Raw genomic sequence first — 58223 nt, forward strand, 5'->3', positions numbered from 1 at the left:
AATAATTCTAAACATCCATCATTGCTCATTCTCTCAAAAACCCATTTGCAAGCAATCGAATGCCATTGGACATCCTAATTATAGTCAACTATCTCCATTATTAAGCCTACCTCAAACTCCCCCACGAAATAAAATAAAAATAACCACAAACCTTTCCCAAACAGATAAATATGAATATTTATGCGGTGAAAGGCCTTATAGTCCATTATTTTTCCAAAAAAGTACCGTACGGCCCACACTCTAGGATGATCTAAACCGTACAAAAAAACCCATCGTATGTACGGTTTGGATCATCTGGAGTGTTGGGCCGTACGGTATTTTTTTTGAAAAATAATGGACTACAAGGCCTTTCATCGTATAAAAACTCCGTAAATATAGGTTGTAATTACGACAACATTCAAGGAAGATTCGGTCTTTGTTTTAGCATTCGGATTAAAAAAAAAGGAAGAAGATCCAAGGCCTCCCCCAATCCCATCTCAGCTTTTCTTCCCCCCTTATAAATATAACGAATATCCTTCATCCGTTCTCTCTCTCTCCTCATTCCCTTTTTCACACCCTGTTTTTCTCCCGATAAGAGGGATTTGAAAGATACCGTACAAAGTAAAATTTAGGGTTTTGTTCTTCCTCGAAAGAATGCCTGCATTCGAAGCTCTCGACGCGTTTCTCATCTCTGCGAGCAGAGCTTGTTGCAGTCCTCTCGCCGTTTTCATCCAGATCCAGGTAGTTTTCATTTCCCTTTCGTTTTATCTTTTAAAAGGGTTTGCTTTCTTTTTCTCCTTCATTTTTTTTTATCACCAGATGGATGTTATTGTTATAGATCTCATTTCTCGTTTCTCTGATCTGAAAACAATGCATTGAGTAGATTTATTTATTTATTTTTGCAGTGTTTTGGAATCAAAGAAAGCTCCTTCTTTTATAAAGAAGGCTCTTTTCCCCCCTTTTCAGAATTTTATTAACTGCAAATTCTGTTTGTTTCAGATCTATATATTTTCTATCCTACTAGGCGGTGCTGTTGTCTTGTGCTACACAGTGAATAAGATCAGCTTGGGCTTTACCCTTGTCCCTCTTAATCCGTGGACCCTACGTCACAAATATATCCAATATTTTCAAAATATAGCGATTTATCACGATATTTTGATAAAGCGACAAAATCCCAAAATAGTCCCAAGATTTTTAAAAAATAGTGATACTTTCATTTTAATCATTTGCCACGATATTTTTACGATATTTTTATTATATATATATATATATATTAAAAAAATATGTTTCTCCTATATTTTTTAAATAAATTTATTTTTATTGTTTTTCCCTATATAAACCACAAAAAGATAAAAAAAATAAAAAAATTCCGAGATTTTCCCTTGCCAAGAAATTCCCAAGGATGATATTTGTGACTTAGCGTAGACCAATCCAGGCAAAAGGGAGTCTATTTAGAAGAGTAAATAAACAAAGAAGATGGTTACTTCGAGAGAACCTGATGACAGCTTAAATCATTGAATTTAAATAGATAAACTAATTAACTAAATACAAATCCTACCTAGAGCCATGCAGTAACCACATGACTAGCAACACTTATAGAATCTCTGTAACTCTCTCCGACTTACTCAAACTCAGCTAGTTAACTCGAACAGAAAACTCCCACTAATGCATTGATGCCCACAATTCAGGCACGCAGAAAACTGAATCTCATGATGTAAAAAAACAGAGTTGCATGTTGAGAATCATCCCTTCTTGACTGTTGCGTATGCGGCAACGGTCCATCTGAGTCCCACACTGAATGGGTATCCCAGCCATTATATCAAGGGGTGCGAAACTCAATGTTTAAACTCCTCTTTGTGAAGCCCTAAAAGTAGACCTTTGGATCAATGTGTCAATATCTCAACTGATGATGGTAGGACTATATGGATTGTCAACAATGGACTAGAATCAATAAACATGACAGTGTACCATGCCTATCCAAATTTATTTGGACGGGTACCATACGAGTAGCTGTTTTCGTTATCATTTAATTGGAACTGATGTTCATGACTCCTTCTTTGCCGAGACATATGACATATGGCTGCTGTGCCTTTATCCGAAACAATGGTGACTGATGTTTCACTTGCAGCTTACTTGAAGCAGATGAACTGGTAATCTTAAAAAAAAAAATGAAGCAGATGAACTGTGATGTTAATAGGATGATGGACAGACCTTGATTTGCTAGTGGTTTCCTAGCTGTGAGCTTTCCATTTTGAGATTCTGCAGAAGAAGAATCTGACAAGAATTTAGAGTTTCGGACTGAGAAAAAAGTATTTAAAAGTTGTAGAATCACAAGACATTCTTGTTTACCTTGGGAAATTTCATTGTAATCAAACGTATGTAGATTTTCAATTGGGAAAAATGATCTTATCATAATGACAATTGTATTCATGAATATGGGAACCTGGCCCATCCTAACATAGAAACAAAATGAATGTTCTTCTCCAGTTAGAATGGTGCATTGACCAGAGCGTATGAGTTTTTCAACGTTTTATTCGACCATTTGTGATGTTATTTGTTGCACCTGTGAGGCAATGTCATTAGTCCAGGAAGAGTCAGACTAAAAAATCAAACATCATTATCAAGAGTTACTGAATGCTGACTGGTAAGTAGGACTGGAGTGGCGATTCCTTTAGTAGACTAGAAACCCAGGCTGAACCATGTTTGGAGATAAGTAGGAGCCTATGTTACATGTATTCTTTTGAATGGGCGACGTGCCCATATCTGATTCCAATACTTTAGGATTCACTGCGACACTTCTAGATGTCTTTTTAATTTTTATCTATTTTTTTAAATATTACTACTACTAATTTACAAGTATCACATGTTTTGAGTTTTATCTATTCAAATAGTAAGTTTTTAATGGAAATAAAACATAATATTTACTAGGGGTGTTCAATCGGTTATAACCGAACCGAAATTTGATAACCGAAATAATTTCAGTTATCAAATTTTGGAAACCGAAACCGAACCGAATTTTAGGAAAACCGAACCGAATTAAAAATTCTGTTATTCGGTTATAGCCGAATAACCGAGAATAACCGAATAGTGATAAAAAAGACAAAAAAAATCTATTTGGACGGTTTGATCAGAGGGCTATGATCAATCTATCGAAATGGTTTTCTAGGCACAACCTATTGAAGTTGTGATCAATCAAATGGACGGTTTGGATCATCCTACGGAGTGCCCATACACCATTTTTTGAAAAAATAATGTTTATTTTTGGTTAATTTCGGTTATTCGGTTAACCGAATTTTTTTCCCGAGATAACCGAAACCAAACCGAATTAACCGAATTAAAAAAACTGAAACCGAACCGAACCGACCAAATCAATTCGGTTCGGTTCGGTTCGATTATTCGGTTAAAACCGAATAATGAACACCCCTAATATTTACCACACCTACCAAAATTCCCAATATAGTACTTGTTATAACCATATTATCATTTATTCCAGTGACATAATTAAAGTTAGATTTGATTAAAATATATTGGTGAATCCACAGATCCTTTTTTGAGGTCAGCTGAATCCGACACTCGGTACCTGTGTCAGATTCCTACACTCGTACCCATATAAATGCAACAACGGTAGGAACTAAATTCACTATTATCTTCACAAGAGCTTTACTCTATCCTGTCTAGTAGTACACTAGTACCCATGATTGGTTTTCTGCTTTATAAATAATAACACTCTTCTAATATACATATCTAACATATCCTTAGATGGGATTGTATTCTATGGGAAGTTTAATAAAGAACTCCCATGAGATGTTCACCAGGCTATTTTTCACTGCATTTTTCCGTTTTAGCTTTGTCCGTAAGCTCTTTCAATCCGATATTTCAGATCTTTCTTGTTTGGTTGTACAAAATTTTGCTCCTTATGCAGCTATTCTTTTAAACTGTGTGAGATTACGCATTTGGTAATTTTTTTAATTTTCATTTACAGGTGCAATCTATACATATTTCATATGGCTGAATCTTTTGCTTGTGTTTCTAGGGATGTTTTATCTGTTTACTTCTGGCTCTTGGATGGGTTTGCGCTGCTTATGTCAGGTATTCCACTTCGGATGTTTATGAATAAGTGATATTGCGAATAATAGTTTGCATATTTATAGCTGTCGCCTGATATTATGAATAATAGTTTGCATATTTCCAGTTGTCGCATTGTTTAAAAAGTAATAAATCACTATTAAGATGTCTGCTATAATTCCTATCGTCTTTCAGGAATAGAGAGATAAGACGGATGAAGAATAATATTGAAGGTGGTAATGCCTTCGCATTTCTCTGTCAAGATATCAATGATCTTGAGCACTCAGCTCAGATAAAGTTGCCAAGAGTATCAGTTGTTATGCCTTTGAAGGGGTTTGGAGAACATAATTTACGGAACTGGAGAAGTCAGGTCAGAATGCTTATCCAGCTAGAAGCCCTACTCTAGGTTTCTTCAGTACATAGTTTTCCTACAAGCTTATACTGAACTCCTAGATTGGTTTTCAAGATTTTATTGTGAATTGCGACTTGTGTACAACATACATACTGATTATAAATCTCATATTTTGTTTCATTATATATATTTTTTGGAATTAATTTTATTCATTCCAGTTCATCAATACTTGGATGCAGATCACTTCTCTCTATGGTGGGCCTTTGGAATTCCTTTTTGTAGTTGAAAGTACATATGATCCAGCTTACCATGCTGTATCTCTATTGATTTCTGACTTTGAGGCAAGTACTCTATCTACTCGTCCCCCAAAACATTAGCATTTTGGTACGTTTTATTTTTCCACATGGGGTTATCATATGTAAAAATGGAAAGTTGGTAGTTATCCTCTACCCTTTATTGTGCTTTATCGCCATGATTTCCAAATACAGGCAATGCGTATCATGTGTATTATTAAAACACTCATAGTTCATAAGATATGGCAAGATTTTTCCAATGTCAGATCAGTTTTTGGTTGGATCTGTTTGATCTTTACCTTATTCTCATTTCTTTACTCGATGTAGTTGTTGTTAATTTTCAGGATAATGTCGATGCAAAGATTATTGTTGCTGGGTTGTCAACAAGATGCAGTCAGAAAATTCACAATCAGTTAGTATGTAAACTTTAAAGTGTTCATTCCTTTTCTTCTTTTCTTCCTATGAATGTAAAAATAAGATAAGAAACAAATTTGCTGTGGTTGTGCTCTCATTTGTTATTTGTATATGGGCGTTATTCTTTTTTTGAATATCCAATACTTTTTTAAGGTTATCCTTGCCTCATTCAACTCTGTCAAATTGTCTCTCCCAAGCCTCTTGGTAAGTTCCAAGCAGTCAGTTTTTTAATGCTGGTTTTGGAGGGCTTTCTCTATATTGAGAACATTTGGTGTGTATTGGATTTTACCTCAATCGAATTTGTTGTTAAATATTGGAATGCATATATGGATTGATATAAGTTTCTTCTGGCATACACTTCATTGGAAGCATAAGGGATATAGCCATAGTTTCAACCCCCCCCCGCGTCATCATCGACTCGCCCAATTCACCTCCCTTATACCTAGACTGCGTTCTTTTCGGAGTCCGCTATTTGCCCTACAAAGTCAATCAAAACTCCCTTCGCTCTCCCAAGCTAATGAGCCTACGACCACACCAACTAAGTACTCAGCCTGAGTACTCGATCGCATCACGTCGAGTCAACTAAGATTTTCTTTGGCCGTGTTTTGGCCTGCATTCACATTTTGAAACACTGGATACAACTGTGATTATTTATGTTTGTTTTGTCCATTTGATATTACTTATTATCCCCACTTAACCTTAGCAAGTGGGGACATTTTGTGATTTGTTAATCAATAATAAGAGTTCAAACTTCAAAACATGGGATGATTGACTTTCTCAAATAGTGTTTTCTCTAATAACATGTTATTAGAGTAACACATTGAAGCCCTGGAACAACCAAACTATTGACTTCTAGTTTAGTCTTCTACTGCAAAAGGATCAATCAATTACAAATGGTAATTATTAAGGGCAAAAAACACATAGAAGAGGGACGGAAGTAATCTGGTTGACGTCAGCAACTGTACAAGTGGTGTAAAGAGCTGCATGATGACTAAGATTTGTGGACACGGATATGATGTGCCTGATATAGCAACCCTTAAAAATTCAGAATTGGGGTCACGCTCATACATAAGCATACATATAAAATTACTCATTACTAATCATAATTTGGGACAAGATAAATGTGGTATTCATTTAACAAACTAAGAAAAGTCTAAAACAAACATGAGATAATTAGATAACAATGCATTCATCAATTTAAGCTACACTTACAGACTTCTCCTTTTCTTTTCTTTGACACCAATGATAGCACGACTTCTCTTTTTATCTTCAGCCCTCAATCTATAGAGGGAAATAGAGACAAACAAACATACAATTACATGTAATATTAAAGTACAAATTTAGTTAGGGCTGGGTTGGGCATGGGTTTAACAACAAAATGCAAGTATAAATTAAAAGAAGAGTCAATAAAATTAATATTTAATTAGTAGGACTGACAATAAATATTTCACATTTGACATAGTACAAAAATGTGTCGAGGCTCCCACATTAAGATGAATCCAGAAGAGAATAGACTATTAATGATGTCTTGGCTTTTGAATTTGTTAGCCTCGTGGATCACAACTTACATTTTCTCTCTATAGCCAAGAAAGTGGAATATAATTAATGAGTTTTATTCTGATTGGAGTAATATTGCAAATGTACCATCTCCATCAATAGATTGTTTTCAAGATGACAGGCTTGTATAGGAATATTATAAAGATCTAAGAGGATTATTGGAAGAATGGTCATTTTATGAGGGCAAATGTTATTTTCCTTGTTAAAAGTAAGTTAGTTTAGGGTGATTTGCATTTATGTTTTGCTGTAATTCTATCACTTAACTTTATGCTTTTTTACATTAGTAGGATGAGGCCCGTTATTAATTGGCTCCTTAATGGCATTTTATGTAATAGTGAGCTTAACATCTATGTATACAAGTGGTTGTGGAGGTGGAATTAGAATCTCCACAATCTCCCATAACTTCTCTCTTTTCATCTCCTTCTCTCTTCTCCTTCCATCCTCTTCTTCCATACGGAGTGCTTGTGGATGCATTATTAAAATTTCAAGTCCTAAAGAAGCGGAACTGTAAATAGAAAGCAAAAAGAAAGAAGAATCTCTTAACCATTCAAAAAAAAAAGGAAAAAGAAAGAGAGAGAGAAAGAAGATTCTCTTAGTTATTGGTTGGTCCAAGTACAAAATTTGAGGCATTCATACTCGAATCTTTGAGAGTCAAGTTTTACCTCCGTTGAGTGGAGTTTATGCTCTTAGTTACGTGTTGAGTCATAGAGCTCCAATATCAAGGTTTTAAATTTCGGTTTCGGTTTCAATGAGCACGCAAATAGAAACATTTCGGTTTGGTGGAAATCTTGTAAAATCATGGAAACGTATAGAAACTTATGCAAATGATGAAAGTTTAAGATGGAACTTTGAGAAATGCTAGAATAAGCACAAATACATACTTAGAAACCCAACACATAAGCAAGAAAGCCATCCATAATGTCTTAATCACATCAAACACCTAGTGACATGTGTTGGTCTCATGCCGATCCGACATCCCATGCATAAGATACGGTTACTTTGCTATACAGTTCAATGATGTTGCCTACCAAATATCATTACCTATATTAATGAAATGAAAGGCAAATCATAATATCTTTCTAGTTTTTGTTGTTCCGATCATTTCGGTCAAATTTCGGGAATTTTAGTGAAAATTTTGAGAATTTCGACGGAAATAATGACATGGAAGGAATTCATATACATTTCGTAACGGAAACATTTTTTTGTCATTTCGGGGAAATTTCGAGGAAATTAAAAACCATGTATCTCTTATATACCTTTGTCTAGGACTGGGCCATAGTGGTGGCAGTAGAGGCAGGGGCATGGTAACTCTGATTCATGGGCAAAGTGTTATATTTGTAGTGATCATGGTGATGTAATAATAAGGAGTGGAAAACTATCAAGACCCCGAAAGTATAGATTATATTGGCTGAACAAACCATATCAGATAGAGGTGCATCGTTTGGAATGAAAAACCTCAAATCACAACTAAAATGCTATAGGCTTTCACTGATGACCAACATATTGGGTAAACTATTCTAGCTCAGGGTACTTTAGTTGTTACAGGTGTCTGCTAATAAAGACATGGTAATGGTACACATATCTCGTGACGACTGTAACTATGGCTCAAAGAATGAATCACATTCTACACGGCTGTCAATTATTGCAAGGTCTATCAAAAGCTGAGTATAGGGTGATGGCTTACAGTAATTGCGAGTTAATTGGCTGAAGAGAGTGCTTTGGAGAATCAGATTTATTGTGGAACTTCCTGTGAAGGTATTTTGCAATATTCAAGTTGCCATCCACATTGCATTGTGTGGAAAAAGAATCACAATGAAGTGCGCTGCCTTCTTTTTCTTTTTTAATCAAGAGAAGGTTGTCAATAAAGAGATATGGGGTTGGGCCTGTTGCTCAATGGTTGAGGCTCTGTGTTTCAACCTTGAGGTCGCAGGTTCGATCCCAGCTTACCTACCAAAAATAAAAAAATAAAAAATAAAGAGATATCAACCGTTATATGAGCATTGAGGTCCAACTTACAAATATATTTTCCAAGGTGCTTCCCAAAGGTCAATGTCACTTTATTGCTGGTCAGCTAGGCATGGCTGCCACTTTTTCCAAGGGAAGTTTGTCAATAAGGGATACGTGGAAAAAGAAACACAATAAAGTGTGCTGCCATTTTTTTCAAGAGAAGGTTGTCGATAAGGAGATATCAACCCTTATATGAGCATGAGGTCCAACTTGCAAATATATTTTCCAAGGAGCTTCCGAATGGTCAATGTCAGTCAATGTTTAAAAACACGGATGCGGCGCGGAATGCGGCCGAAGAAAAATCCTAGTTGAGTCGGCATGATGCAGTCGAGTACTTGGTTGACGCGGCTGAGTAATCGGTTGGTGTTGTCAAAATTCGGGAGAGTCAAAGGAGTTTTTATTGACTCTGTAGAGCAAAACGCGGAATGTGGCCAAGGTAAAAGGGAGTCCACTCGGGGGAGTCGACACGGATGCGGGGGGGTTTAAAAACTATGACGTCACTTTATTGTTGGTCTCTTGGGCATGACTGTCACTTTTTCCAAGGGAAGGATGTCAATAAGGCATACATTCTGTTCTATTTTGCCTTTTACTGCTTTATGGCTATCTCTGAAATATGATTCTGAACAGTGAAAAGATACTATATTATGCTATATTTCTTTTTTTTTAAGGAATACAACACTTTGTGTCCATGCTACATTTTTCCAGGTTGGCGTGGAGAAAATGCATAAAGACAGCAAGTATGTTTTGTTTCTGGATGATGATGCAAGGCTGCATCCTGGGTCCATTGGTGCCCTTACCGCAGAGATGCAGAAGAATCCTGAGGTGCGATATTAATTTCTTTGTTGATTTGAATAATGAATATTTATATGTCATTAATCCTCGCTTTCAGATATTTTGTTACCTTTAATTATTTTGTCCGGTGTTTGAAAATATGATGCAAATAATTGAAGTACAATAGTGCATGTTTCACTGGCTTATCCTTGTGGAGAATTTTGTGCAGATATTTATTCAAACTGGATACCCTCTGGATTTGCCTTCGGGAAGCTTAGGGAGTTACTGCATTTACGAATATCATATGGTATGATGCTGTGCTAAACTAGCCATTATTTTTTATGCTATTATTTGTAGATTTCTTTGTTGGCAATTAGAGGGGACTGCTAGTGTCACTTGCAAATGTGAAAAATGCGCCATAGCTGCGTCATCATTGGTGCAAGTGAGGGCTTCATACGCAGCAAGGGTCAATAAACCCAACTACGGGCGGTCCCACTTAGCCCCAAGCATGGCTTTAAATTTCGGCCATGTTGAAATCAACTTAATTTCGGATTTCGGTTCAAATTTCAGCCGAAATGTGGTCATTTTGGCCGAGATGATCGAAATTTGAAAATAAAAACAAAAATGGTTTCGGTCCCCAAGTAGTCGTGCATGTATTGCATGTTCTTTCATGCAGTCGGATGATGCTAGAATTCTGCCTCAATTATGTAATGTTTGTCTTTCGGCATGTTTTGTTGTTCCATTTCCCTTGGACCTGCCTGCACCTTGAAGTTTTTATCACGACATGCTAAGCTACATGCTCAACTTTGTCTAATTTTGAAAAGGTGGTGGAGAGAATAAACAAATATCTGTCTCTTCTAACTGCCATTTATCATCCCAAGACTTGTTACAATTGGATATGTACCGGAATAGAAAGAGGAAGGTTGGGTTGAGTCAAATTAGGCTGTAAAAGTGCTCCGTGAGTCAATAGTTTTCTTGTAATATCAACAAAAGATAACATTCTTGCTAAAAAATGCATATAGAAAAAGAAAAATATAAATATTCACATTCTATTATCATTAATCAATGTGCAATCTCACGTTTTATATTCTATCATATTATCAAGTATACCTTAAAAAGTTGAGGAATTTAACCAACCGCATATAAATGTGTCCATAGCTGGTTTTAGACCATGCAATGGAACTCGAGGGATTCTGTCATTAATTGTTCATTGTTTTGCATTATGTCTATCAAACCAAGGATCCCAAGCTCATCAGAGAGACACGAGTGTTTAAAATGATCTGTTCTAGAGTGGCCAAGTTTAATACTCGTGCATGTTCTACTTATGAATCCCAATTACATGACATTTTGTATATTTTGAATCCTTGACTTTCATGTGAACATATATTTGCACTTGGGAATGTTCATTAATAACTTATTGTAGGGTTTTTAGGCATATCAAGGCAGATCATGCAAAGTATGTATTGTTACCTTTTAAGGTTTCTTTTTTATGCCTTTTGGGATAATATGATAAGATTTGAAATTTTATGATTTATATTGAAACTTTAAAGTGATATTATTTTTACATTAGAGAAAATTTAATATTCTATTGAAGCAGCAAATCAGGTGTTCTTTGAGAATATGGATCTAGTGTTACAGCATGTTTCAGAAATTAGTAGATGTTGAGGCCTAGTTTCCATGTTATACTTGGCTGGGTTCGAGTTGATCTTTCTCAATGAAGAGAAGGCCAATACTTATGGTATAACATAACGAATTATGTTTGAAACAAGACAGCAAAAATCTACGCAAACTAAGTTGATCAAATTGATCATTTGTCATTTGGTGGGTAAGCTCAGTTGGAATATGTGACGTCATGGCTGAGGCACAAATGTGACCGGTAGCCCCAGGTGCAAGCATTAGACGTAGGTCTATCTTCCAACTTTATAGGGCTTACACACTCTTCTAGAACGATTTATGGTAAATTGATGGCATCGTACACTAGAACACTGAACTTTTATGATATAAATATATGAAGTTATAAATATTATGTGATATAATGTGGCTATTGATATCCGCACGACCATGCTTTGATAATGGGGTGAACCACCTAGTTTTATACTTTTTTAATCAGCTGTCAAAAGCTATTACAATTCCCAAAAAGGTCTCAGAAGCCAATTAAATAAGTGATTCTCCCTACAATAAAAACACAGTCATGTAGATATCAATCCCTATAATGTTAAGAAATTTCTAGAATATATTTGATAAATGGAAGAGTCTTTACACTTTCACACCATGCAAATTTTGCAGGATCTTTTCTCACACGGTAATCATCACGCCATGACAGCCATAAATTTTGCTATGGCAACATGTTGATTACATGGTGTTAAAGCACCCTGAGAAATTGCAGGGTGCGAATGTGGCTAGATTCTTGAGAACTTAATAATTATTCTATAATTTTTTTTTGAATGATAATAATTATTCTATAATTTAGTAGAACTAAAGATGACTATAACTTGCTCAACCAATTGCAACTAGGAACATACTGAAAAGACAGGTGGCTGTTAGGCTTATTCCTAACAAACACTCCTTGCCCCCCGCTTGTGCCATGGCTATGTGATTGGATCCGTTGGTCCGACCAGGGACCGCAAATCTGGGTAAATGCCTTTGAGAACATCTTGATTGGATAATTTTATGTCCTGATCCATCAAGCCTCTTTTAAGGTAATGCCAATAACAGATAACCATTAATTTTTTGTAGTTCTTTATCTCACTCATAAGATATCCGTCTGGCATGGGACCAAGACCATGTGGGTTTCCTCAGGATGTTCTACAAATTCAACAGTTTTGATCATACATACATATCCTCGTGTGGGAGCCTAGGATTGATCGTCATCATTGATCCTGATGGTACTACCTGTCCAGTTACTCTTGTGCAACTATCATATATTTGTGTGTATTGCGTACCATTTTTATTTATTTATTCGAAATGAATAAACTAAAGAAAGAATCATTCAAGGTGAAGAACCAACTTCGAATCCAATCCAAACTGTGTCTTGAGCTAACTTCTCTTTCGTAGAATTTCCTTACAAATCTTCAGTAATGGTGAAGGCACCCTTTGCCACCAAGTTTATTGAACAATTACCATTATGATGGACATGTGATGGGGACCATCAATCGAAGAATAAATGGAGAGACCCATCCATATAACAGAAGTCGTTTATTGCTTTCTTTTAGTGCTCAATTTAGGGTTTTTAGTTTTAATGTAATGAGATGGGTTTAGTCACTATTCATGTGTCAGACATGTTAGTGTTTTACTATTAATTTTAGTTTTTGTGAGATTTAGATGATTTTTTTTTGAAATGGTAGAGTGAGATTTAAGTGGTTGAGGTGATTGAGATCCAGTTTATAACTTTGGTTGTATTTGTCTTTATCTAATATTTGGCCATTCAATTTGTTCTTTTTTATTTTTTATTTTTATTTTATTTTCTCATTCATTGTGTGACTGTATATGCATCCAAACTTACCCGTGGAGTGTGATGGACTGATTAATCTATATCATATTCTAGAAAAATTACAATTCCTTGAGAGACGTTTTCTCTAAATGTTGGTATACTTTTAAGAATTTATTTCTATTGTCCTTAGTGAGCGGTATGCATTTACTAGTGAATGATATCTTTGCAGCCTTGTTCGATGGGATTTGCTACTGGTGGAAGAACATTCTTCTTGTGGGGAGGGTGCATGATGGTAAACTTATCCACTCTCATTTCTGTGTTAAGAGTCTCAAGGGGTTGATGTCAAACATCGTAAGATATTTTTCTTATTGTGTTTGTTTTATTTCTTAGATGCATGCTGATGATTTTAGAAATGACCTATATGGTATGGTCAGTGGACTTCGAGATGGTGGATACTCCGATGATATGACTCTTGCCGCGATAGCTGGTAATATTTCATTCAAAGTATACATTTGCAAGTTGGATTCATGGTATTCGAGTTAATTTTTTCTCAATTATTTTTTTTTGAAAATAGATCCATATGTCTACTCTTACGTAAACTTTTAAGTAGCAAAAACTGTCTTGTTAATTTTTGGTTGTATTTGGTTATATGAAAACAATGAGTGTGTGGGGGAACTCATTGTGTTATGGGATGGGGATATGTTAAAATATCGAGATAAAATGGATCTGCATTTGCTATCTATCAAATTTTGTTCGGCACTTGGCATCTTTCAATGGAATTTTGTGCATATGGTCATTCTCCTCCTAAAAGGAGTATGTCTGTGTGAGAAGAAAGAGACTCGCTAGAATAGGCAATAAATCTGGTACGTGAAATTATGGCAACCAAATCCGTCAATTCAATTTTAAAATTAAAACCTCAAATCAACCGGCAACCAAATCTATAGAGCCAAAATTGTGCCTAATATCTCTCCAGGCACCAATTATCTATTTTCAATATACATCCTCTCACCTGCACTTTCTATTCTCTCGTCTTTTTTCTCCCTCTCTCTCTCTCCCTCCCACCCTCCCTCCCTCGCCCTCCATGAATAAATCCAAAGCAGAATTGTTGAGATTTGCATCACTTTCAGAGCTTTATAAAGTCCAGATCAAAAGCCACCAATTAACCAGGTAAACAATAAGAAAGCTGGACATGGAAGGGCCACTACTTCTCCAAGATGCTATGTGGAGGGAATTGGAGGTTATGTATCATTTGGGAGGTCTGTTGTGGGTGTTTGGTCGTGGTGGTGATTTTAACACAATACACTATGTGCATGAAACAAAGGGAAGCAGTATAGCGATGACTTGTATGGACATGTTTAATAATTTTATCAAAAGGAATGAGCTAGATCTATGCAGTTCAATTGTCACGAGGTGCTTCTTATGGTTCGACTGGACAGATTCGTGAATTGTGATTTCTCATGTTTGAGAGGAGCACTTTCATATAATTTGTCAAAGGGCGCTCTCTAAGGCTGTTTCCATCACTCCTTTTATGTTGGAGTAAAGGGGTTTGTTGAGGGGACCCACAGCCTTTAAATTTGAGAATGTGTGCTGGATGGAGATGAAGAGTGTTAGGTAGGTGGCAGAGTGGTGGAACAATAGTGAGGTGGAGAGTGAGAAGGTTTCAAATTCACGTCAAAATTTCCTGAGGTAAAAGCGCATAAAAGTGTGGAAGGATGAGTCCTTATGTAGACAGTGGCCTTAATTGGGAGGTGGGCGTGGGGTGGGGTGGGGTTAGAAGCAATAGATAAGGGGTAGAACGTGGGCAGGATTGAGGAAACAAAGAAACCAGTAAGATCTGTTCTTTCATAAGCATTTCCATCTCATTCCCTCCCCACGAACTAGTAAGATATAATATTGAGTACTAGCTACTAGGAAGGTGTACAAGGACATCTCATGATAGGAAGAAATTAGTGGACATCAGATATCTAAAGCTTTGTGATTAAAAAACATGATAATGGTATGACCTTGTAGGAATGGGAACTCGTGAAATCTCTCATTCATGAAATTGTCACCAATGCTATTGCCAGTAATTTCTCTGTTGTCAGCAAGATCTGTTCCATCATAAGCATTTCCATCTCATTCCGTCCCACGAACTAGTAAGATATAATATTGAGTACTAGCTACCAGGAAGGAGTACAAGGACATCTCATGATGGAAGAAATTAGTCGACATAATATATCTAAAGCTTTGTGGTTAAAATCATGAAAAAGGTATGAACATCGTGAGGCAATGCCAACTTGGCAGCCATGTCACGCCTTGGCAGCTTGGGTGGAGTACCCACAGTTTTTTTTGTAATAAATGCTTGGAAGACTTTTTCTTCAACTACCTCATTTAATTAATCATAGTAAGTTGCATTTCATTAAGAGGTCTAGTAAGCTTCATTAACTAGTGTCTAGTAAGTCTTATTTCATTAACTAAGTCTTGTAAGTTGTATCTAATAAGTTGTGTTTCTTTAAGTCTAGTAAGTTGTGTTGAAAATTGTAGTAGTTTATGTTGTGAGGAGGGTCCTATGTAAGAATTCTATAACATGAGTTGTATGAGACAGAGCCAGGGATTTTGCAATTTTGCCCGTTTCAAAGAAAAAAAGAAAAAGAGAGAGAGAAAGAGAGAGAGTAGGGGACTTTGGACAAACTTATATTATTGATAGTATCATAGTTTTAAAACTCCCCTGCGCCATTGTGGGCTGCACTACCCGACTCGACTATCTTTAACCTTGGCCGCATTCCTCTTTTTGTTGTTGTGTTCCGCATTTTGTTCGACAAAGCCATTAAAACTCCTTTGACTCTGTTGAGTATGACCGCATCAACCGAGTACTCAGCCACATCAACCGAGTACTCGACCGCGTCGACTAGGATTTTCTTCAGCCACGTTTTGACCCGCATCCGCGTTTTGAAACATTGGATAATATATCAATTTGATTGAGCATTACTCCTGTTTCCTTCTTCTCTTGGTTTTGTTCTTACATTGTACTTTCTTCTTCTTCCCTCTTAATCACCGGCATCATTTGGTATCAGAGCCAACATTACTCTCTCAGGCTAGCTTCAATTTGTTTTTTTTCATGGTGGCACGAAGAGTTAGAGGAAGACATGGTAACCAAATGATGGAAGATTTGAGAGATGAAAGAGATGATGGACATAAGCACTTCAAAGACAAGTTAACAACTTACAATATGTCTTGAAGCCAAGAAGCTAGCAGTGAGCATGGTGGATCAAGCCATGAAAATTCTAGTGACAAGTTCGATGTGAACCCCTTCACCAATAATCATGGGGAGGCTAGGTTGGGAAGGTTTATCGTGATTTTGACACTGTTAAGATTGACTTGCCCTAGTTCTATGGCTGTCTACAACCTAAGGAGTTTCTCGAATGGCTTAGTGCTATTAAGGAGTTCTTTGATTACAAGGAGACACCCGAAAGCCTACGTGTCAAGCTTGTGACTACAAGGCTATGTGTCTACGATTTGACATGGAGGGACAGAGTTCAAGAGATGAGGATCCACAAAAGAAAGCATAAGTTTTCTGCTTGGGAGAAAATGAAGTCTAGGCTTAAGTAGAAATTTTTTCCATTGGGATTTTCTCAAACTAAATTTTCGCAATTCAATAACCTACGCCGTGAATCCAAGAATGTGTTGTGCTACACCGAAGAGTTTTACAAACTCATGGCTCATAATGATATTCAAGAAAGTGAAGATCAATTTGTGACAATGTATGGTGGTGGTTTGAAGTTTCCTATTCGTGATGAGGTTGAGATGCACTGATCATTGAGTGTCAATGATGCTTATCAACTAGCCTTGAAGGTGGAGGCTAAGGTTACTCATCGCGGTGCCTAGAAATTAGTGGGTATTCGTGGTCTCTATCCTTCTCCCAAAGGTGAATCTTCACATGGTGGAGGTTCAAATTCAAAATCCAAAAATTTCAACAGAAGTTCTACAAAATCAACCCGTACACATCAAGTTGGAAATCAGTCCAATCACTCCAATCTAAACGCTTATTTCAAGAGTGGTACAGTTGGTCATTGTTACAAAGATTGTCTCAAGAGGCAAGTGGTGGCCTTATGTGATGGAGAAAATGAGGAGTATCTTGTTGATGATTCAAATGAGGCCATATATGATGAGGAAGGTGACATACAACATGAGAAGATCGAACCTGAGGAAGGTGAAGCTTGGTTATTCAAAGAGTATTTGTTACACCAAAGGTTGGTTCCGATGATGGTTGGCTTCGTTCAAACATTTTCAAGACTTGATGCAAATCTCATGACAAGGTTTGCACCATTATGATTGATGGTGTGAATTGTGAAAATATTGTGTCTCATGAATTGGTGAACAAGCTTAGGCTCCAAACCGAACCCTACCCAAAGCCCTATAAGCTTGAATGGTTTAAAGGGTAATGAGGTAAAAGTTACTAAGCGATGTCTAGTTTCATTTTCTATGGGTAAGAATCTGTGATCGAGTTTGGTGTGATGTAGTTCCTATGGATGTGTGCCACATACTACTAGGAAGGCCATGGCAATATGATAGACATGTTAGTGATGCCACCTTTGATGGCCGTAAAAATACGTATACCTTTAGGATGGGATAGTTAAAAATTGTTCTTTTATCTAGTAAAGAGGAAATTGCACCCAAATCTCTACAAGAGGAGGGTAGTAATTTTCTTAGTCAACGTTTTCAAAAGAAGGTGAAAGTAGTGGTATTGTGTACATGCTAGTTGCTAAAAAATTAGAAAAGTCTTTCGATGTGCCTAGTGAGTTGGAACCTCTCTTGAAGGAATTCAAGGATGTCACCACGAATGGAATGCTATTCCTAGATTTTAGATCTAACCATGTAATTTTTGTTGAATTCTCTCATATTCATAAATAGAATTCATGGTAGTTAAAATGCTTGTTGCAAATTGGTGTTGCTACCTACTACTTCCATGGTGAATGCAACTGTAGATATTGAAATTCTGGTTTGGATGCTGTTGAGATTTCATATGTATTTGGAGGCCTGAAAACTGCCCAGATCTCAGAAAATTTTGGGTGTCTGAACTGTTTTGTTTGAAACAGTGGCAATCTTGGTTCTCCTTGATGAGAAATAGCTTGGTTTTTCCTAGGAGATTACTGTAATTTCCAGCTCTTGCAGAATCCCTATAATCCGATACAGTTCTGGATCAGACTGTGCCAAACCCCTTGAGAAAGCATAGATCTAGAACTTCATGAATTCAATCACACTCCAATCATAAGAAGCACCTTGCTGATTCGGTTTCTATTATATGAAGTGAAAAGACATGAGGCGAATCTGTCCTGGCGTAATTCAATGAGGGACTGGGTTTTGTTTAGCTGAATTCGAGTGCTGGAATTAGACCACCACCAAAACAGTTCCAGGCCAGTTGCAAGTTGAATTTCCATTGTGGAAGTTTTGCATCGGTTTGAATCAAATTCCAGTTATGGGCACAATTAATGTTTGTTGAAATGTGGGTGCGAGCAACCCGGGACCACTAGTAACTATCCCTCTGTGTATAAGTTTGGAGGAACCCATGAATAGAATCTCATGTTGTCACCATCCACATCTTAACCGATGATTCTGAACTGATCCATCCTATCCATTGCTATACAATTAGGGCAGAATTAGCTGAACTGACGTAGGCTGGATTTAGAAAGCCAACAAAGGATTGCCAGTTTTGGGGCAGGTTCCTATGGTAATCCAATCTAAATCCTATTGCTAGTTGAATTTACCTTTGTTGACATTATCCTACCTGAATTCAGCCCCTAAGTCTGCATTAACATGCTTTGAAGTTTGGCTTGTTTACTTAAATAGAGCTGAAGCCAATTATCTTTGATTCTACTAGCCATCTGCGTGCATCATCAAGAATGTAGGTCGAAAAGAGTTTTCTACTTGTAAAAGACAAGATGTCCAGTGTTGTGCTTGCTTTGCCGGACTTTGAGAAGATGTTCGAGGTGGATTGTGATGCCTCTCATGTGGCATTGGCAGAGTTCTTAGACAAGGTCATCCCATTGCTTTCTTTGGTGAGAAACTCAATGAAGCATAGAAGAAGTACTCTACCTATGATGTGAAGTTTTATTCCCTTGTTCAAGCACTTTGGCATTGCCGGTCGTTTCTTATTTAAAGGGAGTTTATTCTAAATTTCGATCATGAAGCTCTCAAGCATATCGACACTCAAGGAAGCCTAAACTGAAGACATGCAAAGTGGGTTGCTTTCTTACAAGAGTATACTTTTGTATTAAAGAATGCAACCAAGTAGCGGATGCTCTTAGAAGAAGAGTAGCTCTTCTTAATGCCATGAGTGTGCAACTTGAAGGGTTTGATCCCATTAGAGACATATATGCCAATGATGAAGACTTTGTTGAAATTTGGAAGCTTTGCAAAGAAGAACAACATGGAGATTATCTTCTCCAAGATGATTTTCTCTGTAAAGGATTCGCCTATGCATTCCAAAATGCTCCCTTAGAGAGTATGTTATTAAGAGCTACATTTAGGATGGTTTAAGAGGACATTTTGGAAGAGTCAAAACTGTTTTGTTAGTGAAAGAAATAATTTTGGCCTACTGTTTATCGAGATGTGACCCTTTATATGGAGATGTGCCGAATATGCCAAATATGCAAGGGACATACTCAAAACACTGGTTCCTACAGTACACTATTATCATTTTTAGATTGTTTGTGGAAAGAATTGGTACTAGCTTGCTCTATAGTAGTACCTATCACCCTCAAACCGATAGACAAACTTAGGCGGTGAATCAAACTTCGGGAAATTTGCTTAGGAGTCTAGCGGCAAGGAGGCCCAATGGGATACTTGCTTCCTCAAGCGGAGTTCTCTTATAATTATGTGGTGAATCGTTCCACCTTAAAGAGCCCATTTGAGGTGATATATAGAAAATCTCCAAAACACTATCTTGATCTTGCACCCATTCCTAACCCATCATTGTCTAACAAGAAGGCTGAAGATTTTGCAAACACCATGACAAGAATTCATGAAGTGGCGAAGAATCTTGAAGAAAGTACGGAGAAGTACAAGAAAACGATCAATACTTAGCATATTATATATTGGGTAATTCCGTTAAGTACTCGGTGACACAATAGTTGATTTGCCGGAGTTAAATTCTTAGTCGATAAACAACTTGAGCATTTCTATCCTTTCCGTACGTCTTGTCATCTGACCATTCTATTATATGTTGGGTAATTCTGTTATGAGAACATGGTTAAGCAATTGTGTTGATTGAAGTATCAAATATGACAAATAGCATCCAATTCATTCATCCAATTATTTTTTTACCTTTTAAACAAGTCATTTCTTGGTTGTTGATCGTGAAACTGGGTCCTTGGAGATTAGCATATTACATCCTTTCAGATAAAGTCTTCAGAAGAGATTTAGATCCAACTTTCAAGCTTATTCTTGGAAGTGCTCATGATATGGTGGATGCTTGGCAAAGGAGTGGATAAAGATTCTTTATGTATTGGAGAGTCATTACTGCTTTAATTCTGAATTTTTGTTCTCTTTTGCACGGCTATCTCATCGTCTTGTGTGTCACCTCCTCTCTTTCTTAATCTTAATCTCCATTTGCTTTCTCTCTCTCTCAACAAAAAGAAAAAAGAAAAAGAAAAGAGAAAAAGGAAAGCACTAATTTAACATTTCTTCGTACTCTTATTTTGATGAGCCATTTCCAAAGCACAATGCTTTCATCAATTACCTATAAGCTAGTCAATGAAATTAGGAATTCAGCATTACTGATTGCTGAACTTGAATAAACTATCACTTTGCAGGTGCACATAAGAGGCTCATTAGTTCACCTCCAGTTGCTGTCTTTCCCCACCCCCTTGCAAGTGATCTCACTTTCCCAAGGTGTGTAGTGTTCAAATTCTACTTTCTCCACTCATATTCAAATTTCATCTGCTCATCTTTGTATTATTTTTTTGTTCTTATGCAGGTACTGGAATTATTTGAGGAAGCAAACATTTGTTCTAGAATCATATGTGTCAAAAGTTAACTGGATGATGAACCGTGCATTATTTTCTTCACATTGCTACCTATCTTGGGGATTTGTTGCACCCTATTTTATGGCAATGATTCATATTGTCACAGCAGTCAGAGCACAATTTAGTGATTATCCATTGAAGGAAGCAACCTTTACCTCTCGCGGTGAGCACACAACTTTTCGTTTTTAGGTAGGTTTGATTCAGTTGAGAATGGTAGGACTGGACAGCGATGTGTCTGTTTTCCTTGATTTTTGCCATAAAATGGTTTATGTAAGGATCCTTAAACTTTATAGACATCATTTAAAAAAAATGCAAAAATGCAAAAAAAAAAGAAAACTCTACTTCAGGAAGCAAGAACACATCAGTAAAATGACAGTATCAAAATCAATCATAAGCTTACTCATGTATTATATTTTTTTTGTCTTCTAATAATTCTGATTAGTCCTTACAGTGTTTTGAACTTCTTTTCTTCAGGTTTGTCTCTGGTTGGCTACCTAGCGACTTGTACTGTTATAGAACTCCTTGCGATGTGGAATTTGACTAAGGTGGAGATTCAACTGTGCAACATGTTATCTCCAGAAGAGCCTCCAGTCTTGCTTGGCTCATATAACTGGGGCCTTGTAAGTATCAAACAATTTTATTTATACCTGAAAAGCCCAAATGTGAGCTTGAAATGCTGCATTTCAAATAATTTCATTAATTATTTCAGTTATTTAAACAAGAACATGGCATGCGCAATCTTAAAAAAGAAAAAGAGAACATGTGCTGCCCACGGACATTATTCATTCGAAAAATATGTTTTTATGTCCAAACTTTTATGAGCTAAGAATAGAGCCTGAGTTTATAAATGTAGGGTATTTAATAGCTATGAAGAAATTAGCATGTTTACCGTATTTAATTGCTATAAAATTTACATGCGTATGATGTTTAATTGGTATAAAGAAACTTACCTTTGTAAAGTATTTAATAGTCGGAAGAGACTTCGCACTATTATGGTTTTAAATAACCACTGGGTGGGCCAAGTTTTCCCGTTAAATACACTAAAAATACTTCTTTTGTGACATGCTTTTGTGTGACCCAATATTCAACCTTGGGTCCCACTTAACAAACGTACATGGTTTCTTGTCCCATGCCACATGGATGTGCCCCACTTGAATCCCCGATACTTATAATGTTCTACGGTTTAGTTTTTCTTAGTGGGCCCATAAAAACATCCTTATTGATCAAGGTTCTAGGATCATTATATCATTGCGGGACTTGTTACAATGGCTGAACTCGTGATTGCCCCGCTGTATCAACTAATACAGGCATGCTGGGGGGCCTAGATCCACCTTTCTTTTTTAATTTGCATGTAATTGAATATCTTTATTGCATACTTAATATATATTAGATTCCCTTCTTTTAATTGTTTGTTATATAAAATATTTAATGTGTGTGTGTGTGTGTGTGTGTGTTAAATAACCTAGTGGCTACGTTATACGGATTCTTTTGAATCAGTGAAGTATAGACTCATGTCGGATTCCAATGCTTTGGGATTCACTGCAATACTTCTAGATCTCTTTAATTTTTTTAATTCCTAAATACTACAACAAATTTATTATTATCACGTGTTTTGAATTTTATCCATCATAATAAGTTTTTTATGTGGAAATGAAACGTTTTATTTACCTAACCTACCAAAATTTCCAACAAACAACCATATTATCATGCAAAAGATTAAAATTAGGCAAATCCACAAATCCTCTTTTGAGGTTAACCACATCTGACACTCAATAACCGTGTCAGATTCGGACACTCGTATCCGTACTCATGCAACAGAGGTAGGGGTGCAACTCGGGTCGGGTTGGGTCTGGTTGAGAGCAACCCTAACCCAACCCGAGATAGAATTCCCTCAACCCTAACCTGACCCAACCCGAGCCTCGGGTAACCCAACCCGCCTCCAAATTGGGTCGGGTTGGGATCGGGTTCATCTACGACCAAATAGAAAAACACAAGAAAAATATAATCCTGAGCAAATAATGATAAAATTAGAGGATGGAGGTTGGGTTCGGGTCGGGTTGCCAAGGCCTCAACCCTAACCCAACCCAACCCAAGAAAATGCCAACCCAACCCGAGCCGAAATCGGGTTGAACCCGTTGAGTTCAGGTTGAGCCCGACCCAAGTTGCACTCCTAAACAGAGCCTAGTGTCCTGCAAATGACAACGCTGGTTTTCCCATTTATTTGGTTTCCGTTGGTATTGCAGATTCTGGGGCCTCTTATTGCAACCCCAGTTTTTTTAGTTATATATAGTGATAAGTAATGCCGACCCCAACTAGTTTGGGACGAAGGCTTAGTTGAGTAGTAGATATCGTGATAAGTAATCTTTTGATGATTAGTGTTTTTTCGACGAGGAATCGAGGATGGTTGTCATTTTGTACTATAAGATTATGTTTCTGTAGATTGCATTTTATTAGATCTCTATTTATTTTTATTGGATTTAACAACAATAGCATTTTGGTGCTGACCTGTAATATAACTCTTTAACTGATATTTGGTTGAGCAGATCTTTGTTGCCATGCTGGTAGACAATTTTTTATATCCAATCTCTGCGTTGCGTTCACATTTCACTCAGTCTATCAACTGGTCGGGTATTCGATATCACTTGAAAAATGGGAAGATAAGCAAGGTATGTTGATTAAAGCAATATTTTCATTATGCTTTTATCTAAATGCCATTTTCATAACATATCTATTTGCTGGAAGGCCCCATTGTCTGGGTTAGTCATCAACCTAAATAGGACCGACTTAGAAATCTCAGTTGATTCCCTGTTTCTTTACCTTCAAAGCCTGCTGATTTCCTTTTCTTGCGCCCTATTCATGCAAATTGAAATTCGCCTCATATTCATACTTCATAGAATGGTACATAAGCGCTTGAGAAGACTCTTTGCAGACTACGCAGTGCAACAACTGAACATCAAAGTTTGGTGTATAAACAAATCTCTACTGTCCAGTCACACATGCCCATTATTCTGGACCGCCTATTTGGTGGGCCACCCTTTGCCTTCTCATATTCCTCCCGATCATCCAAAGTGTAGCCTGATTTTTCTGTAGACAGAACAGTGTTTAAAAACTTCACAGACAAGAACTTGGCACACCGACAAGAACTTGGCCTATTCCTATCTTTCCACTCCTCTCTAGACTAGACTTTTGGTCTTTTCAAACAACTAACTTCAATTCAAATATCGGTTTGATTCACACTCCATGTTCCGAGAAATATTTACCATCCGGAAAGAGGAATAAATGGAGTCTTCTTCTAAATAAATGCGTTGAAAGGTAAAATGGAGTCTACTCGGCAGGTCAGTGATTGACCTAGTCAATTTTTCATTAAGTCGCCGTGTGAAAGGAGCTTCTATTGACTTTGTAGGGCAAAATTTTGACTTGGCCAAGAACTCTGCCTAGGTAAAACCTACTCGACTTGGGGATTCTTTAAACAGTGGGAAAAACTATAACCAAATCACATATGAAAGGAGATTGTTTCCTTATCTCATTTTCTGAAACCTATTTCAAAATTATCATCAGTTTTTCATGATGTCAAAGAGAGCGAGACTCTTTAAGAACTTCCTTCTGTATTGACATTATTGCAGATTGAAAGATTTAAGGATTACGGTTCAAATTATTCGGATTTAGGAGGAAAGCATCTATATGGAAGAAGGGGGTCTCCTCCCAAAGTTTCCTTTCTTGGTTCGTTGGCAAGAAGTTTGGCACAATGGCACCAGCCCAAGAAATTCGATAGCTAGTAACCTTGATCGAGGATTTGTGGACAATTTTGCCCTCTCCAGTTCCCCACCGTTTTCGAAATTTCCAGGTTTTTCCTTTTCTTTGATTATTTTCTTTTGTAGTTTTTATTTTTTAAATTATTGTTCCCATTCAATCAATTGATTCATCTGTTTTCTGTTCTTTCTATGGATCGATGTTGTAGTAATATTGTTATGTAACATCATTATTATATATGTCAACATTTCTATTTCAGACAAGAAAATCTGCTATTTCTTCCTTTTTCTTTTTCCTTTTTCTTTTCAGTATACCAGAAAGTAGGAAATCATCCCACAGGGATACGTGTATGTACACACAAATTGCAATATGAATATGTGCATACGGCCACTAATCTTGCTAATGCCCTGAATTGAGTCCCAACGAATCCAAAGGGAAAACAAATGTGTTCATGCTTTAATGGAGTTGATTGATTGTTCAGAGAACAATTACATTTCCATCGGTGCTAAGCTTCCTCACCAGAAATGAGTACAAAATGCTAACTCTTCCCTCATAACTACACAGGTGTACATCCATCGTTTTGATTAGGATACAACAAAGATACCAAGGGAAGAAGGTAAAATGGATCTCTTCAAGCAAAATAGTGATGGGAAGTCACAGTTGAACTTTGATTTTGAACCATGATCTTACAACTAATGTACTTTTAATAATGAAAACAATAGGGACCCCTTAGCTCAAAATGGGGGGAGGTAAATTTAAGAAGAAAAGAAGATATAGATTGTTAGGGACCCACAGAAATTTCATGCCTAAAATATCAAAACAAAGGTTCTATTTACCCTTCCAAATCCCTTCTACTTTTTCACTTGAATCCATTGCTATAACAACTTTAATGTATTGATTGTTAGGGACCCACATAAATTTCATGCCTAAGATATCAAATAGAAGACACTATTTAATTTACTCATTCTCTTTTGGAGTTTTCTTCCCAAATTCCTTGTTTTTTACTTGAAAGATCTTGCACGTTCTCTTTAGGTTTATTCATGCTTTTATCTATGAAGATCTTGCACGTTTTCTTTAGGTTTATTAGTTTACTATCTAATTATTTAATTTTGGTAAGGTAAGTTACCTGGTCCTAGTTAGAGTTTGAATAGAGATTCTTGCTCGAGTAGAAGAGAAGAGTTTTATGTTCATAACTATCAGTCATGTGGTGTAAGGATAATCTTTCATGGAATAACAGTACAAATTTCAGGTTTTTTTAAAATCTTTTTCCTTGTCGACTCAAGGACTGTTCTTCCTCAACAGGTTGAAGATCGTGATTAGGGGTGCAACTTGGGTCTGGTTGGGTTGAGCTTTTGCTAAAACAATTGAAGTGGAATCGATCCAAACCTGACCCAAATTAACGGTAAAAGCTCAATACGAATTTCAAAAAACTTGTCCGATGAGTGAGTTGAGTTTCTTAATTAGGCCAACCCATACCTCAGCCAAGATTATTAAGCTGTATATAGACATTTCACTGTGTTAGATGAAAATAAAAAACATAGAAACATGAAACGTGTTTACATTCCTTTGTTTCATTGCTCTAAGAAAACTGAAATGTATTAATTTTTAGCTAGCTTTCCTTGTTGTACGTTATTTGGCTTTATTAAGAACAAACCAGCTTAGAAACCACTTGTTTGGTGGGACTCATCTGTGTCAAATCATCATTATAGGTGATAATTGAGGAGTGCGACTTTCTCTTCAAAACCAGCTAATATAGATTCCTAATCAATCAATGAGCTCTAATCCATCACTTGAGCCAAATGGGTCCTCCAGAATAGACAAAACCACATAACCTTTTCTTTCTAGATTTAGGAAGTTTTGACATTTTTTATGGACACCATGAAAAAATATTGACCAATACAAAATTTTAAGTTAAAATATTAAAAATGCACTACTTGAACAATATTTTTCAAAATCCTCCTTATTTAGTATCTACGAAAATTTACTAACCATGTTTCTTTCCAAGAAAATTTATTAGAAAACCTTTTTTCTCTAGAAATTCGGTTGAGCACTGATTTAATATGGGCTGAGGGCCACCATTTTACACCTCAGATTTTGACGGGTGGGCCCACCATTTTTCACCCATGCATAGCATGGGCCGGAAAGTTTTTTGGGCACATCCGATCTATTATGCCAGGGCCTATCAAATGAATGTTTTGAATTATCCAAACAACATGGGCTCACTATATTTTTGGTCGGCGGACCAGAGAAGCTTCTCTAGTCGGCCGACTAGAAAAACTTTCCTCATATATATAGATACCGTTCAAAAAGAAGAAAAAGAGAAGGAAAAAAGGGTCATGCGATGCACGGGGCAATATATTGGATGGTTAAGATCATCCAATGAATGACTGCTTTCTTTTGGAAGCCCAAAAAAAGTTGAGATTTATCGGATGGTTAGGATTATATTACCAATTCAATTTTTGGTTTATATATAGGCAATAGATTGAGCGGTTTAGGTCAATGAGATGACCCTACAATTGGATTGTAGATTTGATGCAGTATATGATACTTGATCCTTTTCCCCTCTACCCAACATTCCCAGTCCCACTTCCATTCACCATCATTAACCCGGTCATCGTTCTTTCAATTGGGCACAAAGACCCCTCGATCAACTTAAACCCCACAAACACCACGCTTAATTACCTTGTTTGCAAGCCCCATGAGAGAGGTGATCATCAATCATTATGTGAGATAACCTGGAAGACATGGGCCACATCACAAATCTGGATCCATAGGATGAGAGGGTCCCCTATGGTGATCATCACCATGTGAGATAACCTATTAACCTAGTAAATGTAATTCCACAGAAAAACCTTCTCCAAAGCTTTTGACCAAACAATAAAACTATCACATCATAAAAAAAGAAGGAGGCACCGGAGTATGTTTAAGAAAGCAAAACAAAAGCAGAAAATGGGAACCCGAAAAGAAGAATTATAAGGTAAAAAGGAGGAGAAACTTTCAACAATCCACTTTAAATTTGATCCTCCAACAGTTGGAACTGCGAAATGAAGTAAGATTCAACCATCAGAAACAAAATCTCTATATTATCCACCACCTCGACCGCACTTTCCTGATTCAAAGATAGGAACCGACTTAAACAACATCTCAAGTGTTGAAACCTACTAAAGGGAAGGCAAAATACATGTTGTGAAGGGTGAGATGGGATAGATTTTAAGGAGAGGGAGAGAATGGAAAGTGGTCATTTAAGTTTTAAATGGATTGTTTAAGGAAAATTAAAGGTTAGCGACAAAACATGATTAGTAGTGGGATAACAAATTTAGTAGTGGCAAAATGGCATTTCGAGGGGAAAGAGTTTTCCAACAATTTTTCTATAGACACGAAAATAAATATTGACGGGAAAAATACATAATTTTAATTAGTTGAAAATTTAGAAATACACTGCGCGATCAATATTTCCAAAATCCACTTAACTTACTTGGCAACTGTTAAAATTTGTAGTATTATTTCATGAGAAATTATATGGTGTCCGACCGTCAAGTCCCGTGTGGGGGTGGTACCATGAAAGTACTACCCTTGATGTTGATCCAACAACAGCCTCTTAAAAAGTGAGCTGCTGTTGGATCAAATATCAAGGGCGCCCGCAAGGGACTTGATGGTCGGGCACCATATAAAAACTCTTATTTCACGACCATGTTTTGATAATGGGACAAATCACCTTGTTCTAACCTCTCTACTATGCTGACTGGTGCTTTGGGGGAAATTATATTCTTGTAAATAAGTAAATAAATAAGGGTTTTGCTAGGAACCATCAGAAAAAGGCATTTTGCGGCCGGCTATTGCATGAGAGAGCAGCCGCACAGTCTCACTTTTCAATAGATTTTGTTTTATTCATGTAATTCATGTGAGGTGGCTGCTCTCTCAAGCAACAGCTGGCAGCTAAATGTCTTTCTGCATTGGTCCATAGCAAATCCCAATAAATAAGGGGAAATGATATCAACCCAAACATGATTTGATATTTTTGCTAACTCATCTTGTCTTTTAGTAATTAAAGAGCTGTCAAATGTTATTACAGTTCCAAAAGCGCTCTCACAAACAAACTAAAAAAGAAAAGACAAGCTGGGCTTGTGCAATTATTAAAACATAGTTGTGCTGATCGCATTTCCCTAAATAAATACATAAGTTCAAAAGTAAAAATGGATTTCATCTTAGAAGAATCATTTATGAAAACAAAAACACTAATGATGACATAAGTCTAGGATGAAATCCATAAAAGGGCAAGGTTTGAAGCCTGATGACAGCCTAAACCCTAATCTAGAATGAGCTTCCCATATTATATTCTAAGGAAAAAGAAAATGAAGGTAGCAAAATACCCAATGAGAATTGAATTGAGAGCAGTGAGTTGGGACCCATGTGTAATTGATTTTGGCTTGTCATCCATTGTCTGCCTCAATGGGTAAAACTCATGTGGAAATGAAAAGATGAAGAGGAAAGGAACAGAGGAATCAAGGATGAACCTGCAAAAACAAAAAATTAATGAAGGTGGGTAAGTAGAGCCCATTGTACTAGCAAGAAGCCACGTTGCCTTGCTGTGGACCCCATCCTCACTAGCATCACAATGTGTCATTGCCAAATGATAGAAAGTAGAGCCCCCACTCCCTCCCTCTCCCTACTAAAACCCACACCCCCCCTTCTCCCTCATCTCATTTTCACATTCCCCTCTGCAATTTTTCTTCTTCTAGTACCCACGAACTTCTCATTCCAAATGGAGAAAACCCACTTGTACAAATAACTCTGCCACCCTCTATATAGTTGTAGTCATCAAATCTTATGTCACCTCTCCCCTTCTCTCCCAATGGGAATCCTTCAATTCCCTCTTTCTTAGCTCTCCTTCTTTTGCTTAACAGTTCCTCTCTGTCCTAGGGAAGAGTGCAACACTTAAATTATCCACCCCTTCTCTACTCGAGTACTAATAGGCTTGCAGTAAAAACCTTTCAAGTATCTTCTCAATGTATGCCTTCTGACCACAAGAAGGCATTCTTCACCCTCCACCTAAGCTGCACAGGAAAGGCCCAAAGAGTCAACAAGTTAATAAAATTAGTTACCTACATCAATCAAAGATGGCGGGTCCATGGAATTCAGAGGCAGAAAGAAATAGCAACTCCATATGTTCATCTCCACCTTCTCCATCCTGTTCTTCCTTGAGCCAATCCCTTCAAAACCAAGTTCAAATCCACTCAAAACAGCTCGATTCCAACAAAAAAGATGCGAATAAAAGCAAAAGAAATCGAGATAGCAACAAACATCCCGTCTATCGCGGGGTTCGAATGCGAACTTGGGGCAAATGGGTGTCGGAAATCCGCGAACCGAGGAAGAAATCGAGGATTTGGCTCGGCACATTTCCGACCCCCGAGATGGCTGCGCGGGCCCACGATGTGGCCGCCCTTAGCATAAAGGGAAATTCAGCCATACTGAATTTCCCTGAGCTAGTAGACTCCCTACCGCGGCCTGTCACACTATCTCCACGTGATGTCCAGGCCGCGGCAGCTAAGGCCGCAGCCATGGAGAAATTCTCCTCGGCGGCCCCTGTCAGAGTAGATGAGATCTTGACCCTTGATTGTCAGGGAATCTTGACCGTTGATTGTCAAGGGGACTCTGTCTCGACCCCCTATGAATTGAGCAAAATTGTGGAGCTCCCACGACTCGGTGCGAGTTTTGACTTGCCCAGTGAGTTTGTCTACGTTGACTCAGCCGACAGCTTGCTTTACTCCCCGCCACTTCCTTGGATGGAAGGTATGAATGATTTCGAGTTTTTCTCCGAGCAGGAGAGTGTGATCCCGACTAGTTTTGAAGCTTTGTTATGGAATTGTTAGTAGTGTTTTTAGCTCTTGTATTTTTATTTGGGCCTAACACCTCTTTGTAATCTTCTCTTCTCTCATTTTTCTTTGCATTTGCTTCTTTTCTTCCTTTGGGTTGTGTACCTATTAAATGATAATGAATTGACTGCATAGCATTAGCAAATAGTGAAATATGACAAACTTTTTTTCTGGGTAGACAGAGTAAATGTTTCTATATCTCTTTTTCTTCATCTCTCTGTTTTTAAGCTCAGATTTCAATAAATTCCCCCAAAGGCTTCTTGTTTGGTGGTACAGATATTAAAGGGTCCTTTACTTTTATATATCTCAATCTCCTTTTCTCTCTCTCTCTCTCTCTCTCTCTAGCTTAGATTTCAATGATTTCAAAGACTTTTTACCTTGGTGGAGAACTGAGGTTTCCTTTTATCTTTCTTGAGCTTAGACTGACTAGATTTCTTCCAAAGTGGAATTCGGTTACTTGGTTTCTGATTTGGAAATCTGGGTTTTGTTCCATTATTATTGCCAAGAATTGAAGCCACATGATTCGTCGAATCTAACAAAAAGTTGGCTGAGACAGAAATAATTCCAACTTACCCTTATCCTTACAGTAATATAAGGGCCACTTGGACGTTTTAATAACCTGAAAATTGTTGTCTACTCGCTTCAGCATTTTGGCCAGTTCTGAAAGCTGCCAAGAGTAAATTCCAACGATATATTTTGGGCGATGATAAATTTGCACCCCTTATAGGATAATTCGCACCACTTGAACGTGTATTATGTGGCAGACTTTAACGCTATTTGACGTTTAAAGGGTAAACACGCTGTCTACTCCTTGAAATGCCCAAAAGGTTCTCATTAATGGTGCTGATGAGTGCACCCACTATGTTTTACAAGAACACCCTCACCCCTGTTTTTAAGAACCTCACGTCAACAAAAAGAGTTCATGTTTGAGTGAATTTTGCAGATAAGGTCATGCCATCAATTTGTGACCAAGATACCCATGGTAGAGTTTTTTGACTCATTGAAAAAGACCAAACAGTCCTTATAGGACAAAAATTACCTTGTAGAAAGGCCAAAATATCCTTCACAATCAAAGGTAAGAACTCCGTTTGGTTGCCGGAATTTTTCTAGTTCTTGGGACTTTTATGGAATTTCTGCAGGAAACCCACATTTGGCTGCCGGGCCCAAAATAATCCCAAGAACCAAAATAACCCCACACGAAACTTTATCCTGGAAAAAAAAATACTCTCAGGAACCAAAAATACGCTTGTAGAAGATTTTTTTTCTTCCCAACAGTTCAAGCAACCAAGCAAAGCACCATAGTCCGATCAACCAAACATGAGGTTTTTATTTTACCGGGATACTTCCAGGGAGTTTTTTTTCCACCAATCTCCCAGGGACTTTTTTGTTCCACAGAAATCCCAAAAGCCAAAAAAATTCCGGCAACCAATATAATATCATTTCTACATATAATAGAAATCTTATCATGGGTGTGAAAAATGGGCCCATCACATCAAAACATGAGGCATAAAATTGTGGGCCACATCATACACATGAGCTCAGGTGGAGATCGTGGGACCTATCTGATCAAAACATGAGGTAAAATGGTGGGCCCCACCTGATGCATGGGATTGAATTGAGTAGGACCCACCACATCAAAACATATATATTTTGGTCTTCTGCATGGTATTTTTCATCTTTTCACAAATAAGGACAGTGTGGCTTTTTTCTGAGTAAAAAATTCTAGCATGGGTATTTTGGTCACAAGTTGATGGGATTCAATCTGCAAATTGTTAAATTAGCAAATAAAAGAGAGGAGAGGACTACTTTTGCAAAAACCCCGAGAATTTGTGGATTTGATGTGATGTTCTCTGTAAGGATGAAGACAAAAGAGACGGGGGTTGTCCTTGCACTAAAAATAGCTCCCCTTGTACTCGAAACACCTTCTTTCTTCTCATCATAATTCCATATCTTTTTACTATCTCGAGATACCTTTTTTACTTATTATGAGGTGTGAATACTAAAAATGAAAGATAAAAAAAAGCAGTCAATGTTGTCTGAGAGTAAAATCCAAAATATCACAAACCTTACGAGTGCGTGTCATTGGAAGACGATGAAAGCTGTAGCCTATTTTTACTACTTTTAGTAAACAGTATGAATCCATATCTGTTTCTTTTCATAAATGAACTGTACACGCCTACACGATCTTTAGCCCCTTCAATTATTTTTCGGTACTCATGCCCGCACGACCATGTTTTGATAACAGGACGAGTCACCTTGAGAACCGATTGTGAGTCTAAAATTATTAATGGACTCAAAATTAGGTAGGGGGTGCAACTCGGGTCGGATTCAACCCCAAAAAAGTCGGTTCAGGTTGAGTTCGGGTCAGGTTTGCGTTGAGGGTTTGGGCAACCTCACCCAAGTTCAAACCGACATTTTTTATGGAATTCTTTTTCTAGGCTTAAAAGTTCAGGTTTGGGTGTGTTCGGGTTGAAAAAAAGGGTTCCTCAGGTCGTGGTCGTGTTGAGGCAGGTTGGGCCGGGTTGCACCCCTAAAATTAGGCCATCGTCCTTCTAGATAGTGACAACCTATTGTGAGTCCAAAACAAATTATTAGACTTTTGGACTCACAATAGGTTCTCAAAATCTTAAAGAATAGAGCCTAAACATTATTTTTCAGTCCTTTTAAGACTCACTGTTCTCAAAATTAAATAACAAATACAGCCTTCTTGTATATACGACTACTCTTTTTAGACTAGAAGGGTAGCCCCGGGGAATCAAAATCACGACAAACACATATTTTCAAATGGAAATGTTATCAGCACTACTGTATTTTGATGAGGGCACTCCTCACTTTATTGAAAGTAAGGTATGGCCAGCAGATGATCCAAACCGTCCATTAGATAGGCCACAGCCTAAGTAGGTTGTGCCCCAAAAATCATTTCCATAGGCTGATGCTAACTCTCGGATCTGAATGTTAGAGGGTTGTTCCTAACCCTCTAAAGATCGGAGGGTTAGGATCAACCTATGGAAATAATTTTTGGGGCACAACCTATTTAGGTTGTGGCCCATTTAATGGACAGTTTGGATCATCCTATGGAGCTGGCCATACCATACTTTTAATAAAGTGAGTAGTGCCCTCATCAAAATACAGTAGTGCTGATAACATTTCCCTTTTCCAAAATAATACATATATGAAAATGATATCCGCACCCTTATTTGGATAAAGTAGGTCCACATCATGTTAAAACCTTTCATTTTTTGTTCTCATATAATATCCACCAAATCTTAGTTTGGCTTATTGATTGATGTATGTTGTGACATGTCACCTGTATTTCTAAAACAGGGTTTAGTTATCTATTTTCTATAGTTTAAATAAGAAAACTTGGGTAACCACCATTTGTTATTTAAAACCATATAGATATAAACTTTTCCTTCTGTTTTTTAGTATCTTATATAATGGAAAATTCTTTTGTACACGTTAAATATCTTACAAATAAAAATCTCCATTTAGATATTAAATACCTTTACCAACCCCATGGGATAGAAAAAGAACCCTAGGGCTGCTCGCCCTTTTTGTTCACCCATTGGAGCCCGTCTTTATCCAGTCACCTCCGTTAGGCTAGGATCCTAAAGCCTCTTACTTCCATTCTTATCTGATGATCTTCATTCGGACAGACTTTTAGAATCTCCTATTTTCATTCTCATTCTTTAGGATTTCCTAGTCCCTTCACCAATAATTTTGATTTGCATACCAAACAGAAGATCTACAACCAAGGTTTAAAATTTCGGTTTCGGTACCGGCTTAGGACCCTGAAATTTCAATATTTTGACCGAAATTTTGAAATTTCGGCCGAAATCTGGTACAAAAATCGAAATTATTATTTTATTCAATATTAAATTTTGGTCAAAATTTCGGTTAAATGTTAAATTAATTTATAAAAAAAAATAGAGTTTATGGGTCAAATTTCAAAAAAACCAAAATTTCGACCAAAATTCCGAAATTTCGGAATGACCATTTTGGTTTTTAGTGGTTTCGGTGTCGGTCTCCACCGAAATCCGAAATTTAAAACCATGTCTACAACTAAGACTAGTAAACACATTAGTGAAATAAAATCACTTGTGTTTAGAATAATCAGAACAAGATGGGAATGCCAATGTGTGAACCATTGGGCTTATACTTCAAATGATTTTACTATATGAAAAATAAGAATGATTACAAGAAGCACTCACCAGATTGCAAAAACACAAGGCTTTCTCCACATTACACAAGACACAAACTTGATGCCTTCTAGAATTCAAGCACCAAAGCTCCCTAGATAGATGTGCTATCTTCAAGCTTCTTCAAGCTTGCTAAGAGAGATCTAAAAAACCATTGTTTCCCCCTTGTCGTTCACTTTGCCAAACTGCGGAAGATAAACCCTTGTAGATGTTTTGTAGATTTTTTTCGTATATCCCGTAAAACTCACTTTTTGAATATGTTTTATGTTTTTCTTATTTTCACCATTGTTTTTTCTTTTTTTCACCATGCCGTACGTAATACCTTACCTTCAAAATAGGCAACATTCCATACGGTTTTTACTTTAAGGATTTTTGGCTTATCAAAAAAGCCAAGAGTCCTAAGATGATAGAGTTTTCTATTTATAAGAAACTCAACAAGCAAGAGAAAATTTCTCAATAAACCAGTCATATGTAAGTTAAGAGTCTTATGTAATCAAGGCTGCCGAAATTCAAGGCAATATTAATAGCGTACATTAAGAGATGATTCCACTTTCCCGTAGGTAATCCTAAAATTCCTTTGAGAGGTAAACTCCGCCCCAGTCAGAGCACATAGTCTTTATTCTCTTATCTAGCTCATTCTTCACTTCACTCTTGAACACTTTGAGCTTTTCAAAGGTCTCAAACTTACGTCGCATCAGGTATAGGTATCCATACCTTGAATGGTCATTAGTAAAAGTCATGAAGTAGATGTAACCACCTCTATCCGGATGAGAACAAAGTTCACGTATGTCAGTATAAATCAAACCGAACAAATCCTCTGCTCTTCACCTTTTCCCTTAAAGGGGATTTTGGTCATCTTATCCTCTAGACAGGGCTCACAGGTGGGGTAGGATTCCACTTGGATCAACTCCAATGGGCCATCCTTGAACAACTTCATGATTCGTTCTAGGTTAACATGAGTCAGTCGATGATGCCATAGGTATTTTGGGTTCACAATGTCCCTTGTCCTTTTTGGAGTTGGGACACTTACAGCCGCTACGCTCTCAATTATACTAACATTCTCTAAGGCGTTAAGTAAATACAAACCATTCACTATTGTACCTTTAGCAATCAAGGAATTTCCATGTTTAATTAATTTTTTTTATTAAAGCTAATAGAATAACAATAAGAAATGAGTTTGGAAACAGAAATCAAATTCCTTCGAATTGAAGGTACAAATAAATGGTCCCTTAAAACTAAACTAGAATCGCCTGAGAATGTAAGTATAAAATCTCCTACATCCTGGACCGAAACGGTTGCATCTGTTCTAACTTATAGGTAGAGCTCCCTTTTGGTCAACCTTTTGATTTCTCTAAAACCATGCAACATATTGCAAAAGTGTGAGATCGCATCAGTATCAACACACTTGGAAAATGCATGACTAATCACATTGGTTGCTGCAACAAAGACTTGCGATATACCTTCTGAAGGCTTCTCACCCTACATACACGCCAAAGAGGCCGACAACTGAGCTTCCAGTGGCTGGACTTTTCAAGTGGAAGCATGCTCCATTTCCCTTCTTTGTCTTCTTTTTGAAGCCACCCTTGTTCTTTACCGCAAGAGTAGTGTTCTTCTTTGAGCTCTTGCCTACTGCCCTTTCCTTTCGGCTTAGGCAATAACAATACACTACCCTCTGCAAGGAAGGCATATTTGTGGTTTCTTTTTAAGAGATCCTCTACCGAGCGAAGCATGTTCACTAATTCTAACATCGTGACCTCCGACTTATTCATGTTGCAATTCCAGACGAACTTGTTGAAGGACTCAAGAAGGGAGGCCAGAATGATGCCCACCTGGGACTCGGCATTAAGGTAGGCACCCAACAAATCAAGCTCGTTCAAGTAACCCATGATCTTGAGCATGTCTTCCCTGATTGGTGTGCCCTCCACCATTATTGTAGACACTAAGCCCTTCATCGCTAACTGCCTAGCATTGCAATATTGCTCTCCAAACATCTCCTTTACATTCACCATTATATATCCGGTCATTGGCAACCCCTGGTGCGGCTTTTGCAAGCATTCTGGTCATCGAGGCCAAGATATAGCACTTGGCCATGTCGTCACCCACAACTTAATAAATTTGTCCTTATTGTTGGGTGGCATCATGAGGCGGGAATCTTGGCAAACAAGCTGTCAAAACATAGTTGATCTTTTCCGTTATAAGTACTATCATGAGTTTTCTTTTCCAATCCACGTATTTAGGACCGGACAATTTGTTGTTAGCCAAGATTCTAGCTAAAAAGGGTTGTGGGAGGCCATTTTTAATCATCTACATGCAAAGGAAAATTTAGGCATAATTAGCAAAAAGAAAAAAGAAAAAAGGGCGGCCTAGTGCACGAGGCTCCCGCCATTGCGGGGTCTTGGGAGCGCTAGATGTACGCATCCTTACCCCTGCTTTGCAAAGAGGCTGTTTCCGTGACTCGAACCCATGACCGCCAAGTCACAGTGGAGCAACCTTACCACCAGGACAATTAGCAAGCTACCACATATTTATTAAATTCAATTTCATGACATATTGCCACTTGGATCTGGGTTTTTGCTCTAGATGGTCTTGCCCATTGCACGTTTCATCCACGGGGCTCTCATCCCCATTGAGCAAGAGAGATACACTTATTTCTCCAATGGCCTCTCATGCAACATTGATCGTTAGCTTTTGACCGTATATCATACTTGCCCTGAGAAGGGTGGAGTCATCTCATCTATATTCCCACGTTTTTTTTTTTTTTAGTTACACTTTTCTAGTTAATCATTAAAGTCTTATAATTCCCAAGAAGCTATCATAAGCCAATTAATTTTTTTTATTAAAAACATTAGGTATGGATATTATTTTCATATATCTATACTATCTGACTATAAATGTAAACATTTTCCCTCTATAATATACCTTATAACGTAAATTTCTTAATTCCTATTAAAAAATAAAGTAGTAAACAACTATATATATGAGGAAAGTGTTCCTGAGCTATAGATCAAATAAGCTTATCTGAGCTCGAGCTCAGAAACAGATATGGGCCCATATTGTTGGGGGATCCAAAGCATTCATTTGGAAGCCCCTATCATGGATAGGGTGTCCACAAAATATCAGCTCCATTGGATCATCCTAACCCTTCCATTTGTGGAGGGAAAATGGGCATATTTGTGGAGAAACAGTATCTGTCCATTTTCCCTCCACAAATGGAAGGGTTAGGATGATCTTATGGACCTGATTTTTGGTACATACCCTATCCGTGATAGGGCCTTTTAAATGAATGCTTTGGATCCCCCAAAAACACATGCCCACATGAGTTTTTGACGCTAGAGCTCAAATAAGCTATCTGATTTCTAGCTCAGAAACACTATTCTCTCTCTCTCTCTCTATATATATATATATATATATATATATATATCTACTATATAGGAGAAGAGAAAAGAAGAGAATTTTTTGAATTTTTGGAAAATTCTATGAGAATTACACATCACTTTTTTTAACTTTTTTTAACAAATGCACCCATTCAACTCACATATTCTTCCCTTTTTTTATGATGACAACACATAAGGTGATTGCCACATTTAAGCACACTAAACATAAAACTTCTCCCCCTTTGTCATCACAAAAAGAAGGGATGAAAGTTTTAAACATAAGGGAAAAATTATGCAATGTGTAGCTCCCCCTTTGTCAAGGAATAAATCAAATCAAAACTTCCCCTCAATAAAAGCAAAATTCAAAACAAGGAGGGTTTTGAAAACTCATATGGGGTTTTGAAAGATAACTCATTTTCTAGCTCCCCCTAAATCAAATGTCCCCTTTAAACAAAATACAATCATCAATAAATGGGGATCATCCAAATCAAATTCCCAAGATAAAGATATAACAATCTGAGTAAAAGTCTTGGGCACAGAGAACCAAAATTCATAAAGATATTCAAATTAAGCATATGCCCCTAATCTAATGCAAAAGCATAGAAAACTAGGTTGGGGCCTTTGGAACCCATATCCATTTGGTTCCAAATGGCTTAGATTTACCTAAAATGTTCTTTTCAATTCAAATCATCTTAGTCTTAGGTAAAGATTTAAGCACACATTCATTTTTAAAATGTCCTAATCTACCATAAAAATGACATTTTGTGCAACAAGTAGATGGACATGTAACACTACAAGAAGATTTAAGATTGTCAACATTTTTCTTCTCTTCTTGTAAATTTTGGTTTTCAAAAACCAATTTTTCATTTTCTTTTGCGAATGACTTACATCTTTGAATCAAGTTTTTGTTTACATTTATCAACTCATTGTTTATTTGATTCAAAGCATCATTTTTGAGCGAGAAATTATCAATTTCCAAGTGCAACGAATCAATTTCATTTTGTAGTTTGGAAATTGAGGAGTTGAAATCCTTTTTAATATCAAAAGTGTTTAAACAAGGATTCACAACACTACCATGTAAATGAGAAACCTTAGAATCTTCTAATGAAAGATGACAAGTATGATTTTTAAAGATTTCTTCAAGTTTAATCCAAATCTCATGTACATCTTTACATGTTGAAATTTTCTCAAAAACACGGGGAGACAACGAGCAACAAATTGCAATCAAAGCTTTACTATTTAATGCATGCAATTTGGATCATATTTTCCCTTTGTTAGAAATACCATTTTCTACAAGATTTAAGATCTCTAAATCCAAAGATCTTGAAAAGAACCTCATACGGGTTTTCCATTTTCCATAGTTGGTTCCATCAAAGGACGGAGGGATAGAGATGTCATGACCAATTTTAAAATCCATGGGTTTTGCCAAAAAAGATCTTTAACTCTTACCGGTTAAGGCTTTTGACAAGAGCCCTAGCTCTGATACCAAGTGAAATTCCAAGGGTGGGCCCAATTAGCAACCTAAAAGGAGATTAGGTTGATACAAATAATATTTACCTTTTGAAAAAAAAATTTCTAAAATATTTAAACTCTCCAATGAAGGATTAAGAGATCAAAGAATAAAACAATTTAAGCAAGTGAGTTAAATCTAAAGTGCAATGCAAATATAAAACAAGAGACAAGAAAGAGTGCACCCAGGATTTAAAGTGGTTCGGTCCTCAAACACACAAGGCCTACTCCACTCCACCAACCAAACCCGTTGATGGCTTCACTATTTGATCTTCTTAACTTCGGCGAAGATCAGTGCCGATTACAATCGCGTTAACCTTGGTGGCAATCCTCACCAAGGAGAGAGGGCTCCGCTTTTCCGAACACTCGCCCAAATACAATCAAAGAAAATAGAAAATTACTACTCCTTCTTGAAGGGTAGATAGCTCTCAAGCTCACACAAATTTCACTCTTGAAATGATGTACAAATTCAAACCTAGGTCTAATCCCTTTAGATATCCCAATTTGAGGCACAAGGGTGATTACCACTCTCTAATATGTTTAGAACATGTTTAGGAATGAGAGAGTTATGTTCTAAGGCATAGAGAACACATACATATAGAGAAAACCCAAATATGACCGTTACAGGGGCATAGTCGTAATTCTGTGAATTTTTTCAACGGTCATAAATTTGTTCCCGACATAGTGGTCTCGGAGTTCCGAGAGATTTTCTCAGAGTTCCGAGAAATTCTCGGAGTTCCGAGAATTTATCTCGGAGTTCCGGGAATACAAACAAATTTTGGAAAAATGTTATTGGACCAAATCTCGGAGTTCCGAGCTCGGAGCTTCGAGAATATGCTCGGAGCTCCGAGAATATTCTCGGAGTTCCGAGAAGCCTAAATCAGCAGATATTCAAGATTTTTTGTGCTGATATTTTTTGGGCTTCAAGGGCTTCCAAATTACACATAGATGGGATTGTTATTCCAATTAGGGTCAGTTATTTGGTGACTCCATTATGCCTCAAGGTGGGGTACCTAGTAGGGATTAGATGTACAATCTAACATAAGACTTAAGCCTTCAAATCTTCTACTTTTGAAGCACATCTTCAAGTCTTGAACTCTTGCATGGATCACCTCCATTTCTTTGGCTCTTCAAGATCTCTCCTTGAATGCTCCAAGCCTTCATCATCATTTGGCTTCAAATGGTGTTCAAGGATGTACAAGCCTCGATCCATGTCGTTTTCCTTGATCTAAGTGCTTGAAATTCTTGAATCTTCAATACATGCACTTAAACATCAAACACGTTAGAAATACAACACATTTCAACTTGTGTTTGAAATCATCAAAACATAGAAGATTGCCAAGGTGAAAACCATTGGGCTTACACATATTTTCAATCCTACCCCCTCCTTTATACTTTTTAACAAATGCACCCATTAAAGCCACATAATTTCAATCTTACCCCCCTCCTTTATGGTTTTTTAATAAAAAATCTATAAGGTGATCTTAACCGTCTGATTTAAGAGGAATTAACCTCTATAGATTGTCGGCTAGGATCAGCCTATGGAAATGATTTTTAGGGCACAACCTATTTATGTTGTGTTCTATAACATGGACGGTTTGGATCAACCTATGACGTGGTCCGTACAGTTCTTTGTCGGCCCGTGCATCGCACTGGGTTTTTTACTATGGAGCTGATTTTTGGTACATACCCTATCTATGATAGGGCCTTGCAAATGAATGGTTTGGATCACCACAGAAAATGTGGGACCCATGTGATTGGGGCACTTAAGCTCACCAACACTATATATATATATATATATATATATGTGTGTGTGTGTGTGTGTGTGTGTGTGTGTGTCCATGACTAAGAAAAGGCCAAAATTATGTGTCCATGACTAATAAGAGTGCTGCTATAGAAACGGAGAGTGGAACATAGAGTATAACCTAATAAATCCCTACATGGCACAAGGCAAGAGAGGCGTAGTTTTGCCATTTTCATGGAGAAAAACCCAAAAATGAAGGGAAAGATTTCTAATGTGTCAAGAAGCTATTTGTTCGGTTCTACTCTTTGCCCCAAATCGGTTGCCATATCATTATTCGTAGTATTATGATGGTTCCATGCCACAAATCACACCCCAGCTGTATGAGCTCCATAAAAAAACAATGCTTTAGCTTTTTTGGTGGGCTCCTAATGATGCCTTATTTAATTAAGGTCGAGGATCATTCAATTATAGTGGGACCGACTATGATGGGGTTAGACTTGTGGTTATCCACAATTCAGTGGACTTGATGGTGTACATACGACATGGGCATATACTCACTTTTTTTATATTTGCTGTTTTCTCTTCTTTCTATTTTTGCTGACAAAAAAAATCCTCGCTAGGTAGTTAAGTTTTCTAGTTTCAAAAAAAAAAATCCTAGGGTTAGGATCAACCTATGGAAATGATACTTGGGGCACAACCTGTTTAGGTTGTGGCCCATCTAATGGACGGTTTGGATCATCCTATGTGTGGGCCATCCCGTACTTTTAAAATAGTGAGGAGTGCCCTCATCAAAATACAGTAGTGCTGATAACATTTCCCTTTTAAAAAATGTTTAATTATATCAATTAAATTTTCTCAATTGCTACTCTCTCTCTCTCTCCATGGCGACGAAATCCCTAGACTAGACAAGAAGAAAACCGAGTAATATAAATAGGAAAATGAAAAACATATTGATCCTAGAATCTAAGTACATAGATTTTTTGTGTGTATGCACCTATAATGTGTGTGTGTGGGCGCGCGCGCGAGAGAGAGAGAGAGAGAGAGAGAGAGAGAGAGAGAGAGAGAATATTATATTAAACATGATGGAAAGTTTCTTTATATCTATTAAATATCTTAGATTTTTTTTTTCTATACAAATTATTAAATACTATAATATTATGAGTTTACAAGTATGTCAATATTATACATGGGAACCAAAATCCCTAAAAAGAAAAAAACCTAGATATATAAAAAGCAAGGAGAAAAATATGAGTATCTTAAGATCTAAGTTCAAAGGGAAAGACAAAAACATAAAGAGGAAACAAAGGGGGCTCTAGCTCCCATACATTTCATACACATCAATCACAAGTCTAGCCAATTAAAACTGGTCCCACTATAATCTGAAGATTCTAAAACCTTGATCCAAAAAGGAAACAGAGAGAGTGGGCTCTAGGCTCTACCTCCCATACTTGTCATGCAGATCATAATCACAAGTCTAACCAATTAAAACTGGTCCCACTAATCTGAAGATTCTAAAACCTTGATCAAAAGAAGCTAAATTGCTAATTTTTACAGTGATGATCTTATCTGGGGCGTTTAAGTGGTTTAAGTGGCAAGGATTAGAATCATATAAGTTGCCTCATGTACTTGATGTCAGAAAAATTCAAGGGTTTCGATTGCAACGTACACTGTCAATGGGTGTCTCTGGTGATCAAAATGGGCGTAAATATCACTTCCCAAAATCAATTGTCAAAATCCAAAACGGACAGGCCTAATTATTGGACTCAATTAAATGCAAATTTGGGTCCAAGAATCCGTCTCAAACTCAAAATTAACATAAATTTCATTGAAACAATGTCGTTAAGAAAAAATGTAGGTAAGGGTGTCAATTTTGGCTCGGGCTCGGAAGCTCGCTCGAGCTCGGCTCGAATCCTTAACCAGCCGAGCCCGAGTTAGGCCAGGCTCGGCTCGTTAAAGCTCGTTAAGAATTTAATATATTTAAATATATATATATATATATATATATATATATATATATATATATATTATATTAATATATACATTAAAAGGGTTGTCCATGGAGTGAAAGGGGGGGGGGGGCAAAATATGTCACTTCATTTTTGGAACCCCATTTGTTACTAGGACCACCCCCCATAGTGTAAAAAAAGTAGTCAAATTACACTAGTAAGGCTGTCCAGGGAAGATGAGGGGTGTGAACATAATATAACCCGAGCTCGGTAAGGCTCGCGAGCCTGGCCGAGCCTGACCGAGCCGAGCCTGGTTCGAGCCTGAGCCCGAGCCGAGCCTCACTTGTGAGCTTAACGAGCCGAGCCGAGCCGAGCCTGGCCAAGCTCGGCTCGGCTCGGCTCGTTTACACCCCTAAATGTAGGAGATTTCAATGTTGAATGTGTGGCGTACAATATTTCACACTTTGTTTCATTTAGTGGATATAGTAATCATTAAATGAGGACAAAGTTTTCTTTTCAATTTCCACAATGGGGAAGGATATTTGCAATTTATCGTTTTGTCCTTGGAACCCTCTAGCAAATATCTTTCTTCTGGATTTTTTCCTTTCGTTCATTCACTATATTTGAACCCTACCATTTATAAGAAAGGATTCTACCATTCAACGCTCCTACCCTACGTTTTGCTTTTAGTTGTCTTTCTTTCTTAGGTTTGAACCACCTCAAATAATTGAATCAAATGTATCCTTGTAGACCCAAATAATTGAGAAAGTAGGGGACGGGAGTAAGAAATCAAAACTTTCCCATGATTCTTCCACCTAAACACAATTCTGCACCAAAATCTAGGACCTTCTCCACATCTATCTTGTTTGAACACGGCTTCTCCACATGTAGGGATTTATTGTACGGGGAATTCGATTCATGACCCCATTTCACAGCTGTTCTTCTCAAAGCAGGGCCCGTCTCCCATTTTATCTACATTTAACCCTTTCGCAGAGAGAGAGAGAGAGAGAGAGAGAGAGAGAGAGAGAGGTGCACGGGGGGAGGTGTATTCCATTATTTTGATCATGACACTGTTCATTTTGTTGAAGACCTTTTTTATTGGCTATTGTTACTCTACAGAAAATTTTAACAACATTTAATCAGCAGTCATTTAGAAAAGTATTAACTTAGAGAAATTACATTATTAAAATGAGGGAGCCAACATAATTTTCCTAATATATGTAGACTAATGATATTTGTCGTAATGAAATTTGGATCTAGGCTGAGCCGGCTCCTCGGGCGAAGATCAACAACCTACGTGTATGAACGAACAGTCAGAAAACCACCCAGAGTGTGGGTTCCGGGGAGTCTCTCCAATGCTTAAGTCAGAACCGGCAACATATATCAAAGCTGAGCTCCCTGAAGGCCCAGCAAAAGTAAAGAAAGTTGTAGAAACCGTACCTTTGAGCCTCGACGTCCTTTTTATAGGATGAGAGTCCTGGCTAATCAGGAAAGTTGCCTATTGGGGCTCTTTCCTAATTGGCTAAGTTTCCTCGAAAGAATGGTTTCCAAGTTTATCGCAGGTGGCTATTTTCCAGAATCGCGCCTTTATGGTTTAACGTTTCTAGGACTCTCGTATGAACTTGTGGACCCTGATCCCGAGGAAACTGCCGTGAACACGAGATTCACGTCAATCCTCTGAGATCTCCACACGTGAAAGAGAACTCTACTAAAGAACTCTCGAAAGAGTGCCCTCAAAGCATGACTGACGATGTAAAATGAAATACCTGTTGATTCGGGGACTAGTCCGGAATCGAGACGTACCTAAAATAACTCAGAGTCGTCATCGAAGGAAGTAGGCCCTGAATCTCATACTATACTCTGTCACAACGGATAACCAGAGATACAAAAGTCCGTGCATGATGACGAATGGGGAAGGTGTTAGGCGCCCCAAATTCGCCCGAGTGTAAACACCCGATCTCTTATGCCATTTATTTATTAACTTTGAAGAATTTTAGGCGAAAATCATATGAAATGGGAACGAATATCCCCGAGAAGACGTCTACCTAAACATGCATGTTTCGGGGATGGGTAAAAGAAAAATACGCATCCAAGTCCTAAGAAGAATTGATATCAGTGTCATCTGTCATTAGAATGAACACTATAATTCAACGTCTCTTAGAGAGGCGTAAAAGACTAATGTTTATCCAACAAAGATAACCCTGCTACCTATCTTCATACATCATTTCTAACATCCATGCCTAAAGAGAGTTAATACCAGTATCATCTGTTATCAGAATGAATACTAAAATCTGTCGTCTCTTAGAAAGAGGCGGAGAAGACTAATAGTGATATAATAACAGATAATCATGTTACCGATCTCTACCAATCATATCTAGTCATAACTCAACTCATCTAAAAAGCAGTAAGCATACACATGCACAACTATAGCTAAAGAAACGAACCTGCACAGTGAGCAAACGTCAGTAGATGATAACAAAAGTAATAATCAGCAATAATAAAGAGGTACAGCTAAGCATGCGAGAACTACAGCTAAGCATGTGAGAGCTACAACTAAGCATGTAAGTAATCACATAAAGAAATAATCTCGATTTAAAGAAAACACACTGTCATGATCCTATGCAAGAAACAGTAATAACCACGAATACAAACCCGAAGACTCTAATGTGAAGTTCGACTCGGAACAGGATGGCCATCCCGGCTGTTCTACGTATCCCGGCCTCGAGAAGAATAAAAGTCAACGTAGTTCGGTAGCCTATTCTAAACTACGATGCCTAACCATTTAGGACCGCTATCCTAGACTTGATCAACTAGACTCGACTAGTTTTTTAAAGCTTCTTATACGATTGCTTAAGTTCAAGTGAATTGTAAGTTTTAGGACTCCCTATATGCCCTAACTAATGCAAGTTAGCCCTAAACTAATGCAGGTGGGCCATACATCCTATGTGCAACTAGATTGTATCTCCTAAGGAAAATAATGGGCTAACTAAGTGCATCATAGTCTAGTCATCGGCTCGACTAATTGTCTAACCGACCACGACTCGAGGCCTCCTAACTCTAGGGACAATTACACGAAACACACAAAGCATCAACATATCCAAGACAGACTCCTAACTCTATGGGAAGATCTTTTCGAAAACTGTTTGCGAGGTTTGTTTGAAGAACTTTCGTATTTTGAAAAGATTTAAATGATTTATTTTTGAAGGTTTGACTGTACCTAGGATAAGGATCCCAAGCTGCCTACGTACCCTGTGGGAGGGGATCAAGCCAACGTAGTTCGGAAACAGACTCTCCTAACTACTCTCTTAATGACTCATGACTTTTGATAATACTTTTGGATTTTCATATTTTCAAGTGTTTTTTGTTGTTTTGAAATGTTTCAATATTTTTGCTCTTTAAAGTTTTTCAATGTTTTTGAATTTTTAAAGTGTTTTCACCCTTTTAGCCAAAGGGAACTCATATGTCCGCACCCCGTGATCCACAGCATGGCGGAGTGTCAGTGCTATGGGTTGAATCCCTATAGCTAAAAAGAAAACTCATATCTAAAGACAGACTCACAAAAGGAATGGACAGACTCCTAACATCTATAAGGGCAGGACAGACTCAGAAAATTTGCAAAGGTTGGACATAATCATATACTTTGCAAGGGTTGGACAGAATCCCATGACTTGATGAAAGGTTGGACAAAATCATAACTCCCTATGATGGTAGGACTGACTCCTGAAAGACTAACTCTCTAACTAAAAACTGACTCTCTAGCTAAGGACATGCTCATATACTAAAGGACTGACTCCTAGTGCATAACCCTAAGAGAAGAGTGCTAATGAGACTACGCTAGTCTCCTAAAACAAGAGGATAACTGGGGTAAATGAGACAAAGCCTGTCTCCTATGGGGGAACAACTAACTCTAATGAGACACTGAATGTCTCCCATGGAGGGCTCCGAGTAACCTTATCATTGCCCTTGCAATGATATATAGGACATAAGACTAAGTTAGTCTTTATCTTATAGAGGGGGTGCAAGTTATGAGACTCGGATAGTCTCCTATGGGTAAACTCTCTAATGAGACAAAGCATGTCTCCTAAGGGTGTAGCTTTTCTACTGAGACCTAGCTTGTCTCCTAAAAGGGCTCTAGATGACTCTTTCATTGCCCATGCAATGAGGAGGCTAATGGTTTCAAGATTCTTGTCTAAAAGACTGGGCTAGTGTTATAACAAAAAGAGGGGAGCAATATTCAGACTGTGCAAGTCCCCTAAGGATGGGCTTGGGCTAACGCCTTCATTGCCCTTGCAATGAATAGGGCTTGCTAATGTTCAAGGGTATCTATAAGGCCAAATAATTTCTCCTAAAGAAGAGGAAAGAAGACAGATGGTACTATCATGATCCGGTATGTCCCTCTAAAGATGGGCTTGGGCTAATGCCTTCATCGCCCTTGCAACGATAAATGGTTAAAATTTTTAAAGGTATTTAAACAACTAGGAAAACTCTACCTAAAGAAGAAGAAGGAATAGAGGGTACCACCATAATCCATTAGGTCCCTATAAAAAAAGGGCTTGGGTTAACGCCTTCATCGCCCTTGCAATGAGGAAAGGATTAAAAGAAAAATGATTATGTGTGCAAAAGATGTAATCAATGGGCAATGATGCAACCGAGAGGCAAGAGATGTAAGCAATGGATCTCAAAGACGGAATGAGACATGGCATGTCTCCAAGAATGAAACCCGCAAGATTTTGAAGGTTTAAACATGTTTTAGAAGTGATCCTATGAGTTTTAGATGCTAAGTTGTCATTTAGTTCAAGAACCGGAAGAATGGAGCAAGCATGTTCATGATGTGTCTCTAGCAAGGTCCTAGCATATTTTAATGCTTAATTTCAGCTTCTTTTAGATATTTTCAGCAAGTTTTATTAAGGTTTGATCATGATTAAATCATATTTGTTTGCATACATCATTGATTTCAAGAAACTTTGTCATTATTTCTGAAAAAATGCACACAATGGCAGAGTTTTAGGAATCTTATAACGAACAACTTTGTCTTTTACGACTCCAGCCGAATCCGTCCAGAAGTGGCCTAGAAGTTACTCGACGCAATAAATTTCCAAAAACTTAAAAAAATTAACACATTGGCCAAATTTGGGCCGCAATATGCCAAATCAAAGATCTCGACAAGCTTTACAACTCTTATGTGAAGGACAACACTCAGTTCTTACCGAATTTTAGTGAAAAACTAAAAAAAAAATCTCGACAGCATATATTTTTGAAGTTTTTCAACATCTTACAAGAGCATTTCACATCAAAACCCTAGATCTATCATGGATTTCATTAGATATTCATATCACACACATATTAACATATAAAATTTTGAATTCCAAAGCCTAACACATCAGATCTAAAGATTTTCACAAAAATCATCCAAGAATTCACCTTTTAAACCATAATTTTCAGCTGAAATCTTAAAATTGGCATAACTTCTTCGTTTCTAAGCCAATTTTGGGCCATTATACGCCAAATCGAAGATCTCAACGAGCTCTACATCTCTTTGCAAGAAATTTTCATGAATTCTAACCAAAAATTGATAAAAAATGGTAAAAAGAACCTGGAGAGCACTTTATTTTGCCATTTTCACATCGAAATTCAACTAGAACTCAAAATATAAGGTGAATTGCTTTAGATCTTTATATGAGATATGTTTTTAAACATATTTTGGTAGATTTTAGCCCTAGGTTGCTAGATCTAACCATTTTAAAGTATTTTCCACTTAGATTTTCCATTTTATGTTAGATTTTCAAAGAAAACTCAAAATCGACTAACCTTGTGCTCTTCTCTTAGATCTCTCATTGGAATCTTCTTCTCCTCATTCTTTCTCTCTCTAGATCTCCTTTTTTCTCTCTCTAGAATTCTCTCTTTCTCTATCTAGAATCTTCTCTCTTTCTCTAGAAAGCTCTCTCTCTCCCTCTCTCTACAATTAAATTAAGAGCCCTAATTTTCTCAAATGAGAGCCCAAAGGCTCTATTTATATAATCTTCAAAAAATTTGCTTTGGTTTTAATTACAAAAGAGTGGTCTAATGAGAAAAATTTAAGTAAAAAATTAACATAATTTTATCCCTTTCTATTACCCTAAGACACCCCCTCCTATGTGTTTTATATTTGATTTTACTGAAAATTGGTGGTCTCGGGAAGAAATTATGTCAAAAATTAGAGTGGGATAATTTACCCCCCTTTAAAGGTAGCTTACATCCTAACCTAAGTTTTCTTAGTGTAATTAACTAAATCACCCACATTTTCACTCTAGTGTAAAAGTTTGCTAAGCTAATGGCTAATACACTCCCCTATTTACACTATCATTCTAACTCGACTCGTCTTATTAGACATTTTTACTCGGATTTTGACAAAATTTTGCAGGGACCGCCCTAACCGGTACCCTAACCTACCCCCTAAGGTGGAATTTGGGACCCTAATTGACTGATTTGGTAGGATTTTGCTCAATCACAAGGATAAAGGGTTCGGTCAAAATAGGGTGTCTACAGAGCTATAATTATCCTTAGATTGAAGTGATCGATTTGAAGTAATATATGTGAGAAGACCTTAGTCTAAACAATAAAGTAATTGATTTCCTAGATTTTTCAAAGGATAGGATTTCTCCGAGGGGCTCCTTTTTCATTTTTTACCGGCCGGCGGCATTTTGACGAGACTCTAACGGGTTTGTTGGACTCTTTGAAAACCTCCCATCATGAATCAAACCTCTTGATTTGATTCCAACAAGAATTGAAGAAGTTATGAGCCCTCCAAGATTTGGGAAAACCAGAAGAAAATCTCCATTGGGAAAAACCTGCAATATCGCAGTCGATCGCTGCTACGTTACTATTAGATCAAAAAAGAGATTTGTTGATTCCCAATTGACCACCCAGGGACAGTCGACCGTGGTTGTTTTGGCCAATCGACCGCCTAGGGCTAGTCAACCGTGGCGATGCTTCAAGATTTTTAAAAATCAGGCTTTGGGCCCTGGTTGACTTCGCCAAGGCCGGTCGATTGAACCCAGTACTTTGCCCAAATTTTTGATTAACCTGTTTAGAGCATCTTAGACATATCCATTGCATTGATTGTGTGAATTAGACATTCCAAAGTACACTTTTGATAAATTAGGAAATTAAACGACAATTGATTGGACTTGGATGGGGAAGAAGTTTCGGAATTTTGATCAATGTAAATATTATTGCAATACTTGACTTCCTTCTTGTCTCAAATTAGATCCTTGGCGCTTCTTCGAACTTATGTGGTAGAATCCATCCATGTGGAACGTTGTAGCTATCTCATCTTATGAATTGATTTGGATTTAGTGTGCCTTCGAACATTGTATTTGCAATACTTACATGCTCTTTTGAACTACCCTATATGACTATGACTTCGTACTAGTCGTTTACTAAGAAACTCCTCATTTGAAGACTTTAGTATGTGATTTTGACGATTTCATTGTGTACATACTTTCCATGTTATTGACTATGAGTATTTCAGACCCTTATTATGGGTGCTAGACTATTTATGTGAATCTTGTCAATGGGGTTTAATAAGTTGGCCTTGTCGATAAGAAATTGTGAACCCGCTGACCATCGGCTAATAATGCAGCGCATCTTTGTGAACCTCAGGGTTCTGCAGGACTCTGTGGCCATATGTGAATGTGAACCGAGTCTTCGACCTCTTAGGGTTATTGACACATGATTTGTGTGTACCCTTTGAACTTTGTCAGATTGTGACCGTGTGACATTTCGATTGATCGAGCTGTGCTCAGAACTAAATTTTTCTTAATTCCTCCCCGTCTGTATTCTCCCTTGTGATATAGAAATTGCCTTCAAAACATGTAATCGTGTATTGAATCTTGTGGCATCAGTTTTGTTGCTCATTACCTACTTTTCATTCTATTGGTTGTGTAGTTTTAACTTTTAACCATGGTTTAAAATTTCGGTTTCGGGAACCGTTTCGGACCTTCGGAAAACCGAAATTTGGTATTAATTAAAAATAATATTTAATTCATTTCAAAATTTCGGCCGAATTTTTGTAACATATATATATATATATTTATTTTTTTTAAATTACAATTAACCAAAATTTCGGACCGAAATTCCGAATTTCGGAAAATTTCGGTTTCGGGATTTCGGTCGAAATTTAAAACCATGGTTTTAACTTTTAACCACATTTATGCTTTATTACTTCATTAGGCATTCGTTCGCCCGTGGTTTATATTTCAGATCCTCAGAATTGAATCTCGCGGAGGTGTACGGTTGGAACATATCACTTGATATTCTTTTTAGAGTGCATATGGATTTAAGACACTGATAACTAGATTTGATATTTTATTTTACCTTGGAAAGGGAGTGAGACTGTGACCGTATTTATTATTCTTTATTAATGTAGAGACATAGACAAGGTTTAAAATTTTGGTTTTGGTACCGGTTTCGGACGCTGAAATTTCGAAATTTCAGTTGAAATCTGGTACAAAATTGGAAAATAATATTTTATTCAATATTAGATTTCGGCCGAAATTACCGAAATTTCGGTGAAATATTAAATTAATTAAAAAAACAGATTTTATGGGTCAAATTTCGGAAAAACCGAAATTTCTACCGAAATTTTGGAATTTCGGCCGAAATAAATGACCGTTTCGGGTTTTGGTGGTTTCGGTGTCGGTCGGTCGAAATTTAAAACCACGGACATAGCACATTGGTTAATGCATGGTTAATTAATTTACTTTACCGTGTTAACAAATGTGATATCGAAGGCCTTGTATGCCGTAAGGTTAACCTTGCAGGTGTATGAGACTGTCTCGTTCTATGTCGTGATTACGGTTAGGGTGTGTTTTCCTCTAAACTAATTTAGTTTCAACAGCGATTATAAGATGTTTTATCCAATGTTCATATGAAAATAAGTAGACGGCCAAACGTTCATCATCCTTGTCTTATGTTTTCAAGGCAAGGTCGTCATCGCCTGACCATCATCCCGACTATTGTCATGCTGCGTAGTCACCTTATTCAAATTACAAAAATGAGACCTGGGATTCAACCTATGTGGGAGCCCACATGAGAGACAGAGAGATAGAACTTTGCTCAAATTTGTGTTGAAATTTGAAACCCAAAGAAACCCTACTCAGATCTCTCCTAGATTTTGTTAAAACGATTGGAGAGTAAGACAAAAGAGAAAGATTACAGGGTTGAGAATGACAACCTTTTCTTATTGTAAAATGGGAGGGAAGAAAGAGAAAAGAAGAAAATTGTGGCGTACGTGTTTTAGGAGACAAGGAATTGGGTGGATGACACTCTTTCCTTGTACTAAAAGGTGTTGGAGAAAGATAGAAAAAATATGAAACAGTAAATGTTCGTAGAGGACAAACAGATAATGTTTTGAAAGCTAAAGGCATGCACCTAGACACTATGAGGGATCCAGTTATTTTAATTTTTCGTCTTTCTCTTCTGCACTCAAGTGCAAGCTAGTGACTAATTGCTATCATGCATTAACTTCACTTTAATGATTTAGTTATGGGATAGCAATAAAACACCCGTAAGATTAGGCATGACATCTCATTAGTTTGTCTTATTTAAATGCTTAAGCATGGTGCAGCCACCAAAACTAGGCTTAGTTAGATCTTGGGGTGGTTGTTAGCTGGCATGATTGTTGGGTCATTGAAGATCCAAGAAATTCAAAGAGGCACTAATTGATAGAAATCTTGTGTACAAAATAAATCAAACAGTACATATATTTTGTCCTAGTATTGTTTTACCCCATCAAGTCAATCATCCACACAATTTTACCTTGGCCCACTTCTCATCTTTGTTGGAAGTTTGCCCTAACAAGTCACTCAAAACTCAAAAGCTCCTGTAACACCACCCTGGTTAATGAAAAATTGACTACATCAATCATTGACTCAATTGAGTCAATTTTTTATTTATTTAAGCTTAGTCTATTTGTCTGACTTAGTAAACATTGGTTCAAAGTGAAAGGGAACTTACTAATTTGCTAGAACAAAAGAAAGCGCTGGTTGATCGGATAGGATTGTTTCATGAGAATGTTTAACCTACGTCTCGACCATGGTTAGCAAAATGCCGTTTTAAATGATGTTTTTTTGAATTTTTTTTAGTGTTTTATCGGTTTGCCGATTAATACTCCATTTAAAACTTTTACAATATATAAGAAAACTATCTTTTGGAGCATGTTAAGGTATAAAAGATAAATAACGCCTTTCTCCAGTGGAGAAGTTGGTTAGTTAACATGGTATCAAAGCTTAAGCTGTTGGAGGAAGGCGTTATTTATCTTTTATACTTTAACACTCCCCCGTTACATGGTATCATAGCCAAAGGTCTCGAGTTCAAACCTCCCGAATAGTGAAAATCCACATGCGATGGTCGGCCCAAAGTAGGACCACATGTGCCACGTGTTTGCCAAGTGGGGCCACATGTGCGGGTAGTGTCAAAGTATAAAAGATAGATAACGCCTTTCTCCACCAGCTTAAGCTATGGGAGAAGTTGGTTACTGAAGAGAGCAAAAGATTTAAAACACGTTTAAATGCGTTTTAAACATATTAAATACGTTTTTGGCCAACTTTCCAACTTTACCATCACCATATTCTGTAAATGAAAAATTTTACTTTTTTTTGGTGATTACATTTTCTTAACTTAATTTTTTTGAACCAAATACTGTGAATTTGTCCTTTTCCGTTTTTTTTTTTTGAAATAATGTTTTGCTGACTATGGGCTCGAGTAAGTGTAAGACTGAGGACGATTTTATTGTTTTTATCTGTCTACGGATCCGCCGCGTCAATGTATCTGCCACAAATCATCCTTCGCACGTGTTTTTTGTGAAGGGAAGAGATAAAAAAAACAACGTGTTTTTTAGTGGGATTAATCTCAGCCCTTCACAAAAACGTGAATGGTTGATTTGAATCAAAAGTTGAAACGACCAATACTTCTATGATCGTCAGATGAGAAGATTCAAACATGCACCTAAATTGGACGGGTGAGATAATTTAAACACTGATTTAATTTATAATGAAGTAGAAAATAGTGTCCAACATTAGCATGTGGTGGCTGGGAGAAATTGTACTGTGGACGGCCGTGCATGCACATGCAGCCAAAAATAACAGTATGCCTAGCAAGTCTTCTTCGTAGGATGACCATAACCATCTGATTTATGGACGGGTCATAATCATTCTACGGAGAAGATTTTCTAATAACACTGTAACACCCTATCTATGTCGGGACCCAACAAATGAACGGTGTAGATTACCCAAATAATGTGGGGCCCACTATTTTTTCGGACTATACAGTGCATGCGCGTCCTTCTAAAATCAAGGGTGAAATTCGTTAAATTTCGGTCGATATTTTGTAAGGTTTTGGGTATGTTCGGTCGAATTTAAAACCATGGGGGAAAGAATGGAGGTGGGGTCGCTCCGTTGGACTCCGTGTAAAAGTATCTTTGGCAGGGGAAAGCGACTGTCGGCAATTGCAAAACGTGCCACGTGTTATCTTAGTGGCGGATCGCCCGCCCCTAGGAGTGGGAAAGTTTGGACCCCACTTCAAATAAAGCTTTTCAAAGATTTGCAAAAGAGAAACATCGAAAAGGAGAGGGAAGCTTAGCTGCTGGTGGGGCCTTATTGTTTTGAGTGGGACCCGCAACATCATATGATCTCTTCTCTTGCAACAGATTGGCATCAACTAGGCTGATTTTTTTGTTGACTTCAGAAAACACTTTGTTATAAAACCGTGATGACCCTTATTTTATATCACCACTCCCTTAATTATTTTAAAACTGTTGCTCATCTCCTTCTACTCATTCTATTTAGCCGTTAGGAGTTTCTATATGGTGCCCGAATGTCAAGTCCCGTGTGGGCTATGCCACCCTTGATGTTTGATCCAACAGCCAGCCGTGAAGTGCCTTTCCGAGGAACTCGCTGGAGAGAGAAGAAGAAGAGGGTTGTCCTTTTAAGAAATATGAATGTGTTGTGTATAGGTTTATAACAATTGCATGCAATAACAAAAGCCTCACCTACCAAAGCTAATGAAAGCATAATATATAGAGTAGAGGGGTAGAGGGAGATAACTCTACTTACTACATATGGGTGTGTCATCTGTCAAAAATGTCTTCCATGAGGACCCAGGTATGATTAGAAATAATATTGATAATCTAATTTGTTAAATACTCCTTTGACACCACTTGCATAACACGATCGACATGGAGTTGATTGATTTGAAGTCTAGAGTTAAATAATGCAATAGGGTTTGCTCTCAAGAGTTGCTATCATGTGAGATTCCTTGTCCATTTAAGGGAAGGGCAAGGCTTAGAAAAGTTTTTATACTCTATAGTGACTGCAAAACTTCTATATACTATCCATGGAAAGTTCCAAGTCGGCTGGTGTGAATGGAACAAAAATGCAATAAAGATGGGAGTAAGAGACAAAATATATACTTGTCACGATATTTAAGGAACAGTTGTTTGACCAGTCGGTGATTTCATACGATTCTCATGATGGAAAACCACGAAATCACTTCATTTGTTTAAGGGATGGTATCTGCTCCAAATAGTGGAGTTCTACATAAGGTATGGTTCTACTATATTGTATAATATATAGCTATATGATTGGTTTTTTTTTAGGGGAATGTGGTCATGCTGAAGTAGCGCAGAAGTGTGTGCGCCGCGCGTGTGAGAGAGAGCTCATCAATGTGGGCCCACTGTGTTTCTGGCCAGCGGACTAGATAAGTTATTTGATCCAACGGACAAGATAAATACAGCCCTATATATATATATGAGGAATAAGAGTGTGCGCTCGACCGCACCAAGCTTAGGTGCGGTCGAGGGCCAAAAACTCATGTGGGCCCACATTGTTAGGATGGCCCAAAGCATTCATTTGCAAGACCCCATCATAGATAGGGTGTGTACAAAAAATCAGCTCCATAGGATCATCATAACCCATCCAAAAGTGGAGGACAAAATGGACAGATACCGTTTGCCACAAATCTGCCCATTTTTGCCCTCCACTTTTGGAGGGGTTAGGATGATCCAATGGAGCTGATTTTTTGTACACACTCTATCTATGATGGGGCCTGTCAAATGAATGGTTTTGATCACTACAAAAAGTGTGGGACCCATGTGTTTAGGCCCTCGATCGCACCTAAGCTTAGGTGCGGTCGACCGCACACTCTTATTCCTCTCTCTCTCTCCCTCTCTCTCTCTCTCTCTCTCTCTATATATATATATATATATATATATATATATATATATATATATATCTGTGTGTGTAGAGAGAGAAAAGGAATGCTAAAGTCAAGGATGCCCTTGCAAAAATCAGCTTAAAGGGCACCCCCATTGGCTGCACGTGACCAAAGTGCTTTTCTTTAGGACCCCTATCTATGTTAGGTCCTATAGAATTAATATGTAACATAACCCAAACAACATAGCTACCTACCCTATTTATATGAGCTTGCTCAGATAAGCTATCTGAGGTATCGTTCAGAAACCTTTATATATATATATATATATAGTGTGTGTGTGTGTGTGTGTGTGTGTGAGAGAGAGAGAGAGAGAGAGAGAGAGAGAGAGAGGAAAGGGTTCCTACGCTCGAGTGCATATAGCTTATTTGTGCTCGAGTGTAGAAAACAAGGGTGGGCCCACATTTTGGGGGTGATCCTAAGGATTCATTTGGATGGCCTCATCATGGATGGAGTGTGTTCCAAAAATTAGCTCCATTATATCATCTTAGGGTGTCCATTTGTGAAGGGGGAAATGGCCAGATATTGTTTATCCACAAATCTGTCCATTTTTCCCTCCATAAATGGAAGGATTAGGATGATCCAATGGAGTTGATTTTTGGTGCACACCCCATCCATGATGGGGCCTTCCGAATGAAAGCTTTGGATCACTTCCAAAATCTGGGCCCACCCTATTTTCTACACTCGAGCGCAGATAGGCTTATCTGCGCTCGAGTGCAGGAACCCTTCTCTCTCTCTCTCTCTCTCTCTCTCTCTCTCTCTCTCTCTCTCTCTCTCTATATATATATATATATATATATATATATATATATATATATATATATATATATATATATATAATATATATATATATATAGAGAGAGAGAGAGGAAAATGATTGTGAGCTTGAAGCTCATATAGTTTATATGAGCTTGAGGGCCCAAACACATGGGTCCCACATTTTTGTGGTGATCCAAACCATTCATTTGCAAGGCCCCATCATAGATAGGGTGTGTACCAAATATCAGCTCCATTGGATCATCCTAACCCCTCCAAAAGTGGAGGGCAAAAATGGGCAAATTTGTGGCCAACGGTGTCTGTCCATTTTGCCCTCCACTTTTGGATGGGTTATGATGATCCTATGGTGCTGATTTTTTGTACACACCCTATCTATGTAAGGTCCTTTCAAATGAATGCTTTGGATCATCCTAACAATATGGGCCCACATGTGTTTGGGCCCTCAAGCTCATATAAGCTATATGAGCTTCAAGCTCACAATCATTTTCCTCATATATATATATATATATATATATATATAGAGAGAGAGAGAGAGAGGGGGGGATTTTATTTTATTGGGCAACGAAACAAACGGAGACGAAAAATTTCAAGTATTTTGAGAGTTACGAAGGAAACAGTGAGACTCGCACGCTTTCGTTGAGTAGTTTTCAAACCTACATCCGATTGAACGACCATAACTGCCTCAATTCAACTCGGAATTCAGTAAAATTTGCCCTCAATCGAAACTGTTGTAGTCTAGTTTACAACGAGAGAAATGGAGACTCAAAATTCTAAGTATTTTGAGAGTTATGAAGGAAACAATGAGCCTCGCGTGCTTTCATCGACCAGTTTTCAGACCTACCTCCGATTAAACGACCATATCTCACTCAAGTCAACTCGGAATTGAGTGAAATTTGCGCCCGTCCTCCGTTTCTTTCGGAGGTGCTAACCCG

At 37.6% G+C, this 58223-nt stretch overlaps 2 protein-coding genes across 3 annotated transcripts; both read left to right on the forward strand.

Moving 5' to 3' along the window:
- Positions 1-384: 384 nt before the first annotated feature.
- Positions 385-26305, forward strand: LOC143846275 (uncharacterized). Of its 2 annotated transcripts, XR_013234733.1 has the most exons (15): positions 385-720; positions 4013-4068; positions 4240-4414; positions 4636-4737; positions 5034-5105; positions 9373-9489; positions 9668-9745; positions 13098-13160; positions 13259-13355; positions 20659-20737; positions 20823-21034; positions 21346-21491; positions 23415-23537; positions 24495-24715; positions 25924-26305. XR_013234733.1 is itself a non-coding variant. In XM_077354711.1 (14 exons), exons 1-14 carry the CDS (start codon positions 634-636, stop codon positions 24645-24647), a joined length of 1560 nt encoding a protein of 519 aa, XP_077210826.1. In that variant the 5' UTR covers positions 385-633; the 3' UTR covers positions 24648-24906. The 2 variants fall into 2 exon arrangements, 1 of the variants encoding a protein (XP_077210826.1); XM_077354711.1 differs by lacking the exon at positions 25924-26305 and having other exon boundaries at positions 24495-24906.
- Positions 26306-29278: 2973 nt separating this feature from the next.
- LOC143845394 (dehydration-responsive element-binding protein 3-like) lies at positions 29279-30771 on the forward strand. The gene has a single exon (XM_077353716.1). It carries the CDS (start codon positions 29739-29741, stop codon positions 30489-30491), a length of 753 nt encoding a protein of 250 aa, XP_077209831.1. The 5' UTR covers positions 29279-29738; the 3' UTR covers positions 30492-30771.
- Positions 30772-58223: the final 27452 nt, after the last annotated feature.

The sequence above is a fragment of the Tasmannia lanceolata genome, unplaced genomic scaffold (genome assembly GCF_043159265.1).
Source record: "Tasmannia lanceolata isolate RefF3 unplaced genomic scaffold, GAP_Taslan_0.1 ptg000015l, whole genome shotgun sequence".
NCBI classification, from domain to species: domain Eukaryota; kingdom Viridiplantae; phylum Streptophyta; class Magnoliopsida; order Canellales; family Winteraceae; genus Tasmannia; species Tasmannia lanceolata.

Coding starts and splice junctions, on each gene's coding strand:
- LOC143845394 (XM_077353716.1), top strand. CDS start 29,739: ATGGCGGGTCCATGGAATTCAGAGGCAGAAAGAAATAGCAACTCCATA.
- LOC143846275 (XM_077354711.1), top strand. CDS start 634: ATGCCTGCATTCGAAGCTCTCGACGCGTTTCTCATCTCTGCGAGCAGA. Junction 721..4,012: donor CCGTTTTCATCCAGATCCAG/GTAGTTTTCATT, acceptor TTGTGTTTCTAG/GGATGTTTTATCTGTTTACT. Junction 4,415..4,635: donor TACGGAACTGGAGAAGTCAG/GTCAGAATGCTT, acceptor ACTTGGATGCAG/ATCACTTCTCTCTATGGTGG.